Source organism: Gymnodraco acuticeps, unplaced genomic scaffold, assembly GCF_902827175.1.
Source record: "Gymnodraco acuticeps unplaced genomic scaffold, fGymAcu1.1, whole genome shotgun sequence".
NCBI lineage: Eukaryota > Metazoa > Chordata > Actinopteri > Perciformes > Bathydraconidae > Gymnodraco > Gymnodraco acuticeps.
The window spans coordinates 2586110-2658198 of NW_022992344.1; the positions used below are offsets into that span (position 1 = coordinate 2586110).

The 72089-nt window shown below is 39.6% G+C and overlaps 4 protein-coding genes across 5 annotated transcripts; 2 read left to right on the forward strand and 2 right to left on the reverse strand.

Moving 5' to 3' along the window:
• Positions 1-9750: 9750 nt before the first annotated feature.
• Positions 9751-10683, reverse strand: LOC117541584 (olfactory receptor 6N1-like). Its single transcript, XM_034208793.1, has one exon. The coding sequence runs from the start codon at positions 10681-10683 to the stop codon at positions 9751-9753; it is 933 nt and encodes a 310-aa protein (XP_034064684.1).
• Positions 10684-36166: 25483 nt separating this feature from the next.
• LOC117541585 (olfactory receptor 6N1-like) lies at positions 36167-37105 on the reverse strand. Its single transcript, XM_034208794.1, has one exon. The coding sequence runs from the start codon at positions 37103-37105 to the stop codon at positions 36167-36169; it is 939 nt and encodes a 312-aa protein (XP_034064685.1).
• Positions 37106-44371: 7266 nt separating this feature from the next.
• zgc:162396 (uncharacterized protein LOC555292 homolog) lies at positions 44372-58951 on the forward strand. 2 transcript variants are annotated; one of them, XM_034208764.1, is made up of 7 exons: positions 44372-44414; positions 44556-44839; positions 44932-45092; positions 56836-57052; positions 58015-58115; positions 58363-58500; positions 58585-58951. In XM_034208764.1, the coding sequence occupies exons 2-7, from the start codon at positions 44729-44731 to the stop codon at positions 58673-58675; spliced, it is 819 nt and encodes a 272-aa protein (XP_034064655.1). In that variant the 5' UTR covers positions 44372-44414; positions 44556-44728; the 3' UTR covers positions 58676-58951. The 2 variants fall into 2 exon arrangements, with proteins under 2 accessions (XP_034064655.1, XP_034064653.1); XM_034208762.1 differs by lacking the exon at positions 44372-44414 and having other exon boundaries at positions 44426-44839.
• Positions 58952-61565: 2614 nt separating this feature from the next.
• Positions 61566-67757, forward strand: zgc:162780 (uncharacterized protein LOC555377 homolog). The gene is made up of 6 exons (XM_034208761.1): positions 61566-61864; positions 61949-62109; positions 63657-63873; positions 65989-66092; positions 66194-66331; positions 67127-67757. The coding sequence occupies exons 1-6, from the start codon at positions 61754-61756 to the stop codon at positions 67221-67223; spliced, it is 828 nt and encodes a 275-aa protein (XP_034064652.1). The 5' UTR covers positions 61566-61753; the 3' UTR covers positions 67224-67757.
• Positions 67758-72089: the final 4332 nt, after the last annotated feature.

Here is a 72089-nt window from a genome sequence, read left to right on the forward strand (position 1 = left end):
GGATCAACACCATTCTCCCGGGGGGAGGTCACTGAGGTCGTCAAACAACTCCACAGTGGCAAAGCCCCGGGAGTGGATGAGATCCGCCCAGAAATGCTGAAGGCTCTGGGTGTTGAGGGACTGTCATGGTTGACACGTCTCATCAACGTTGCGTGGAAGTCGGAAACAGTACCGAAGGACTGGCAGACCGGAGTGGTGGTTCCCCTTTTCAAAAAGGGGGATCAGAGGGTGTGTGCCAATTACAGAGGCATCAAAATACTCAGCCTCCCTGGGAAAGTTTACTCTAAGGTACTCGAAAGGAGGGTCTGGCCGATTGTCGAACCTCAGATTGAGGAGGAACAATGCGGATTCCGTCCTGGTTGTGGAACGATGGATCAGCTTTTTACTCTCGCAAGGATCCTGGAGGGGGCCTGGGAGTACGCTTATCCGGTCTACATGTGTTTTGTAGACTTGGAGAAGGCGTATGACCGAGTTCCCAGGGAGTTACTGTGGGAGGTGCTGCAGGAGTATGGGGTGAGGGGGTCTCTACTCAGGGCCATCCAATCTCTGTACTCCCAAAGCGAGAGCTGTGTCCGGGTCCTCGGCAGTAAGTCGGACCCATTTCCGGTGAGGGTTGGCCTCCGCCAAGGCTGCGCTTTGTCACCAATCCTGTTTGTAATATACATGGATCGGATTTCGAGGCGTAGTCGTGGGGGAGGGGGTCTGCAGTTCGGTGGACTAAGGATTGCACCACTGCTTTTTGCAGATGATGTGGTTCTAATGGCTTCATCGGTCTGCGACCTTCAGCACTCACTGGATCGGTTCGCAACCGAGTGTGAAGCGGCTGGGATGAGGATCAGCACCTCCAAATCTGAGGCCATGGTTCTCAGCAGGAAACCGATGGACTGTCCACTCCAAGTAGGGAATGAGTCCTTACCCCAAGTGAAGGAGTTCAAGTATCTCAGGGTTTTGTTCTCGAGTGAGGGAACAATGGAGCGTGAGATGGGCCGGAGAATCGGAGCAGTGGGAGCGGTACTGCAGTCGCTTTACCGCAACGTTGTGACGAAAAGAGAGCTGAGCCAGAAGGCAAAGCTCTCTGTCTACCGGGCCATTTTCGTTCCTACCCTCACCTATGGTCATGAAGGATGGGTCATGACCGAAAGAACGAGATCGCGGATACAAGCGGCCGAGATGGGTTTTCTCCGCAGGGTGGCTGGTGTCTCCCTTAGGGATAAGGTGAGAAGTTCGGTCATCCGGGAGGGACTCGGAGTTGAACCGCTCCTCCTTCGCGTCGAAAGGAGCCAGTTGAGGTGGTTCGGGCACCTAGTTAGGATGCCACCTGGGCGCCTCCCTAGGGAGGTGCTCCAGGCACGTCCAGCTGGGAAGAGACCAAGGGGTAGACCTAGGACCAGGTGGAGGGATTATATATCTTCGCTGGCCTGGGAGCGCCTTGGGATCCCCCAGTCAGAGCTGGTTGATGTGGCCAGGGAAAGGAAAGTTTGGGGCTCTCTGCTGGAACTGCTACCCCCGCGACCCGACCACGGATAAGCGGAAGAAGATGGATGGATGGATGGAAAATGTATTTAAGGACCAATCTTTATTTGAATGTGCCTCTTAACCTGATATATTAGTTATACAGTAATAGTATTGACAATCTAAAAAAACTGAGCAACTGAACAGTCAACTTTATATTTCTTATTGTCTAAAGCAGTGGTTCTCAAATGGGGGTACGCGGACCCCTAGGGGTACGTTGGAGTACTGCAGGGGGTACGTGAGATTTATTTTATGTTAATGAAAAAAAAACGTAATTAATGCATTTAAACAAACTACTAATAGTAAATTAACTACTTTCTTCAAAAGTTTACAGTAATTCTGGATAATAAAATGGGAACAATAAACGGGGTGCTATCCTTTCCTCTCACTCTCCTGACAGCTCGTCAGGCTCGTGCAGCTCGCTGAACCTGTAATAAGTGACCCGACAGTAAAGAATAAATATATGTATAACTAGTTTAGCTTGTTCCAGAGTAGATGAAATAGCTAAGTTTGTTAGGTCTAACTCTTAGTGTATTTTGCTCCGCTCAACGGTACGTCACAGCGGACAGAGCTGTGATTATGCAGAGCTGCGTGTTCTCTGTCAGCAGCAGCTGATCTGATCTCTGATCTCTCTCTCGCGTCCGGTTAGACTTCACTCGCGTTTATGTCCAAATCTATCTGATCTAGCTCGTTCTAGTTAATGATATGACTGCCCGCTTATCAGAGGACTTAAACAATAAGCGTTGCTTGGCAACGGCGTGTGGCCGCAAAGTATAGCATTATGCATTATGTTTATATTAGGGGTCAAAATCCCATGCTCATAAAATGCTCATATATCTTTTTCTCTTCATTCCCCACACGCCAAAATAAATAAATATACTAATTTTAGGAAAAGTAACGAAGTTTGAGCAGTGTGGGTTTTATATTAACAGAGTTACACATATTTCAAAACGCGAAGTGTAATAACTGCAGTTTGCCTCCCTGTCACTGAGAATGACAACATTCCTCAGTGAAGCACAAGCCCATGTTTCTCACTAAATTGTAAGAACAACTTATTAAAAATATCAGTTTAATGCAACTAATGTCGTCTTAGTGTTATTGATGTTAAAATTGGTTTGCCATGAACTTAGTGATGGATTGTAAACATTTGAAATGTAGCATTTAAGTGTTTCTCAGTTACAAGGTTGTTGTTTTAATAAATCAGACACTGATGGTGCAGCGCTGGACTGTACCTCTTTAGGCATCTTTTCACTAACAATTTTTTTTGCGCTGATCAGGGGGTACTTGGCTGAATTTTTTTTTCAAAGGGGGTACATTATTGAAAAAAGTTTGAGAACTACTGGTCTAAAGTATTTATTATTTTCATTTTTCCCCTCCCATATTCAGTGTGGACGGATTGAGACAGCGTGGTCTCCAGAGAGCTGCAGAGACTTCAGGGAGAAACCTCCGTGTGATGGACACGGTTTGTTGGTTTGTCCGGAGAGGACTGAGGGTCTTTCCTCAGCGAGGAGGACCAGGCCTGATGGAGGAGCCCATGCTGGGCAAAGCTGATACCAACTGCACAGGCCTAGTCTGTCACGTTATTTGACTAAATGTGTTTACTTATACATTTAATAGGTTTACACCATATGTGCTTTTTATTTAAAACATGTTTGATTAACTTTTGGTTCACATTTCAATAAATTGTATTTGTATTTGCACTCCTTCCCACCCTCTGCCCCATCATAACAGACATCATCAACTCCTCTCTGTCATCTGGTATAGTTCCCTCCTGCTTCAAAACCGCCTCCATCACTCCCATCCTCAAGAAGCCTGGTTTGGACCCTGAGGAGCTGAACAACTACCGACCGATCTCCAACCTTCCTTTCCTTAGCAAAACCTTGGAAAGAGCAGTCGCCGCCCAGCTTCATCAACATCTGTCCAACCATGAGCTCTACGAACCCCTACAGTCAGCCTACAGAGCACATCACAGCACAGAGACCGCCCTCCTCAAGATCACTAATGACCTCCTTCTCGCTGCTGACTCCGGACAAATCAGTATTCTCATCCTCCTCGACCTCTCTGCTGCTTTTGACACTGTTTCTCATACAGTCCTCCTGAAATGCCTCTCTAACAACCTTGGCATCACTGGCACAGCTCTGTCATGGTTTCAGTCCTATCTATCAACCAGGTCTCAGTTTGTTAGCATCAGCGGCTCATCCTCCCCCTCGGCCCCAGTCAACCATGGTGTCCCCCAAGGCTCCGTGCTTGGTCCCCTACTTTTCACCATTTACATGCTCCCCCTTGGCCAGATCATACGTCAATTCGGTCTCAATTTCCACTGCTACGCTGACGACACTCAGCTCTATCTCAGCACCTCACCATCCGCCCAGCTCCCTCCACAGTCTTTGGTCAACTGTCTCCACGCCATAAAAACCTGGATGACAGCAAATCTACTCAAACTCAACAGTAAGAAGACTGAGCTCATGGTTGTGGCCCCCAAAGCACTGCTCCGGAAGGTTGGGGATCTCCTCCTCCACATTGACGGCTGTTCCATCTCCCCGTCTTCCGAAGTCCGTAACCTGGGTGTCATCCTTGACTCCACTCTCTCATTTCAGTCACACATCAAATCCGTCACTAAGTCTGCCTTCTATCACCTCAGGAACATCTCCCGTCTACGACCATCACTCTCTGATTCCGTGGCCGAGATCCTCATTCATGCATTCGTCTCCTCCCGGTTGGATTACTGCAACGGAGTCCTGTTCGGGGTTCCCAGTAAAGCCCCGGACAGGCTCCAGTATGTGCAGAACTCGGCTGCCAGGGTGCTCACTCACACCAAGCCCTGGCAGCACATCACCCCCACCCTGATCCACCTACACTGGCTCCCAGTCAAGCAACGTATCACCTATAAACTCCTTCTTCTGACTTACAAATCCCTCCATGCCCTCGCCCCCCAATACCTGTCTGACCTTCTCCGCTACCACACTCCATCCCGGAAGCTAAGATCATCTGGACAGGATCTCCTCTCCACCCCCCGCACCAGGTTTGAGGACTTTTGGTGACAGAGCCTTCAGTGTGGCATCCCCCACCCTCTGGAACTCTCTCCCCCCCGAAATCCGCAGCGCCCCAACCCTGGACATTTTCAAAAAAGCCCTCAAAACGCACCTTTTTACCTAGGCTTTCGCCACTGTATAGTTAGTTTAATAGGTTTATTTTTCCGCTACTTCCCCCCCCCCCCCACCCCCTTAACCTGTCTGCCTTTTTTTCCCCTACTCCCCCCCCCCCCCCTACCCGACTTGTAAAGCGACCTTGGGTTTCCTGAAAGGTGCTATAAAAATATTATTTATTATTATTATTACTCGATTTTCATTTACCGCAAAACCGCATGCATGCACCGTCTGTTTCAACCGCATAGCGAGTCACAATAGTCCGATATATAAGCATGAAGAACAAACAACCACGGCCGGGGTCAAGTTGTGTTCCCTGGATGAACTAAGCAGGCAGAGTCCCTGTAGCTTCATGGAGCAGCTAGCAGAGAGACAAGAAGCTAGCAGCAGCAGTCACTTGACAGAGCCGTCACTCAATGTGACCACGCCCTAATTTATGCAAAAACGTTAAGACCTAATATAAATAAAAGGGTCGTGTTAGAAAATAATTCACTCACAGATCCATAATCATGAAGGAGGAATCTAACTATATTCATAATAATATGTATTGCAGCCAGGGGTAGAAACATGTTTTTTTCTGCTCACTGCATTCCTACAAACTAGGGCTGTCAAACAATTACAATGTTTAATCGTGGTGGATCGCCGGAGCTGTAGATTAACATTAACGTGCTTATTGTAGTTGTAAATTGCGGCCTGTAGCACCATCCTTGATGGAGCATATGTGTGGGCTGGACCTGTATTTTACAGGAAAGGAGTGAGCATAGGGTCGAGTTGTCGATTCTTGTTCAGTTTTCTGTGACTATCTGCCTCACCCTCTCAGACTTTCAGTTGTGCGCGCTACTAAAGAGACGCGCTACCATGGAAACCAAACAATGGTGTAGCTGTATTAAAGTCCGAGTGGAAACAGTCGTGAGTAAATCTGATTTTGTCAGAAATCGGGAGAAATGCGGGAGAACTATGACCCCGGGAGGAAACTGGGAGAGGGCAGTGAAATCGGGAGTCTCCCGCGAAAATCGGGAGGGTTGGCAAGTATGGTGTAGCCTACCCCAGCCATACCCTGGCGCTGCCACTGGTGGGATGTATGGGGCGGGCCAGCGCCATATAGATAGAAGAGTTAGGACAACGGAAGTCCAAAAACGGTTATCGTCACGTGGTTCATGTAGACGAGGATCGTTCCCCGGAAGTTCATGGCGGGCAATGTGAATGCATTGATAACAGGAGATAGAACTACGATTTTTGGTAATTATTAGTGAATAAAGGTTTTGATTTGCAATATTTATACAACAAATCGATATGTGTATGTATTTACATCAATATGTTTTAAAAAATAAAATAGAATTTGCTAATATTAAGTGATAATATTAGGATTAGTGTGAACAACTAGTTTACATGTTAGGCTAACAGTGCCTTAGTTAAAGAGCCTGTTGCTGTTTATTTATAGCTTTGAATTCTTTAAAACCAATATTATCTTCTTAAACTTGTATGGTAGTCAGGAGCATCACTTTCTAATGTTTATTGATATATTTAGAGGGAGGGGATCTAAAGTAACCACTACCACTGGCTCAGATAATGAAGAACAACAAAATAAGTTACCATAGCTATGCAGATGACACACACATTTACGTAACAATTTCACCAGGAGACTATGCTCCAATTCAAACACTGAGTAAGTGCATTGAACAAATCAATGACTGGATGTGTCAGAACTTTCTCCAATTAAACAAAGATAAAACTGAGGTAATGGTTTTTGGAGCCAAGTCAGAACGTTTAAAAGTTAGTGCTGAGCTTCAGTCTGCAATGTTCAAAACAACAGATAAAGCCAGAAATCTAGGTGTAGTCATGGACTCTGACCTGAGTTTCAACAGTCACATTAAAACAGTTACTAAATCAGCCTACTATCACCTAAAGAATATATCTAGGATTAAAAGACTAATGTCACAGCAGGATTTGGAAAAACTTGTCCATGCTTTTATCTTCAGTAGACTCGACAACTGCAATGGTGTCTTCACAGGTCTCACTAAAAAATCTATTAGAAAGCTGCAGCTAATTCAGAACGCTGCTGCTCGAGTCCTCACTAACACTAAGAAAGTGGATCACATCACTCCAGTTCTGAAGTCTTTACACTGGCTTCCTGTGTGTCAAAGAATAGATTTCAAAATACTGCTGCTGGTTTATAAAGCACTGAATGGTTTAGGCCCAAAATACATTTCTGACCTCCTGCTAAATTATGAACCATCCAGATCTCTCAGGTCTTCAGGGACTGGTCAGCTTTCTGTCCCCAGAGTCAGAACTAAACATGGTAAAGCAGCGTTCAGTTATTATGCTCCAAATATCTGGAACAAACTCCCAGAAACCTGCAGGTCCGCTACAACTCTGACTACTTTTAAATCCAGGCTGAAGACTTTTCTTTTTGTCGCTGCTTTTAATTGAACTATTCATATCTTAGACTGCACTGTAACTTTTATCCATGTACTTTTTTTTCTTTTAATGTTTAATTGACTGCACTGTAACTTTTATCCATGTATTTTTTCTTTTAATGTTTATTTTATTAGCTTTTCTTTTTAATGACTGATTTTAAATGCCATTTTCTTAATCTCTTTCATTTTTTGTAAAGCACATTGAATTGCCTTGTGTTGAAAAGTGCTATATAAATAAACTTGCCTTGCCTTGCCTTGCCTTGCCTTGCCTTGCCTTGCCTTGCCTTGCCTTGCCTTGCCTTGCCTTGCCTTGCCTTGCCTTGCCTTGCCTTGCCTTGCCTTGCCTTGCCTTGCCTTGCCTTGCCTTGCCTTGCCTTGCCTTGCCTTGCCTTGCCTTGCCTTGCCTTGCCTTGCCTTGCCTTGCCTTGCCTTGCCTTGCCTTGCCTTGCCTTGCCTTGCCTTGCCTTGCCTTGCCTTGCCTTGCCTTGCCTTGCCTTGCCTTGCCTTGCCTTGCCTTGCCTTGCCTTGCCTTGCCTTGCCTTGCCTTGCCTTGCCTTGCCTTGCCTTGCCTTGCCTTGCCTTGCCTTGCCTTGCCTTGCCTTGCCTTGCCTTGCCTTGCCTTGCCTTGCCTTGCCTTGCCTTGCCTTGCCTTGCCTTCAGCTAGCTCTGGAACTTTCAGCTCGGTGGCAGGAGGTCCCGCCTCGGCTCCGCCTCTTTGCCCTTATTTGGAGCAGGCTGGAGAAGGCGGGAGTTGAACTCTGACGTCACTGTCGAGCCGTTAGTGGCCGACTCCGACGTCCATTTATATATACAGTCTATGGTTGGGACGTGTCACGTCGGCCGGATGTCGACAATGACATTATAGGAGCTTTTTTTTTTTTAGATGTGTGTACGGACGAAAAGAGAGAGGGTTTTGTTTTCTGACACTTTGTGAGTTCCCTGACACACCGGGGACACATATTCATGTATAAAAGACATCAAAAAAGTGCATTTTGTATAATAGGTTCCCTTTAAGTAGTAATTTACTTAGTTATTTACACCACTGGTAAACATTTTATCAAACAGGGTCTGGAAAGTTATTTTTATATGAAATAATAATTTATTTATTTCCTTTTGAAAAAAGCAATCAGGTAGCTGGCAGATATTAACAGTACAACATACTGTATGTTGAACAGACTGTGTATGGTTGGACACTGTGTCACACAGACAGATTGCAGTGTATCAGCTACAGTAGAGAAGGCTGGGGAATGTAAATCATTTTATTCAATAACAGCACGCAAATAAAATTGTACACCTAAAAAACTGACACGCTTATGAAGTGATTTGTGAATATGAATACAAATCTGAGTAAAGATTTTCATGAAACATTTTTATCCCAAAGATCCAAAATCAAGAACCGATAAGAACTGAAGGAAGTAAGCACAAACTAAATCAGAACAGGAATTGTTCAAATCCAAAAGATACCCAACCCCACCAATGATACAAAGATGGTGTCCGATACAAGATGACTTTAATTTAAATTAGATCATTCAAATAAAAATAAATAATAGTATTTTTTAAACGTTTATTTTTGCAATGCACTGTCATATAATAAATCATACTGATACATTTTGAATAATGATATTTTATTATATATTTCTATTTGTAATGCCTTTTGACATACTGCAACTACATCATTATAGATTACCAACCCAATTTTACCAAAGTTAAGCTTAAAAATGTAATTGATATTAATTATAATTTATAATTGTAAATACCAATAATTGCGTTAACTGATTCCAAACAACACATTGTAGATTTGTTGTCATTTAATTTTATTTATGAGACCCAGGAGCATGTTCATTTGATGTGTAACACAAACAGAACCCACGGTAACAACTAAATGAAGAGACACAGGTCGTAACTTAAGAACAAAACATTTAACAAAGGAAGGAAATGCTTCAAAGACAGCAAATCGTTTTAAATGAATTTTAGCGATAGTAAGTGCCAAAAACCATGACCGGATGCAAAGAAGGTGAAAACTGAGCATGAGTGGAACATAGTTTATAATAAAAAAAGTAATATTAACATAATCTTCATTATTTTGGGATCTTAAATTAGTTTGTGGCTATGTCTATTGTTAAGGATAAAAAATACTGCATCATTGTATGTATTAATTAGTGATTAATGCAATTACTAACGTCATTTATTTCTGCTACCTAAACCTTAATCAGGCCAGCTCACTTTGTTATGTAATCCCCTCATCCTCTTGTTATTTGCATGCACAGTTGTACAGTCTCATGCCAAACTCGTGAAAAAGGTATAGTGCTGACGTCTTCAATATGATGATATAGCTTTCAAAATAAACTATGCTATGAATATGTAAAGACAATATATATAACAATTAACATGAATATTGAACCACCTTCGGGTTTTTATGTTTAAATTCTTAACTACAGCAATTACAATGGAATTGTTTTTAATTGTTGAACAGAAAAGACGACTTCAATATCAAATTTCAAATACATTTCTACAATTTGATTTAATTTACAGATCAAAACAATGTAGTATGCAAGCTTTTCTGCCATTTTACTAAGACACACATAATTTTTGGAGCTGGTTTAAAAGTAATGAGAAAAAAACGTTATATCATACCTCTTACTTTTAAAAGAGGCTTGTCTTATTTTTGTGATTTGTTAGGCGGGTTTAGAGCATGAAAATATACGTGACAAACATTTTCTTATTTCTGGTAACTTTAGTCCATATACAAGAGGATTCAAAATGGGCGGAATCACAACAAACTCAAGTGATAAAATTACTGCTAAATATGGGTTCACTTCTTCCAGATTAGTCCTGCTGAGAGCAACATCACAAAACACAGTAATGGAATAATTCACAAATGTAACAATGTGTGGTAGACAGCTTTGTATGACTTTGCTCTTGAACTCTTTAGAGCGTTTCCTACAAGTGAGAAAAATGCGTAAATATGTGTACAGGACAAAAGCCAGGGGCAGAAAGACAGTGCTGGTGGACACAAACATGCCAACAAGGTTGTTAAGCACAGTACTGATACAAGACAATTTTACAACAGGCCAATTGGCACAGAATACCCTAGGTATCTTATTGCCACACAATGGAAGTCTTGCGGCCAAATAAACACAAGCTGCAATAGAAAAGACTGGATAAATGAATGCAAAGGCAACCAACTTAGAGATCATCTTTGATGTCATTTTGCTGTGATAGTGCAAAGGTTGACAAACAGCAACATACCGGTCATAAGCCATGACTGCTAAAAGGGTGAGTTCATAGGATGCATAGGTGTAAATGATATAGATCTGAATTAAACAAGCTGATCGTGGGATCAAATGAGTATTAGACAGAAGGTCTCTCAAAAATCTGAAAAAGAAACCAGCAGAACCGTACAGAGAGTTAATAGAAAGACACATAATAAAAATATACATGGGCTCATGTAAGACTTTTTCTCTTGATATTACCAGTATTATGACAAGATTAGCAGAGATAATGACAGCATACAAGAGGAGACACAGGACAAATGCTGGGTATCGGTAGATGCCTATGTTCACAAACATGGTGAGGTTAAAATAAGGGGGATACGTACCGTTTTCCATTTACCCCTATAAACAGTAAAATAGATTGTTTGATGAATAAAGACAATTCTACTGCAGGATCCTAACAACAGTTAGTGCCGCTGCAACACCTTTTTGCCTGAGTTACTGATGCAGTGACAGTATTTGGAAAGCACAAATGAGAAAACAGTGATAAAAATGCAAAAGGGTTACGAGTAAGTTAGAAACATGCTTTTATAAACAACAAGTAAAAAAGTATTAAATGGAAAAAACAGAGTCTCTTATTTTGACTGAATAAATGTTGAGGATTTCATCACCCATAGATGTCCTTCATGCTGTCTGTGTGCGGTCTGCGGCACGGCAAGTTTCCGCTGTGGCTTCACAGGAACAGCTGAGAGCCTGTTTATGTTAGTCATATGACTGCAGTCATCACTCCATGGGGAATTTAGAAAAAAAAACGATTGTGAGCTAAACACATTAACCCATTTTTGATATTTACTTCAAATCACCTTTAACCTCTTAACCTGTTAAGCCCTGGAGCCCCCCCACAGGGGGGGCCCCCAACGTTTTTTTCTCGAGATTGTGTCTCTGTGATTCTTAACATTTATGAAACTATTAATGTGTAGCACCAGATTAACGGGAAGAATCTCAGCTAACTGAAGATATGAACCAATTTTACCAAAACAAAACACAAGTCTCATAAGAAGCGTCTAAATTACCCCTGAGCAAAAAAATGCAAACTGACTTTGGCACAGAACTCAAGATAAAGATACCCTTATTGCTTATCGTAACTGCACATACAAGATATCCGATTAAAGCTGAGACTCCACAGATTATATAAGTATAGTATCATCACTGAGCGATCCGAACTTGAGACAGGGGAAGCAAACACATGACAACACGTACCTTTACGGAGCTTTTACGGGAGATCGTCTCACCGTAGCTGTCAATCTGATCAAAAGACGTGTTCAATGGCATTCAAACGAGAAAAAACGCGGCTGAATCGGTTAATCCATAGGTTAACAATGTGTCTGTCGCTTTGAAAAAATTATTTATAATCCATAATTCCATTTTTATGTAAAAATAGGAGAAAAAAAGTTAGCTGCTAATGGTAGCCAACAGAGTGTATGCAGCTTCCGGTTTTGGCCATGTGTCACTCTCACTCCTATTTGGTAACGTGTTTGTGTGTGTAGAATTTCCCCTCGATTCCATTGGCTCTAGCGGTTATAAAGAGATTTCATTCGTCAAAATCGACCAAGGGGGGCCAGAGATATGAAAAATCCACCCAAATGACCCCAGAAGTGTTTTTTTGTGCTAAATCTCTCTAAAAAGGTCAAATATCACATGTTTTGCATCAATCTTGATACAGGGTACTTATTATATGTTGTACTTTGAATTCCTAAAGCTTTTAGTCTACTAACCCAACATCCAAGGGTAGTTTTCACTATAAGAAAAAAAGAATATTTGAGTTCAATCTGAATTTTCTTTAAAATAAAAAACATCTATATTGATTATTTTCTACATCCAACTCACAGGTTTATCATTACTTTGAGAACAAAGATTATTAATTTAACCCTTTTAGAATGGAAGATATGGTCATTTGTTCTGGGAATGTCATTTTCGAGCCTGAGACCTGAAAAACAGGCTCAGAGCTTAACAGCACTTGGCCTATTTTTCAGGCCTCAGGCTCCAACATGAAATACCCAGAATGAACCCTGTGTCAGGACAGATGGTAATTTTGTGAAACTTGTCACGGGCGTACAAAGTGTGGACCCAAAAGCACGGAGGCAGACACAGGATTCAAGCACAAAAAGAGTCTTTACTTTATTTGAAGATACAGATACAAATATGTGGTGACTCCAAAAAACACAGGATCAGCAGATCCAGAAAATACATACGATAAATATCTACACTAATGCTTACCTATGAAAACTAGAAAAATACTAAATACTTATTACCTGATCTTACCTTTCTATAACTATACACGTGGACTATGACTATAACAGTAACTTGATGATGATACTGTATACAATGAGGGGCCGTACAGGTCGTAATTCATACTGGTCCTCTCACACACATACATTCTCCTTTTACATACATATATTTTCACTCTTACACTCATACATTCTCCTTTTACATACATACATTTTCACTCTCATACACATATATATTTTTACACTCACACATTGATACATTTTGCTCTCATATTATCATATTTCAATGCACACATTCATACATTGTCACTCACATATTTATACATTTTTCACTCAAACATATATACATTTTGCTCTCATATTCATATATTTTAACGCTCATATTTATACATTTTGCTCTCATGCACATTCATTCAATGTTTACATTTAATATAATAATTAATATATGCATGTCTGAAGACAATATATGTATGCAAGAGAAGAATGTATGTATGTGGGAGAGAAAGTATAGTGGAAACGGAAGGAGTATAGTTGAAACGGAAGGCAGGTCATTATCGCGCTGTGATTGGCTCAGAAGGTCGAGCGGGGCAGGCAGAATTTCTGATTCAAATCAACATGATGGAGGGAGATTAATCCGTGTATCTACGGACCATTTGTTTTTCTTTATTAAACAAGTAAACGGAAGAGCGTCTGAGAGGCATTTTTGATTTAGTTTTTTACCTTACTAAATGGTCTAATGGTCATTGGAACGAGGGGCGGGGCGAAACTCACGGATGCAGGGGCGGATCTACCGGGGTGCCATGGGGTGGCAACTGCCACCCTAAAAATAGCCTTGCCACCCCAGCTGCCACCCCAGTTGGCAGCTTTATTTTGAGAGAAAATCCCTAATGTCCGAGTGCAAGTGAATGCAACACACTCTCACTCCCTAAACGTCCAGGAGCGACACTTGGTCAGGGTCCCGTGGCGTGTAGTTGGGATGCGCTGAGGCTCCTTCAGCTTCATAAACGGACGCAAAGAGCTTTCAACTGATTGCAATGTATTCCCATTGGCGGCGGTATTTGACGCTCATGGAAGCACCGCACCCGTTTATGTCGGTTTATGCGTTCTGAAACCACGGGGCGGCCGAGGACAAAAAATACACACGCGTTAATCGCGTTAAAATAATTAGTGGCGTTAATTTTTTTTGCGTTAGCGCGTTATTAACACGTTAACTTGACAGCCCTAGTACATAGATACCCCCAAAGCTTTTTTCTTATTTGAAAGAAGACATTATATTAACCTAAAGTATTCTTTAATGTGTTAATAAAGGTTAATTAGTTTGTCTGTTTTGCACATCCTCATATTAATATCTTTGTACATCGTGCACTAAACTGTTTTATTGACCTTCTACTTTCCCCCTATTTTGTATGTACTCTTAATATTTGTTTCATCAAATAACATTATTCAACAAAAATAACATTATTCAACAAAAATTATTCAATAACGTGCTTTAACCACACAAGGTACATACTAATACTAAGCATACTAATAATAACTTTGTATTATTAGTGTAGGACACGTATGTATGTATAACATCTGAAGATGTTTAGTTTTATTCATGTTTTTACATACTTTTACAGGATATTGCTATACTATTTCTCATGTTTTACTTCTACACATTAATATTAGATTTGTAAAACATCACAGACAGAAAGGTATACCGTCATTTGATGGTATTGAAATTGTGATTCCATAGATGTGTCTCCCATCACCCAAATCCCCTGACTATTCTCTCAACTCAGTATTTACATTCTTATATTCAAAGAAAATCAGTAATATCTTTAAAAATGTGCATTACGGCTAAAACATCCAATCTGAGGACCTGAGGACCTTTCCTACGTCTGTTTCCGGTCTTGTTCCTGTAATGAGAGTTCACATTTATGCTACATTGAAGGGTGGAATTGACTACACATCTTCAGAAACATAATTTGCTTCAGATATAACTCATAGCAAATAAAGCATACAAATATAAGTAATAAAAAGATAAAACACTGGCATATAATTTACATTAGAATAAATAGAATGGTTTTGAATAATAGATGAGAGTAAAATAGATGTCACTTTACAGCCCCGCTCACTTTTGGGTAAACCAACGCTGTCATCTCAACGGCGATCAAGCCTGCTAGGCACAGAGATCTTCTGTTACTGTCCTTTCTTCTTAGAGGAAGTACAGAAACACGTAACTCTTGATTTGTTTTAATGTTTGAGGTGCAATAAACGACACAGCAGCTTTTTGGCATGTTAAAACTATTATTTTCTGCCTCACTCATGAGAGTAACAGCTGGCGAAATTACAGCCTCGCCTACTGATTTTAATTTAACCATATATCGAGCCCGATTCTCAATTTCAAATGTGTGCTCTAAAGTGATATTTATAAATGACTATTATCATTATTATAAGCAAGACAATAAATGGCAAAGATATGTAGAAAATAAACATATTTAAGATACGTTCATAACAAACGTAACGTGGGAGAAAATATGTTTCTAGCTAAACGTAATTGAGAATGCAGTTTAGTTCTGTGGGAACGTAATTTTTAGGAGACAGGGGCCGTTTCTCAATCTTGAGGATACTGGCTTGGTAGTCGCGTACTTCCAAGTCACTTCCTTCAGAAACGAAGCAAGTATACTTCCAAGCCACGGCTTCGGAAAACGAATAAGAATGGAACAGGCTAACAAGTGTGCCACTCTCTCTAACGGTTTCAACATAAACTGTACCGAAAATAAATACCTCACGATATCTATCTAGTTATGAACTTGCTTTACTTTCACGGAACACATTTTTGGTGATAACAAATGTTACAAAGTAACATATTTACCAACACATGTTCTACGCCACTCAACCCAGTCTCATTTCGTGTTATAGTCATGACATTTAATCTATGGATTCGTGTTCACCAACACGATTTTCCCCTGAATGATTTTAAAAGCAATGTATTTCTATTGGTAGTATGTTTCGTGCATGCAGCACGTCTTTTTGTCCGTTCGGGTCTTGGAAGACCGGAAGCTGTGGGGTTCATAAAAACATGTTTTACTCAATATCAAGCCACGATTATTGTTTTTATTTTTAAATCGTATAATGTCGGACTTTTTTTGTCGTCTGTGAGGAAAATAAATGGGGCTCAGAGCCTCAGAATACTGAAATCTGTATTTTTTAAAATCTTTTTTTCCTTCTAATTTGTTATTCTTTTCTAAATAACACACTGTTATTTAATCACCAATAACACACAATTATCCTTGTTTTTATTTATTTGTTTAATTCCATAATCTCTGGCTTTTTTGGCGTCCGTCAGGAACTGAATTTCAAAATAAAAATAACTGGAAACAGACCATGGATGTATAATAAGAACTGGATACAGCGTGGGATTCCTATGAGAGTTGCTCAATGGCGCATGATGACAAAATGGCCCAACTTTTGAGAGAGCGAAACGTAACAGATTACCCGGCATGCCTCAGAAGTACCCGTATGTGCACTCATAGAGCATGCGCAACTTTAACCACCCCGCCCAAAAGGCTCGTTCACATTAAACACGTGAATTTTCGTACACGTAACAGCACCGCACGTTCATGACAGCATGGTACTGGATTTATATTAACGACGAGGCGGCAGTTAGCAGCTAGCGGCTAGCTAGTAAATTAAGTAAGTTTTGTCTCGTGTGTAAGTACTGTTTGTGATCGTTGTTGTGTCCTCACTCGTGGCCTGCACCTTGACGTGGTGAGTGGGCTTTAAACTAAGATAGGCCATTTATGTTTGAAATATCATGCTAACAAACCTGCAATTACAGAATGTAATGATAGTGGTTATATATGTTCATGTCTTGCTGACATTATTACAATTTTTAAAATGGTTCTCCTCTCTCCTGCAGTCAGCTGTGATTCCAGGTGTTCATGCTGCCGCCCGCCTCCCCCCCATCCACCTCCTTTCATCATATCCAGTACCAGGAGAGCTAATCCAAAGACCTCATCACACCTCCTCTTCATCCCATCTCCTAATCAAATCCAGATCTTCAGCATTATCACCAGTGTCTAGACCCCGGGAGGGTTCCCTATATGCTCACGGCTGCATTTCCCCTCTTAGATATACGATTTCAGGATCGGGGTCTAATCGCCAAAGACTTAACATTTATCATATGACATGTGTCAATAAATGTTCTTTAAACAAAATGAAGTCTCTCCTGATTGAACTGTCTGGACCCCATCCTCAACTTTTTTCAAACCATAACATGCCTTCAGGGGGCTTTCCTGTTGATAATGTTTGGTGGATTTTTTAATAGAATAATTGTAATCAATATTATATTACCTTTTAATCTATATCAATTGTATTAACATTTGTTGTCACTATTTTGTTCACCTAGTTCTACTATGCCAGCCATCAGAGATATACATTTGTTAACATCTCTTTTAGGTTTAATTTCTTATATTTGTGAATTTCTATATAAAATGCTAATTTCTACCTGAAATGCTTATTTTTAATTACATTTTCTTAAAGCTTTCACTTTTTCAGCGGAATAAATATTATAACTGGTTTTGTTCAGCATTTCCAGCTTCACTGTTGAGCGTGATGTTGTGCCCAGCATTCTCCTGTCCTGTGCTCTGAAATAAAAATGTGGATAAGAATAAAACAACACTAAAATAAACACTACAATACAACTTGTAAAACTTTTGAAAAAACACAAGGTTGTTCATTTGTCTGTATACATATACAACACAGGCAATATACATATATATATACAATTATAATTAATACAACTGTTAATTTGATTAGAGCTTTGACACATATCTTTATTGATATGCCTATATGTATAAATATGACGACTTAATATATAGTCGGCCTAATAGCAAACAGCTACGTTCAACTCTTTTAATGGTATATTGCAAGTGCAATAAGAAGCTACAGGAACGTTAATCTACGTCGGTAATATTAACTTTATTTAACACAACATTTACAGTACAAGATTTACATCATACAGCCCATGTAGTATAATATTTTACAAATGATGAATTACAGCAAACATGTGCAATATATCCATTATTACAGCTCCGTGGGCTGGCAGTAAGGCGATATGGTCCGTTGTTATTGTGCATCCATGGGTAAAGAGAAACTCATGTAGTACTGAACACGTAACATGAACGTGCCGGGCAGCGCGGTCCCGTGGGTTAGTTTTTTAGTTTAAAAAAAATTATGCAACGAGTTACAGACCACTCTTTCCCAATGTAAGTCAATGGGAAAAAGTGTTTCCGGGCCCAGCAACCTAAAGGAAGTGTAGTACCGCCGTTTGGCCACAACGAATATTCTCATCAGACTCCGGCGCACTTCCTGGGGGCTTGAAACAGACGTAGTGTAGGCATTTCGAGCGATAACCCAAGATCCTCAGCTATGGTTTAAAACCCTCTGGAGTCTAAGGGTATTTTCTCGATTTTTAGATGTTTTCTTAAATCACCTTTTAAATGTATTTCTTCTAACATGGCACCCCATGTGTTAAATATCAAAATGTTCAGGACAATCTCTGGTATTGCTATATATGCAAATTACTCACCTTAGAGCACTGTTTGATGAGATAAGTAGCTCAAAAGCTTAAAATTTGACATCTGATTTTCGGAAAATCTTCAAAACTTTTGTGAAAACACAAATGTACTCATGTGATCGAATTGTTTTGGTGTTTTAGATTAGGTTACCAAAGTCTTAGGATCACAAAAGCAGTGAAATATTTGAATTACACTGTATATAAATGTGTTATTCATGTCTAAAATGAAAACAATTAAATTCGAATTTTGAGTAAAATAGGTGTTTTATCACTCTACTTTCACCACAGCAGGGGCTGAGATACATTAGGACTGAATAATGACTTCATATTACATACCAAGGTTCATGTGATGTGTACAAATATAAATTGAGCATTCAACCTTTTTTTTCAACCAACAATTTATTATAAATATGTTTTTTTCAACCAACTATTTATATAAATATAAGAAACTGGAAAATCTAACTATTTACAATATTGAACATCAGAACTTTCAACCAACTATTCATTATAAATGTCAAGACAGTGTCAAGGTCTTTGTCTGTCTTCCAAGACAGTGGGTCTGGCTGCTGTGAAGATGGGGGTGATGGTGCATGGGCTGCTGTGTAGGTGGGCTGTACAAGTGCTATACGAGACCTCCACAAGACCTCCTTGCTGGCTGGGTTGAAGGTGATGGCTGTGGTGGAGCCTTTGTGCTGAGGTGTATCTTGACCTGGTGGCAGCCGCAGATGGAGGTGGAGGCAGCTGTAGTGATGCTGGTCTGCTGGTCCTTGGTGGTGATCGCTCTGGTGAAGGCCCTTGAGCCACGGTAGATCTTGACCTGGGGGCCGGCACAGATGGATGTTCTGGCTGCTGGATAAACGCCGCCTGTGGGCCACTAGGCCCAGACAGCTGTGAAACCTCTCTGTAAAACAAATTAAAATGTAGGACAATAATTACAACTAATTTCATTGAAATAAAGTTCAAGTCAAATGTTGCTCAAGCACAAATAACAATGCACACATAAAAATAAAGTTTGGGAGGTTGGAGAAGGAACACACACACACACACACACACACACACACACACACACACACACACACACACACACACACACACACACACACACACACACACACACACACACACACACACACACACACACACACACACACACACACACACACACAGGTATTTCCAGTTACTTTACATTCAGTATAAAATCACAGACACACATATGCATAGGCTACATCTGATTACAAAGTCTCATCTGATTACAAAGTCTCATCTGTACAGGACGGTAAAAATAATAACAGGCACACATATACATACATCTATGACAAAGTCTCATCTGTACAGAACAGTATGATAAAATAATCGATGGCAAAAACATGTCACTGTAAATGTCTCCGTTGTGGGACGAATAAATGATTAATTTAATCCTCTATACATGTAATCTCACTTTTACACACCACAATAACGTTAACACAGAGTAAACATTTGCTAATGGAGAGTCTATTTTGTCCAATAAAAAGTTCATGACTATCGATACAAAATATATATCAATAAACCTATTGTTCATTTTCGCGGTATTCCCCACACATTGCCAGTACACTATTACTGTAATATTTACACTTACCCATGCCCAAATGGATCCTTGTTGTTGTCTTTGTATTCTTCTTCTTCAGAAGAGTCGAAGACTTCACGTTCTGAGGCTCTATCTTCACTGCTGCTAGCGAAAAAAATCTCTAGCGAAGTTGGCAACTAAAGTTTTTTTTAGCCATTTTCTCTGTCTCTCTCTCTCTCTCCTCAAAGACGTAAACTGATGGGAGACACGTGGTTTATGTTTTGTTTACTTGGTGGGTAGGTCCTTAGTGATTTCTCGATGTCCATTGGTCATTTCAGACCATGATGGCTGCCGGCCGAGATTTCCTTGACGGACACACGAATCCACCAATCCACAGTGTAAAGTCAAGCTGCTTTGAGCGGCCATATTGGCTGCTGTGTCCTGGTTACAGTCTCACAGGAGATACCGCTGGAAAGCTACTCTTCCAGTGATTCCGCGGATATCTGAATCATATTTCTACTCCTTATAATCGAAAATATATGATTAATTACGTAAAATTATGACTCCAGAGGGTTAATAAACTATGAATGTTTTATATCCATGTAACGGGAAGAAACTGATCATTTAAAACAATTTTTTTTTTTAAACCCCACAATGCTAACGCTGAGCCTCTGAATTAGCAACGAGCGAAAAATGCTAACTGATGACTGCACCAAAATTCACTCACAAAACCTTATTATTTATATTTGCACATCCAACAACACATCGTGAGGAGACACAGAATCGAAGGGTACCCTTCATTATCACTCAATTATACGAACTCGCGGAGATAATAACAAGAACAGACATCAAAATATATGGCGCTAGGTAGCTAAAAACGCTAACATAGCTCACCTGTGTCGTAGTCTGGTCAAAAGTGGTCTTCAATGGCATTAAAACGATAACAACGCTACTGAAGTTAATCCAAACCCCCCATTTCCACCCAAATCACCTCAGAGGTGGAGTTGTTTTTGCTAAACCTCTCTAAAAATGTCAAATGTCCCTTGTTTTGCATCAATCTTGATACAGGGTACTTATTATATGTTGTACTTTGGATTCCTAAAGCTTTTAGTCTACTTTACATCATCCAAGGGTAGTTTTCACTATAAGTAAACATGTATTTTTGGACAGACACTATAATTTACAGTTTTTTACTATGTTCAATCTGAATTTTCTTTAAAATAAAAAACATCTATATTGATTCTGACTTTTCTACATCCAATTCACAGGTTTATCATTACTTTGAGAAAAAATATTATTAATGTCACCCTTTTAGAAGGGAAGATATGGTCATTTGTTCTGGGAATGTCATTTTCGAGCCTGAGACCTGAAAAACAGGCTTAGGGCTAAACTGGTTAAATCAAATAAAATCAAGTTTTATTTATATAGCACATTTATAAACGATTTTTGGTCGAGCCAAAGTGCTGTACATAAAATAAAAATAGCCAACAGTAGAGACACTTTACAGCTAATACAACAGCACAGATTGTTCAGAATATCAGTAAGAGAAAAACGACACCCTCTATCCTTAGACCCTCACATCGTACAAGGAAAAACTTCCAGAGAAAACCCACAGTTTAAGGGGAAAAAAATGGGAGAAACCTCAGGGAGAGCAACAGAGGAGGGATCCCTCTCCCAGGACGGACAGACGTGCAATAGATGCCGTGTGTAAATCGAAGAGATAATAGATTTTACAGCATATAGACCGAATGTTAGGAAATGCATGTGTCTGTAATAAGAAGATGAATCCACGAGGATGTCAGCTTCAATCCTGTGGAAGCCATCAGGGAAGCAGCATGACGAGACCCAAGGCAGGACCGCAGAGACAGGTTCAGCCACGACCCGAAGTCCACGACTTAATCCAGAACTCAGGATAGAGGATCTAAGACACAGGACTACAGCAAGAGGATCAGCCTCGACTCCGGTTCCCGGCGTAGATATAGATACAAAACAAGAAAAAAGCTTTGGCGGTTAATCGGAACAAAATAATACACAGACAGAGAGGGAAAAGGTCATTGGATACAATTTATTCTTGATAACCCTCTAGAAAGATCTCATGAACTTCCCCACTCAATCTATCAAGACCCGAGCAGTTCTATTAGATATAGGATAAGAAACAGAGATAGGGAGCACAACAACCTATCTCTTCGTCAGATGCACTCCCCCGCTTATCTAAGCGACTCTGTACTCCGTTACCCTCTACAAGGCCATAGACCAGCAGAGGGAAAATGGGGGGTGTGTAAGGGTAAGGATTTTTAAGAATAAACCGCAAGGGTCTAAAGGGAAAAAAGATGAAATATAAGGTACTATATTTTAAGTAATCCTATCTACTATTCCTATATTTGAATAATTTATAAACTATTTAAAAATTACTTTATGAAATCCTATGTTATGTTATAAATATTAAAATAAAGAACTAAATGAATAAATAAATAACTAAATAAATGAATAAATAGATAATTAAACAAAAGCCAAAGAGAAAAAGTGAGTTTTAAGTGTTGATTTAAAAAACCCCAGGAGGGGCAAAGCATTCCAGAGCCTAGGGCTAGCCGCTGCGAAAACTCGATGCCCTCAGATTTTAAGCCTGGTCTTAGGCACCATCAACAACAGCTGATCAGCCGACCTTAAGGCTCTGCCTGGGGTGTAGCGATGGAGGAGTTCGGCTATATAGGCAGGAGCCAGCCTGCTTGTTTAAAAACAAATAAAAGGAGTTTAAAATCTATTCTGAACCGAACTGGAAGCCAGTACAATGAAGCCAGAATTGGGGTGATATGGTTGCGCTTTTTATGGCCAGTGAGAAGACGTGCAGCTGCATTCTGAACTAGCTGGAGGCGTCTAATTGAGGCCTGATCCATACCCACATACAGAGCGTTGCAGTAATCCAGTCTCGAGATAACAAAGGCGTTAATAACCCTTTCTAGGTCTTTAAAAGATAAAAACGACTTGGTCTTAGCCAATAGTCATATTTTGAAAAAGCAGGTCTTGACTACAGTGCTAACCTGCTTATCAAATTTAAAGGCGCTGTTGAAGGTCACTCCAAGGTTCATAACAGAGGGGAGGATATTTTTATTGAGGGAGCCCAGAATATCAACCGGGGAGACTGTTGGTTGGGGTCCAAAAAAGATGACCTCAGTCTTACTCTCATTAAGGGTGAATAAGTTTTGGCTCAGCCAGGATTTAATCTCTGTTAAGGAGTCCTTCAACTGTAATGAGTTGGCATTTTGATTGAGAGGCAGATAGATCTGTACATCATCAGCTTAACAATGGAAGGGGATATTATGTTTTGTAAGAATTGAACCTAGGGGCAGTATGTACAATAGAAAAAGGATGGGGCTCAGAATCGAGCCTTGGGGAACCACACAGGTAAGAGGGGCTTTGGCAGAGGAGAAGACACCTAACTGCACTGAGAAGCTACGGTCCGTCAAATAAGACCTGAACCATGCAAGAGCAGAGCCTGTAATGCCTGTGGACTGTTCAAGCCGTGACAACAGGATTCTATGATCCACAGTGTCAAAGGCAGCAGTTAAATCTAACAGCACCAAAACAACTGGGCTGCCTGCATCGGCGGCTAAGAGCAGATCATTAAAAGGGCTGTTTCAGTACTATGCATAGGTTTAAAGCCAGACTGAAATGTTTCATGGATACCATGCGTGGTTCAAAATGACTGCAACTGGGCGTAGACTACTCGCTCCAGGGCTTTAGATAAAAAGGGTAGCTGGGAGATGGGCCTGAAATTTGCGAGAATGGAGGGATCGAGATTTTTCTTTTTAAGTAGTGGCTTAACCACGGCATGTTTGAAGGCAGCTGGGACACATCCTGAGCTAAGATAAGTGTTTACAAGCAATAAAACACTTGCTCCAACTGATTCAAAAACATCTCTAAGGAAGCGAGAGGGAATGCTGTCTAAGGTGCAGTTTGTCGGCCGCAGGTGCTTGACTACTTCCGAGAGAGAAGAGAGGGATACAGGCTCAAAATGGTCGAGGACAGCAGGGCACAGAAAGGGAGCAGGATCTGGGGTAGCACTAGTATAGGCTAGCGCTAGCCTAAGAGCAGATACTTTTTCGATAAAACATTTAAGAAATGTATTGCAGAGAATAGTTGATGGCACAATTGGAGAAGCATCACAAGGATTAATGATCGAATTGAGGACATTAAAAACAACTTGAGGTTTATGGCTATTTTTGGAGATTAACAGAGAAATATACTCTGTTTTGGCTGCTTTGACTGCCGTCTGATAATCGGAAAGGCAAGCATGAAGAATTTCTAAGGAGACATGGAGTTTATCCTTTTTCCATTTTCTCTCTGCACGCCGACAAGCGCGTCTAAAAGCGGGAGTACAATCATTGAGCCACGGCTCTGAGAGAACTTTGTTGCGTCTAAGCGTAAAGGGAGCAACGGAATCCAGTATTAGTGTGCATGTCGAATCAAACAAAGAGATAAGCTCATCCGCACTAAAAGCACAGTTCACCTCAAATTTACAAATCGGATAAGTATTAAAAGCATCTGAAAACTGTGAGGCAGTCAAGGGGTTAATTGAACGCAGACAACGCGCAGGAGCACGTGATTCGACTCCTACAGAAGAGATCGAGGTTGTAAACAGAACCGGTAAATGGTCTGAGTTACGCGTTCCTGCACAGATTTCCTCCACAGAGATAGACAATCCAAACGATAATACTAAGTCTAAGGTGTGTCCTTTATCATGTGTTGGGCCAACCACAGACTGAATAAGACCGAAAGAGTCGAGGAGGTTTAAAAAATCCCTAACCAGAGGTTTAGACTCGCAGCACACATGGACATTAAAGTCTCCGCAGATCAAAACACGATCATATTTCACCATGATCCCGGACAGAAAGTCAGAAAAGTCAGTTATAAAATCATTATTGTACTTTGGCGGACGATACACGACAGCGCAGAGTATAGGCGAGGCTAGGTTCAATTCAAAAAGCTGCAACTCAAAGCTAGCATAGCTAGTTACTGGGTGAAGCAAACGGCATTGGAGATTAGCTCTAAATACTGAAGCTATACCCCCACCACGGCCGGTGGTACGGGGGGAGCTGATGAAAGTACAGTCGGGAGGAAGAAGTTCAGAAAACGGTACATACTCGCCGGTGTGGACCCAGGTCTCCGTTAGGAACATTAAATCCAGATCATGAGAGGTGAAGAAGTTGTTTAACAGGAACGTCTTGTTTGCTATTGACCTAGCATTTAGCAAAGCCATGCAGAGTTTTCTCTCCGGGCTGGCCGAAGGTGTAGTGCGTCTCAGCTGACGAAGATGTGCGTGTTGAACGCCGAGCGGACCGGGAGCAGTCAGTCGGGCAGGAGGAGCTGCCAGTGGGCCCAGCAGAGGCCGCAGCTCCGGAAAGACGGGGCGAATCCACCGAACCCTCGGATGGCGTGCAGCGGGAGGCCCATGACATCTGATGCGTGGATAAATCACGGAAGAAGCCGTCAGGTGTGCTTTTTGATGGACAAGCGCGCCACCACGCTTTCCCCGTCGCCTAAAGCGCTTTCGGTGAGGCAGGATGCAGGGCAACCGGCGCAGGTAGGTGGGAATATCTGACAGTAGAGGGGGGGGGAGTCGATTTACGGTTGCCAGATATAGGTTTGGGCAGCAGTATAAACTCCAGTGAGGGTCTTACTGTAGGTGGAGGACAGCTTGGCGATCATAGACAAGCAGAGCAGGGACATTCTGACAAACATACAACAAAAACAGGATAGCTAAAGGCAGAGAGCTGAGGGAGCAGCATGCCGACACAGGCGCCATCTTGAAATCCTGAGATGAAGACAAAGCGGTTAATAACATTCATTTTCTAGGCTCAATGTGTGTCTTGGCCGTTTTCGTTGTGATCGCTAAATTCACCTTGTTTATAATAGTATCACAGTTCCAAGCAAACGAGTGCTTTAGTTTTGAAATCACTTCCGTGAGTTTCACCCCGCCCCCCTCGCTCCAATAGAGTGGCGAAGTCACGCCCATCTACTTCCGCCCCATGGGACCTTATTTCTGAAAAATTATGTATTGAAGTCAATGGAGAGAGAAAATGTATCTTTCGATACCGTTTGAATTGTGCCATGAATTACACATTTGATGTTTGTCAATCTTAAAAAATAATTTCCATGTGAAAAAAGTCACAGTTTGTCTTAAAACTGTTGAAATATAAGACTATGAAAAATACGCAACTAGAAAGACTACAAATCCCAGAGTCACAAAATACAAAATGTATATATGTTTGAGTGAAGAATGTATAAATTAGGGATGCACGATATTGGGTTTTTGAAACCGATACCGATACCGATAACTTCCTGCTTCTCAAGACCGATACCGATACCGATAACCGATAATAATATATATATATATTAAATGTACCTGTAGTTTTTGCACACCTGGTGGTAAAAAAAAGACTAGTAGTGAGCAAATGACATGAGCATTACTACTATGAACAAAACAAAGCCAAGAACAGTTTTGACTCTTCAAAGTGACCATATTTATTACAGTATTACAGTATTTATTACAGCCTCGTCGATAGGTAAAAGCCCCGGTGCCTTTGCAGCTAGCTTTGGATTTGCCGCTAGTTTAGCAGCGCAGGCATCTTCGTACGCTTTTAACACACCATCGTAGCGATGGTGATGTTTCAGGTGACTAATCAGGTTGGAAGTATTATAGCTCGTTGCCTTTTTCCCTCCTCGTGGAACTTCTGCATTGCATTTGTTAATACAAATAGCAAGCGAACTATCTAACTCTGAAACTTTGAAATAGTCCCATACTACCGACGACATGTTTGTTTACTGTCCTGGCTTCACGGCCGCACACCATTTCCGTCACAGCCAGGCATGAGTTAGGGAGCGCTGGATTTGTGAAAAACTCCCCTCTTCCTAAACCACTAATACCACAGTACTGGCAAAACGGGAGGAGCCGAGTGAAAAACAAGCGCCCCTCATCCCAATCCACCCACACCGCAGTATTTTTTCTTTTTTTTATCCCAAAGAATATATTGTATATTATCGGGGCTATTAATACTTGTATCGGGTTCATCGGGATGACGTCATAATTCCTATTATCGGACCGATAATTATCAGGCCGATAATTATCGTGCACCACTAGTATAAATATGAGTGACAATGTATGAATGTGTGCATTGAAATATGACAATATGAGAGCAAAATGTATGAATGTGTGAGTGTAAATATATATGAGTGTAAGAGTGAAAATATATGTATGTAAAAGGAGAATGTATGTGTGTAAGAGGACCAGTATGAATTGCGGCCTGTACGGCCCCTCATAATATACAGTATGGAAACGCTGGAGAGCTTGGCATAACACACAAGACAATCTGGCAACGAGACAGTGAATGGCTGGGCCTATACAGACATCACCAGGTGTAGACAATAACGACGTGACAAAACAAACACCGGGGCGGTAAACAGAGAAAGGGAGGAAGTGCGCAACAAACATATTAGGAAGACAGACTATCAAAATAAAACCCCAGAACTAAACTAAACATAAAACATTTAACAGAGTTGACGACGCACAACAGTAGGTAGGCAAGGCATTGTGTGCATACTCAACCCATGTCAAGTGCTCACTCCATTCCCTTTTTGGCAGGGAAACGGGGTCCAGGGGGAGTGGCTGTACCCGTAGGATAGAAAAAGGGGAAGTGACGTCTGACTCAGAGGTCGCGCGGCTGTGGAGAAGAACGTGTTGCCCACATTCTGTTACTGAGTTTAGGCTAGTTAGCTAGCAGGTTTATTGTTTTGGGTGCAGTCACTTTTGCCTCCACTTGCTGTTCAAATACATGTTGAAAGAAAAAGTAAATCTGTTTACAGTTCTGTTTCATATGGGTGTTGAGAGATGTATCCATAGATGTAGTCCCTAATTTTGCTCTCAAAGTGCACCAGATTGATGCATTTAACTTCAACATTTAAAAATCTCTTCCCGGGAGAGCATGCCCCCGGACCCCCCTAGAGGAGGTGAGGTCCACCACCTGCCCACACTCCCTGTTAAATTGTCTCACCCACATTGAGGATGCTTCCTACGCCCATGTTTTATTCCATGCGTCAAGTCAGGCAAATTGGGTCCAAATGTTATTGCATCAATGATCTGTTAACATTAAAACCACTAAATATATGCTGTAACTATTTTGCTCTAGGCAACTCAAGGGCTCAGATAATGTGATTACTATATGAATAATGGTCCAAAATAACATAAAATGCATAGGGTTTTTTGTTAAGTAACATACTTTCGTCGCCGGCCGGCCGATACATGCCGCGCATTAAGTGGGCCTGTCTGTCAATTCATCCCCGGGCCACTTTTTCCTCCCAGTCCGCCCCTGGTATCCGGAGGTGAAAACTGTAGACCCCGGTCTGACACAATGTCTCTGGGTATTCCATGAATGCGAACAACATGATTAAGCAGAACTTGAGCCGTCTTTTTAGCAGAAGGCAATTTATGCAGAGCAATGAAGTGTACTGTGGGGGAAACTTCTGAAGCAATAGGAGTCAGGACTCAGAGAGACACAAGGAGAGCTGGAGCTTTGATGGCAAACCCTGACGGTTTATTTGGAGCTTTGGCCGGAGAATTCACAAGACATGTCACGGGCCACGGTTTGACCACACGGTAGAGATGCCGCAATCAATTCTGAAGAACTCTTCTGTAGTTTGAGGTTTTAACTAGTTTGCAGTGTAATAATCAACATTCTTCAATAGATAGACTAAACAGCTGAGGACACTGAATCACATTTGTTGTCGCTTATGGCTCGGGGTCATATATACCCCGAGAAGGATGTGTTCCAGGTGTCCCACAACAATAACTATCTCTGACAGAGAGTTGCCCGGTCATAAACTGGCAACATCAACAATATGCTAGGGCAGCCCCTCCTTATGGGAGATAACGGCTGCTCAAGGTTGGTCAGCTGCGTCAGAGGGCGAAGGAGGACATGCAGGGCAAATTATTCCCCAACAGGTCCTCTCTTAGTATCAATTTTGATAACTTAAAAAATCCTATTTTAATAATAATTTGTTCAATACTTAAATCAATGAGAATCTTCAGAATTGAGTGTGGGCTTACACAATAACAATCACATTAATAACAACACAATAACATTGAAACATTCAATCACAATGATTGAGACAGCCAATCATAATAGAAAAATCATCTCTCATCAGTGTTTGGAGCATCTTTTGCCAAAAGCATAATAATGAACACACGTAAAATCACAGATACATAATAGCAAAAACATTTCTTTGAAAACTAATATGTTTTAACATTTACTCATTAGTTAATCTCACTTATCAAACTATACAATCCAAACTAGTTTACAGCTTAAAGATTTACTTCAAGGCAAACACTAGTCAAAGCATTTAAAAATCAGGATCATAAGAGATCCAACTAAGGCAGGGGTCGGCAACCCGCGGCCCACGGGCCGCATGCGGCCCTTTAAGCCCTCTGTTCTGGCTCCCTTGAGTTTAGACAAAAATAAGAAGGAAATAAAATAAAAGTATTTGTAGGACTATTTATATTTTGTTGCATGGTTGAAAATGTTTCGTATCTTGTATTTTGAGGTGATACTGTGACACATAAATAAAAAACAAAACGGTTTTAATTAGGTCAACTAAAATAGGCGTCACAGTCTATGGCAGGACTATTCAATTACACATTCAGTTGGGCCAGATTTTATAACTACAAAATTCAGCTGGGTCAGACATTTAGCGGCCTGTAAAAAGCGGGTAATGACACATTTTAAACCAACACATATTACTGCGATGAAAAACATGCCATTTTTATTCATTGTTCATCTAACAAAGGTACGTCAAAAAGTGCATAAAAACACAACAAATTAGCATTAATTTAACAGAATCTGAAAATCACAAAAGTGCATTTAACTGAATACAATAATAGCAGTCTTAATAAATGTCCTCACATACAAAATAAAATTGGATACATAATGACACATGCACATCAACAAGTGCATTAACAAACAGTTAAAGAGCTCCAATGTAACAAAAAGAGGTAGTAGCCTACTATAGCAATACTATTTTTTCACTTTTCAAGTAATAACAAAAAAATCATACGTTTTGGTCACATTTGACCCAGACACATTACAAAGTTCATTTAAATGAATACAAAAAGAACTGTCAAACCCGCCTAGTGGAGGTATCGAGTCCCCACAGGGTATACAAACCCATAACAAGGGATAAGGGTAACTATGAATGAATACTACACTACACGTCTACTATAGTAAACTAGGTGCTTACTATCACCTCATTTGTGATTTGTCATCGCTGACTTTCTCAATGGGAGAAGTGACATTTTTAGTTTTGAACAAGAGCAGTGATTTTTGGCTCATATATGTCAATGCAATCCTAAGACATTGGTGAAGAGTGCTGTCAGTCAGGGAGCAGCGAGTGCTACTTTTCTTTTAGTTCATGTGTGAAAAGCTTGATTCACATGTGCAGGGCCGCCTTAATGCACGGGCTGACATGGGCTGAAGCCCAGGGGCCTACGGAGATCAGGGGCCTATCATGAGCCAATAAATAAAAACATTTTTTTTTTTTATTTCAGATGTTTTTAAAAAAAAAAAAAAAAAAACAAAGTCTTGGCTTTCAGAATATGAAACTTTTATTTACAAAATCACACGATAAATATATTTTTGAAGCTTGTAAAGGGAAGAAGACAGCTCTCCCTCGCCACTCTGCTGTTCTGCTGTTCCCCTCCCTCCGCTGAAATTATGAATGTAAGGCATAGATAACACGGCAGTATAGTAATCATAGATAACACGGCAGGGTCCGTTACTGTTTTCATCTGGTTTCAAATAAACAAAGTCTTGGCTTTCAGAATATTAAACTTGTTTCGGCAAATTCAGATGATAAATACAACTTTGAAGCTTAACGGCATAATTACAAGCGGAGAACGGAGTAACTTGACGTCGCAGCAGGCATAACAACTGCCGGTGTTTCTCGTGAGTGTTTTCCCCGGGAAACAAACACAATACACACAAATGCAAAAATACACAAACACACACGTATACACACACACACACACACACTCGCAAGCTTCCCCCAGACCAGTAATCCAAACGAAAATATCTTCCCTCCGTAGTATTTTGATCATTTGCTCCGCTAATCAGTGGCATTTTCTCCCGGAGGCCAAGGGAAGCCAGGCTTCCCCTGTTTTTTCGGATTGTAGTTATAATTTAAATAAATAAATAAAAACACTTTGTTTTGTTTCGATAATTCTCCTTTGCTGTGTGTTGCTGCCGGACCGTCGCTCCCCCATTCTCATTGAGTATTTTACAAAGAGTGAAACAAACAGCGCCCCTCTAGATGTTATGGTGAAACAGTAGATTGCACTCACTGTTGCGAGAGGAGGCCAGCCGAATCTGGCTTCCCTTGGTGAAAACAATTGAGGGATTGACCAATCAGATGAGGCCCACGTGATGCCCCTGCCAACCTGTGATTGGTCAGGGCCATGCCAAGGGAAGCCAGCCGCCTCATGCTTCCCTTCAGAGGCGGCTGGCGGCTGGCGATTTGATTGGACACTGCCATCCAATCAAATCACATCAACATCAGTTTTAATACTGTAACTGTCATCACCGCCGTTAGAAATGATCAAGCAAATTAAGCATTATGGAGGGTGGAGATTTGGCGTACTTAATCAAACATAACCTTACTAAACTTCCGCTACAGCAGCAACTGAAAATTAAATCAGATGACAGGCCAATGCCCGCACTCGAGTTGTGTGTACACAGAGGAAAAAGGGAGAGAATCGGACGTTCAATGAGGATAATTATGTCCGCACGGAGTGGCTAACTGGAAGCGCTAAACTTCAGCGTCTATTTTGCTGGCCATGTCTTCTTTTTGACAAGGATTCGTGCTCCCTGAACAATCCTTGGGCAACTTCAGGATTCATCGACCTGTCACGGGCAATTGAGAGGCACGGTAAATCCAAAAATCACATAGATTGTGTGATTGTCTGCATTAAATTAATAAGGAGAGAGTTTCAGCTGGAGAGTGCGTGCGGACCTTTCGGTTAGATAACAGGCGTGTGCAAGTCCTGCATCTGTGTGATACAAATGTGTGTAAAATGATACCGGGCGCTGTAATCACTCATCTGGTTACGTTATTGACCACCCCCCCCCCACCCAAAAAATGGGCTTCCCCTACATTTTTCCCCACGCCACGCTACTGCCGCTAATCAATCAGATCGATGGATTCCAGAGATTTTTCTCACAAATGATGACTCCGAAACAGTCCGTGGGCACCACCTAACAGCCAATCAGAATGAGAATATGTTTCACATGTGACGTATTCAAATTGCGAGTGATTGAGTGACAGATGAAGGTTGTTTAGGAGAAAATGTCAGAGAAGAAAAAGTTTGAGAGTGGCGCTCGGAAAAGGAAATGGTTGAGGGAAAAGGAGTTTCGAGACAAGCAGCTATTACAAAAAATGCCGAAGCTTACAGGTTATTTTAAACCTGTAGGCCAGGATGAGGAGGAAGGACAGATGAGTTCTGTACCGAGCGGTAGCGGTGCCGGCCGCGGGGCCTCGGAGCCAAGGTCGTCTGGTTCTGATAGCGATGGAGTAGCTGGAGTAGCGGGAGAGGAAAAACAGACATGAGGGATGTTGGAGGAGATGGAGAGGACGACGAGGACTTGCTACGTGGAGGGGAGCCAACGGCAACCGGACAAATACATGAGGGAGGCCCGATACGTCACTCATCTGGAGGAGAGGACCAGGCGCGCGTAGAGCAGAGTGGAGAAGTGTGATCACAGAGCCTGCCGAGGCTATACATGACTTTGATTTGTTGTTTAAATAGGGGGCCTACAAAACCTATCAGCCCCAGGGCCTGATGGCAGGTTAAGGCGGGCTTGCACATGTGTATATTGATCCAAACATACTGAGCACACAGATCGCTACTTTCTGAACGTTAGGGAACTGCTGTTTTTTTACATCACTCCAAAACTTCGCTGGCCCGTTAGTGCGCTGCTCTTGTGCAATGGTTACGGATGACTGCATGTCAATACATTCCAGTGTACATTTCCCCTCATCGATGCAGGGGACCACTTCTTTGGCTCTGGTTGATACGTCCCCCTCTATTGCAACAGTGAAGGGGTCTCTGGCAAAGCCCATCACCTCTGTGGGCAGAGCAAGTCCATCCAATCGACCGGCAAAGTTCTCTTTCAACCTCGCAATGAAATATGTCATCACATCCGTGATTTGTGCCGGGGATGTGATGTGTTTGTGGAGCGTCGGGAAATGCAGCATCCGACCCGTACTCAAGTCGGTCGCGAAAAGGTCCAGCTTGACTTGGAATGCGCGCATCTGCTCCACAAGATCAATGACCGTTTTGTCTCTGTTTACGCTTCAGAGTTGAGAGAGACATGTTTTAGAGTTGCCATCATCACCGTTACTAGCAGCACCACTAGATGCACTTTCAAAAAACGTGCTGCGTTGTGGTTTAGTGGTTTCTATGCAACGCGGAGTGTTGCGTTCATGGTCTGTACTAGTGTAGGAATTTGGCTACGGGAGGCTAGGCCACTCGGGAGTTGGTTCTGGGCCGCATCTGGCCCGCGGGCCGCCATTTGAATAGGCCTGGTCTATGGTCACATCCTGCTACGGTCCCGCGCGAGCGCCTTTTCTTGGAGGCGAATAACCTGACCCCCGGCTAGATGAGCCGGGGGTCAGGTTATTCAAAGAAAAGTACCGGAGGAACACATGATTTAATTCTGCGTGGACAGAGTTATATGCTTTCACAGCAAACGATGCTGGTTTAACGGTATGTCTGATATGTAGAGAGAAGTTGTCAACGGTGGTGCAGCCTTTACGTATCGAGGAACAACACGGGAGAGGAAGACAGCTGACGATCTTCAGTCATAATTCAATGGGGTATGTAATTTATTTCAGAAAACACTTTTTGTTATATTCCATGGAATGCTCTTAACGTCCCGATAGCAATGAATATATTAAATGCTTTGACAATAAATACATACAAAAATGTCATCTGTGTAAGCCGTAGCGCTGTAAAAAGCACGACCAATCATCTGAGCCGGCCCGGCTAAAATAACTGGATGGCCTACCTGCATGTCAGCCTTCCATCTGTGCACAAACTTATCTCGTGCCCTCATTGGTCATGTGCGCGTTCGTGTGTGTTGGAGGAGGGGCTCTGTAAGAAAGTCTGAAGGAAGAGGCATATTTTTTCCGGTTGTGTACTTTCAAATTCTAGCGCACTCGAGCTGGTTTCTCCATTCTTACCTACCCTACCTTTAACTCTTTTTATGGTGCAGCTATATGTTTTATTTATTTCAAAGTGGGCCCATTTTAATAATATTTTTTTTTCCTTCAAATGTGCAGAGGACTCCCCAAGTGCTGTGTTTAATTTATTTTAAAGTAGGCCTGTGTATTATTTTTAATTCTCCTTATAAGATTTATTTGTTTCTTATTAGAGGTTAACAGTTTTATATCATGTAATAAATAGCCTAATAAATGCAAAAAAACGGTAGTTTTTGTCTGATATAATAATAAAAAACTATGAAATATGTTTTGCGGCTCCAGACAAAAAAATGTTTTGGAAAAAGGAGCAAAATGGCTCTTTTGGTCAAAAAGGTTGCAGACCCCTGAGCTAAGGTATAAGAAATTCACACTTGTGATCTAATCAATCTGTAATCTGTAAAAATGCAGTGTCTTCAATATAGGATTATATTTACTTTAGTTTAGCTCGGATAGATGCTATGCAATCTGATACTGTTGGTACCTGTAAATGTCGTTAGGTATGTAAATTGTAAATCCCTGTATCTAAGTTGTATGATGTCCTTTTGTTTTTCTTTTGTTTTATGTTTTTATGTCTTCATGTGGAACCTACTTGCAGCAGGTCTCCCTTGAAAAAGAGATCGATGATCTCAATGGGATTCACCTGGTTAAATAAAGGTTTGAAATTAAATGAAACAATACAAATTATAATACTGTCATTCTCTACATTGTCCCTGTATTTTATAATTATTGTCTGTTTTTCTTTTGATGTTTTTCTTTTCTTTATTTCTTTTCATGGCTTGCACATTTGGTTTATTGTAAAAAAAATTGTTTTGGGTTTGTTTGCCATTGTTGTTTTTGTCTTTATCCTTTGTGTTGTTTAAATTATCTTACTAAACATTTTTTGTTTAGTTTTGCCTATATGGGGTGTGCAGGAAGATGAGGGAGGGAGTGGGGAATTTAGAGAGTGTGCTGTGATAATAAAATGTATATAAAATGGTCCCTCTTATTGTCCACTACTATGAAATAAGAAGACGCATAAAAATATATATATTTATATTCAATTGAATTTTATATTGTATGTCTTTTTACATTTTGTAATATACACGCTGGTTTGTTTGATATTGTACAAGAGTGATTTGATTTTTGAAATTCTCCGACCTTTACTCAATCAATCAATCAATCCATCAATCCATCAATCCATCAATCAACAACTTTATTAATCCCCTTATGAGCAGCAGCTTATGTCAGGCAGGAACATACAGGAAGAAAACACACAGATACACCCGGGAGCACAGATGTGGATCATTCCAATTTACACTATAAATAGTTCATAGCATCACAATAATAAATAAATAAATACGAGCTATTGATATGGTAAGTTTGTTTTATAGGTATTAATTCAAATACGTATTACAGTTCCTAATAAATAGTAGGTTTCATTAGACTCAAATATAAGCATACACTAACTGTATATATAAACGTGGTGCCCCTTTCAAGGATCTTATTGGAAAATGTATGAATAACAATGAACAATATTTATTTTTTAATGTGATATATTTTAAATATATTTATGTCATCTTAATTACTAATTACTTCTCATAGCATTTGTTAATACCTTTTTAGCTACTGCAATCATAATTTTAGTGACACAATATTATCAGACCCTGTTGATAAACCCTCTGAACCTTCATGTTGAAAGTTATATTGAAAATAATTATCATTTATATAATGTATATAAAATGTATATTTGTTAATACAAGTATATGGTATGTTACACAAACAAAACATGCAAAAAATGTAATAAATAAATTCACATTACGTAGCTAAAAGTGTCTCTGTTAAGTAATTATACATCCTAATAAGTGATTAATTCAATAAGAAAAGTGAACAATATGTCCTTGTTATGCACACCTTATTTTGCCCAGCTTACTTTGTTACATTACACATTCAAATTATAATTTGCATCGATAAATATGATGACATGCTGTAGCTTCAGAAATAAAACAACTAATGAATATATGCATACATATAATGTAAACATATGATCATGAAAATTCAACCATCTTGGAGTATACTAAAAACAATATGTTTAAAACAATTTAACTACTTTACTATGACACGCATCATTGTTGCAGAAAGTTTAAAGTTATATATGAGAGAGCTCAGTCCATATCAGACCTCTTACTTTAAGCACTGGGTAATATTTTAAATCCTAACAGGTTTAGAGCATAAAAACCTACGTGACAAACATTTTCTTATTTCTGGCAATTTCAGGCCATATACAAAGGGATTTAGAATGGGCGGAATCAAAACAAATTCAAGTGATAAAAATACTCCTAAAAATGGATTTATTATTTCAACGTCTATCCTGCTGAGAGCAATATCACAAAACAAAGAAATTGAAAAATTGACAAATGTAACAATGTGTGGCATACAGCTTTGTATGACTTTGCTCTTGAACTCTAAAGAGTTTTTCCAACAAATAACACAAATGCGTAAATATGTATACAAGACAAAAGCCAGGGGCAGAATGACTGTCGTTGTAGTCATCAACATTCCAACAAGGTTGTTAAGCACAGTACTGATACAAGCCAATTTTACAACAGGCCAATTGGCACAGAATACCTTAGGTATCTTATTGCCACACAATGGAAGTCCTCTGGCCAGATAAACACAAGCTCCAACAGAAAATATGGGAAAGATCCATGCAAAGGCAACCAACTTAGAGATCATCTTTGATGTCATTTTGCTGTGATAGTGCAAAGGTTGACAAACAGCAACATACCGGTCATAAGCCATGACTGCTAAAAGTAATAGCTCATAGGATGCATAGGTGTAAATGACATAGATCTGAATGAAACAAGCTGATCGTGGGATCAAATGCGTATTAGACAGAAGGTCTCTCAAAAATCTGAAAAAGAAACCAGCAGAACCGTACAGAGAGTTAATAGAAAGACACATAATAAAAATATACATGGGTTTATGTAACGCTTTCTCTTGTGATATTTCCAGTATTATGACAAGATTAGCAGAGATAATGACAGCATACAAGAGGAGACACAGGACAAATGCTGGGTACCGGTAGATGCCTATGTTCACAAACATGGTGAGGTTAAAATAAGGGGGATACGTACCGTTTTCCATTTACCCCTATAAACAGTAAAAGAGATTGTTTGATGAATAAAGACAATTCTACTGCAGGATCTTAACAATAGTTAGTGCCGCTGCAACACCTTTTGGCCTAAAAGTGAAAGGTTAGACATGAATTGAGCCAGTTTCAGGTATTTGGAAAGCAGTGAGCAAAACAAGAGAACAGAGCAATACAATATGCAAGAGGAGTACAAGTCAGTTAGATCAACAAGTAAAACATACGTTTGTTGAATTAGAATGATCACAGTCTCAATTATATCGACTGTAAACATCAAGAGGTTTCATCACGTCTGAATATCCTTCATGCAGTCTGTGCGTTCACAGGAACAGCTGAGAGACTGTTTATCTTTCTATGTGTTATTACATCACTGCAGTCATCACTCTATGGGGAATTTACTAACTGCAAAACAAATTACCCTATTTTGATATGGCATGCAGATGGTAAAATAAAAATTGCTTAGTAGATAAATTAACCTAAGCATTTATACACGAACACACTTTGATGGCAATATCAGGCCGATGTAGACAACACATATTAAAAACTATTAAAGACTAGTCATACTACAGTGTGTGTACAGGGCCCACCAAACATGTGCATTTAATGGACACACTCTCCGGTGCGCTGTTTGAAAGAGACAGCTTTTAATAACGCTGGAAATGGCCGTTTTAGCAAATCGTATCACACAAACTTTTTTTTAAACAACTATTTGTTAGTTTTTCCTTCTTTGTTGGCTTACCAGCTAGAGGTGCATATGCCAGCAACCAACCACAAATTGCAAAGTCGAAACTTAGAGAGCAAAGGGGACCCTTACAGACAAGGGAAGTATTAATCAGGCAGTTTACAAGGCCCTTCATACAACTGCATTTGCAGTTTGTGATGCTGTCGGTACGTTGTTTGCCAGAAGTTGTAAAGCATTTGGCTTTTCTTTATTCCATTTTAAAGGCACTTTACAATTATCTAGAGCAGTGGTTCCCAAACTTTTTGTGCCCAAGGCACACCAAAGGACAAGTAAAAATCTCAAGGCACACCTATTGTGCAAAATAGCCCTTATAACACGTGTTATCACTCATATCATGTAAAATATCTGTAAATGTGCATAATTATTTACTAATGCCAAATAAAAGGTGACAAAGACAACTATATTACTCATGAAATATTTATTAACGAAATATTTCAGAAATGTATTTGAAACTTTATCAAATTAGACTTCATCAAAGCAGCAACACACTCATTTAAACCAGACAGGTCACAAAATAAAAAATGAGGCAAAGGAAACTCAGCAGAAATTCAGCACAGAGAACTGTCAATGCAAGGAAGCTGCATTGTCCATGGTCCTGAACTACAAATTATAAATGTAACATTTCAGCAATCAGCATTGAAACATGTGCTATTGTAAATATGTTGCCGATTTACAAATTAGTGAGATACATGTGTCTGTCGGGGCGCGCAGATTTTTATAATCCTTGGTGGCACTGTATGTATAGTATGGGCTCAGAACAGTCTCATAATACACACATGCGCACAGAAGGATTCACACTTGTATTTCATGATCTGCAAAAGGATTCACACTTGTATTTCCGGATCCACACTTGTGTTTTTCAATGCACACACAAATGTATTCCGTTTCATATACATGTAAATAAAATCCAAATACAGAAAAAAGTTTTACATATGTATTTTTGATCCTCACTTATTTGTTTTCCGTTTAAAACCGCTGCACCTGCAAACACAAACAGCTTTCTGTGCACGGATCGCTGTGCATTCGTGTGTGGGTTTTTTGAGACTCCCCTGACGGTCAGCCGATTCGTACTTGTAATTATTTCTATCTATAGCCAATCAGATGTCTCCTCAATTCTAAGCCAATCACATGAGCGCGCCCCCACGAGGGTAGATTTATTGCGTTCATGACGTAGCGCTTCATGTACACATTTTGCGCAGTCCGGAGCTGACAGCTCCATGGAGCCTGCCTGCAGGCGCTAATCTCAGGACACCTCCACTCTCAGTACAGCGCCACTTTCCGAACAGGAAATGCACGCAAATACAAGCCTTTATATTATTAAGGTACAGCGCCACTTTCCAAACCATTGATGAATGCTTGTGTACACAAAAACGGAAGGCAAAACCGTTTTAAATGTGTGTTTCCTGTATGGCGAATACAGCTGCTTTATTTATGTCTGTATGAAGTTGTTGTGAGTGTGGAGGGAGCAGCTACAGGTTAGCTTAGCCTAATCGATCAGTGCACTACGAAGCCAGTGCTAGACAGTGACCTGTTAACGGGGGGGGAGCCCCGCCGGTCATTATCGGCCGATATTCACTCTTAATAGTTTGATCGGTGCTCTCTATAAAGGCCGATCAGGAGAGCTGGATCTGATCGATATGGACATAAACACGAGTGAAGTATAACCGGATGCGAGAGAGAGATCAGATCAGCTGCTGAGTCTGATGGAGACACGCTGCTCTGCATGATCACCTGATGCTCCGCCCTCTGTTTAGCGAGCTGACCAGACTGCACAAAATGCGTATATGAAGTAATCTTACCCTCGTGGGGGCGCGCTCATGTGATTAGCTTAGAATGAAGGAGACATCTGATTGGCTATAGATAGAAACAATTACAAGTACGAATCGGCTGACCGTCAGGGGAGTCTCAAAAAACCCACACACGAATGCAAAGCGATCCGTGCACAGAAAGCTGTTTGTGTTTGCAGGTTCAGGGGATTTAAACGGGAAACTAATAAGTGAGGATCAAAAATACATATATAAAACTTTTTTCTGTATTTGGATTTTATTTACATGTAGGCCTATATGAAACGGAATACATTTGTGTGTGCATTGAAAAACACAAGTATGGATCCGGAAATACAAGTTTGAATCCTTCTGTGTGCATGTGTGTATTATGAGACTGTTCTGAGCCCATAGAGATGGGGTCGTTACAAAAAAAATGTAATATATTACATATTACTTTTTTTAAAAGTAATATATTACACTACTTCGTTACTATCTACATAAAGTAACTCGTTACTTTACTCGAGCACGTACGAACTGCGCATGCGTGAGTGGCAATAACTTTCCTTACCAGCAGGCGGCGGTAGTGTGTATTTGTCATTCAAAACAGGCAACAACCGGAAGACAGAGAAGAAGATATACGTGATATAAACAAACAACAAATAGCGTGTGCGGTAGCTTCACCTTAGTATGTGTTCTTTGCAGGTGTGTGTTGAGGTTTGACGTGGTGTTTACAGCAGTGGATAACAGCTTCTGGCCTGGACACAGTTTGCACCTCACCGTCACATTCCTGTCTATTCTTCGGACGAACTCAAAATAATGGGCATACCTCCACCCCTCGAAAGTTATCGCTGACTCAGCCATGTTTATGCAGCACTGCACGTGGAGACGTGGACGCGCAAGTCGCGCAGATTATGTACATATAAACCTACAAAGTACTGATAGTAAATTTAAAATTAAATAATTATTTTTGTGTAGTTGTATATTGCAATAATAACGTATGGTTGTCACAAAATCCCACGGCACACCCGGACTTGCCTCACGGCACACCGTTTGGGAACCACTGATCTAGATAACAGTGGTTAATGGTTCATCTTCTCAAACAATATATACTAAACTGTAAATTGGACAAACACCAACTGACGCACAACTCCAGTCGTGCCATACAGTCTGTGGAGTCACAAATTGTATGAAGTGGCCTCGATTGTGCAGGTTAACATTTGAATGATGCCGTCTCAATAGCCTCAACTAGTCTTACAAATGTAACGTCTTCTCAAAAACATATGACCACCCCAAGCTACGTCATAGCCCTAATACTGCAAAAACCGAATCGAATATTGTTCTAGGATGTTAAGCACCAGCAGTATTAGATCTCTGGTATGGTATACCGCTAAAGTAGATATTTTATTTCCAACTACTACTTGCTGACAGTTTATAAATGTTGAGTATGGGATTGGGAGTTTTTTGTACAAATCGGGGGGAGGGGGGCCTCATGACAAAAAAAATTGCGTTGGGCCCAAATTTGGCCAGGGGCAGCACTTGGTTCATCTGATAATTATCTGACAACAATACATATTTAAACATTTATGTGCAGTAACTTAGCAAATGCCTTAATCTAAAACAAATTGCTTACATTCTTAGATCCGCACAAAATATGATATCGTTACAAAGGTATCTGGTTTCCGGCTATCCAGGCCTTTATCTTAAGAATGTCTTGAAGGAACTTGGAATGTTATTCACTTTTTGTTTAAAATAACCAGCATATAACTTAAGGAAGTTACTTTTCCAATTCAAACTTTGATTTCTACATAAATAAAGATAAGGCTCAGCGGATGGAGTCGACCGGATTTGCCAACGTGGGGCTGGAGCTGGAGCGGGGTCAAGGGTTGCTGGTAGCCAGGCTGCTGGGACCTTTGGTGCATTCCAGTTGTACTGGGAAGAGTATCTTTGGTGCAATCGACCCGACCACGGATAAGCGGGAGAAGATGGATGGATGGTGTATATAGGATATACATATTTTATACATATTTGTTTACATATCTGTATATTGTATAATTTTATATTCGGGATTGTTTGAAACGTCGATCTATCTGTCTGTAAACACAAACTGAGTAAGATTGACATTAAAGTTGACTTTAACTTTGACTATCTGAGTTCCCAGTTGGAAATGTCAACTGAAAATTAAAGGTCAGACTTTCTACGCAGCATTCAGCATGGGCTGGTAGCCGTGCTGCATGCTACATACATTCATATTCGCAATAGCAACACACACTGGATAATATCTAACACTACGATTTATAAAAAAGCTCAGAGCCCATGCTAACGATTGATCTCTGTTTTCCTAATTGGGTTTCATGAACTTCCTTGTCAGTTATAGATTTAACTATTGACATATGTATACCAATAAACTATAAGCCTGTTAGTGGACTACATTCTTCTCACCTACGGAATGGAATCCTACAATAAAAGTACAGGAATATTCTTCTCACTCAGGATTTATTCCTTCTGCTCAAACCAGTAATAAACTGCGAAAAAAGGTATCTTGTCTGATCTAATTGAACACCTTTAAAGTATTCTCACATGTCTTAGAAAAAGTAACATCGCTCTTTATAGTTTTGAATGTCTTTTAATACTTTATAATAATCCTGTTATTGTTTTATTTTAAATGTTTATTCATTTGCTTTTATGTCTGCCACTGTTATTTTCTGCTGCTGCCTATGTTTGCTAGGGAACTCTTGAAAATGAATAAAGGTAAAGTAAACAGTACATTTTTTATGGACACAGCCACATATTATTTTGCTTTCATGAAGGGGGTTCAGAGGCTGGTATAATATATAACCATCACTTAACTTAAAGCGCTTATTGAGAAATGTTTGGTGCCGAGAGAGGATGTTCAGTATACATAATTGACTCAAAGTAATCTACAGTGGTCATTGTTAAAGATGACACATTATCATTGTTTCATTCATTTTATTGGGATTATTAGAAGGCAAAACATGTATCAGATCTATAGAAATATTCTGAAGTTATAATAATCATACACCAGGCTAATGGAGATTAAGAACTATTTATCCCAAGAAAATAGATTATATATAAATAAAGATTATTATTATTATTGAACTTCATAATGAGGCATTGGTGCAGCCTCATACAAGTATTCAACAATAAGTTCTGTCCACCCCTGTGTACCAATCTGAGTTACGTGGAGGGATCAAAAGTAAGACAAACTATTGTGAAACAGATGATGTAATGTTTTGCTTATCTTTAAGACCACAATGCACTTTAGGTCATGAGTGATGCAAACTTACTGTAATGACTTTGAGTAGTCCCCTCAGCCCCCTTAATGACCATCACTACCCTGAAATCCCTAGTGTATCTTCACCAGTTGTTGAAACATAGAGCTTGGGGAATAGTTTGAATGTGTATTGGTCTGAGATAAGTTTTAATGCAAGACAATGTGAAATTAGATTGTCTCTGATGCAATGTTTGATGTCAACACTAATGAGAGCCCATGGGATTGAACACTTTGTTTTTCAAAGGTTATTAAGGTAGAATAACAAAGTTGGAAATGGTCAACAGGCCATCACACCTTGGGAGCAATTAAACCTGCATAGCTACCCTGGAGGGCAGTCCTTGGTAACCAGACCAAAACAAAGATGTTTTTCAGTTGAGCAAAGTCAAACACACTTTGACATACTGACAAACTTTAGTTTGGAAACACAGGGATGACTGACCTAGTGACCTTTCACGTGTTTGTAGAGATTGGTATGCAGGTAGTGGTTTTATTATGTCACCTTGAAAACGAGATGGTGCATCTCAAGGGGTTTATCCCAATCAATAACAATTTATATATATTAAATTGCAGCAAAAGTGACGTGATCTCCAGAGAAACTGCTGGTCACTTGACTTGTGCTACTAAGACATTACAGATTTCATACCAGGTTAAACATTATTTACTGGTGGGAAGTGCAAGGTTAACTTAAAAATATTTGAGGCTGAATGAAGACAGTTCAAAGTTCTGAAAAGGATCTTTGAGCTAAGTTTTTTTTTACACCACTTAAACTTACGAAGCCTGAACAACATTTCCAACAACTTTGTACTCTTCTCTTACAGCTTTCTCAAGACTTTCCACTCCTCCCTTTAGTCAACGTGAGCTGTTGTTACTCACGTAAATCCTGCCACAGCTTCTGACATGATCTTCAGGCACACACGCAGCTCTTGGCTCTCTGTGCTGGCTGGGCAAAGAGTTGGTCTCTGCAGTGGGAGCACATATAAACTTATTTTGCAATCCTACTCCGACCTCACAACTGTCTCTATGGAATAACACTGGGTAAAAGCTGTTTTTTGGGAGTGCCAGGTGAAAAAAAACACTCCCAAAAAACGAACGAGCTGAAAGACAATGGAACACCTGGGCCAGGTGTCCCATTGTCTTTCACCTTATATGTAATGTAGGACTTTATGCTTGTAACTTGATCTGTCTGAGGCCCCAAAAGAAATAAACACAGTCACGTAAGAGTTGTAAAAAGAACAACAGATATTGTCAATTGCAAAAACGTTTGTGAACATAAGAACATTTATTGCTGCACCTGCAGAAGTGCGGTGACTAACAACCATGTGTTTTCCGCTGTTATTACACAATACAACTCAATATTAAATGATATAGGCAGATTGTAAAATAGAATCTGCAGAAATCCTCTGGCCATGAATGGGTTAAGCAAAAGGCCCTGCCTCTGTTAGACATTCTTAACCGATCTGCAGCTGAGTTGCAAGGCATACTTCATCAAGGGGAGCTTTCACCTTGTAAGAAACATTTTTCTCTGGATTACTTTCATCTGTGTAGTTCTTCCTACAAAGTTTTGTGCTACCATTTTTTAACAGCTACTTGATTTACCTTGTTCCTGTTAATCTCCGGGATTATTTCTGTCTTTGTCTACATTTCAGGAGGTGGGTGGGTGAAAGGTTAAATGCTGTAAGAAGTGCAATGTGCCAGAGGTTAACTACAGCAGGAAGAGGAGACTGAAAGGGAAAAAAACAAAGAAAGGACACCGTTTCCAAACATCTTTCGGAGAGGGCAACACATTAGCAACAGAAGAGAAGGAGAAAATACAAAAAATATGACATACCGGTTCTTTGAGGGGAAGGATCATGCCTCTGTTTACCAAAAGTATCGATTTACACCTCCAGACGAGCTAAAGAACATTATTCTTCAGTACCTTGATAAAAAGGTACGTGGCCAAATACATTACATATCAGTCCATTCAAATCTCCTCAAATCTGCAACATTCACCATATTGACCAAAATAACTTTGTTGTTCAGAAAGGAAAGCCACATGTGCTTGCTGTAGATCTGGGATGTGGAACAGGTCAGAATTCCCGACTTCTGGCACCACATTTCCAGGCAGTGGTGGGCATCGACATCAGCGAGTCTCAACTGGAGGAGGCCAAAGGTGTGCCAGGGTATCCTAACATCACATACAGGTAGGAGTGTGTGAGATGCTCTTTATGTTTGGACGTAACAAGCCTTTAAATAATAAACAATTTGAAGTTACATGTAGGGATGTCAAGAGAACTGTCAAACCCCTAAAATTCGATACTATCGAACAGCCTACAGTTATTCTGTGGATGATAGAAAATGAGTTTAGGACGCACTAAACTCCCTTTTAATGCATTTAGGGAATGCACCCTTTTTCTGCCAACAATACATTGTAAACATCAAATCAGTGAAATTGACTGAAGCAAAACTAGTTAGCGTTAGCTGTTATGTTAATGTTTCTTTTATTATCTTTTCTTTGTAATGACTGTTCTTAAATGCCTTTGTCTGAATGTCTTTCATTTTTGTAAAGCACCTTGAATTGCCTTGTGTTGAAAGGTGCTATATAAATAAACTTGCCTTGCCTTGCCTTATTAGCTAACGTGCAGCAAGGTTCCATAGAGTGGCGCGATGGCGCATTAACCTGTTAAGCCCCAAGGTCACCCTCGGCGGGTCCTTTTTTTTTTTCACGACACTGTGTCTCAGGGGATCTTAATATTTAAGAACCTATTAATGTGTTATACCAGATTAACGGGAATAATCTCAGCTAACTGACGATACAAACCATTTTTACCAAAACAAAACACAAGTCTCATAAGAAGCATCTAAATGACCCCTGAGCGAAAAATGCTAACGCACTTTGGCAAGGCAAGGCAAGGCAAGGCAAGTTTATTTATATAGCACTTTTCAACACAAGGCAATTCAAAGTGCTTTACAAAAAATGAAAGAGATTAAGAAAATGGCATTTAAAATCAGTCATTAAAAAGAAAAGCTAATAAAATAAACATTAAAAGAAAAAATACATGGATAAAAGTTACAGTGCTGTCAATTAAACATTAAAAGAAAAAAGTACATGGATAAAAGTTACAGTGCAGTCTAAGATATGAATAGTTCAATTAAAAGCAGCGACAAAAAGAAAAGTCTTCAGCCTGGATTTAAAAGTAGTCAGAGTTGCAGCGGACCTGCAGGTTTCTGGGAGTTTGTTCCAGATATTTGGAGCATAATAACTGAACGCTGCTTTACCATGTTTAGTTCTGACTCTGGGGACAGAAAGCTGACCAGTCCCTGAAGACCTGAGAGATCTGGATGGTTCATAATTTAGCAGGAGGTCAGAAATGTATTTTGGGCCTAAACCATTCAGTGCTTTATAAACCAGCAGCAGTATTTTGAAATCTATTCTTTGACACACAGGAAGCCAGTGTAAAGACTTCAGAACTGGAGTGATGTGATCCACTTTCTTAGTGTTAGTGAGGACTCGAGCAGCAGCGTTCTGAATTAGCTGCAGCTTCCTAATAGATTTTTTAGTGAGACCTGTGAAGACACCATTGCAGTAGTCCAGTCTACTGAAGATAAAAGCATGGACAAGTTTTTCCAAATCCTGCTGTGACATTAGTCTTTTAATCCTAGATATATTCTTTAGGTGATAGTAGGCTGATTTAGTAACAGTTTTAATGTGACTGTTGAAACTCAGGTCAGAGTCCATGACTACACCTAGATTTCTGGCTTTATCTGTTGTTTTGAACATTGCACACTGAAGCTCAGCGCTAACTTGTATACGTTCTGCCTTGGCTCCAAAAACCATTACCTCAGTTTTATCTTTGTTTAATTGGAGAAAGTTCTGACACATCCAGTCATTGATTTGTTCAATGCACTTACTCAGTGTTTGAATTGGAGCATAGTCTCCTGGTGAAATTGTTACGTAAATTTGTGTGTCATCTGCATAGCTATGGTAACTTATTTTGTTGTTCTTCATTATCTGAGCCAGTGGTAGCATGTAGATGTTAAAGAGAAGAGGCCCCAAGATGGAGCCTTGAGGAACCCCACATGTCATATTTGTCAACTCAGATGTGTATTTACCTATAGAAACAAAGTTGTTTCTGTCCTTTAAGTAGGATTCAAACCAATTCAGAACTGTTTCCGAAAGTCCCACCCAGTTCTCCAGTCGGTCTAGTAATATGCTGTGGTCAACAGTGTCAAACGCAGCACTTGAATGCAGCACAGTATCTAATAATACTAACACTGAAGTTCTGCCACTGTCTGTGTTTAAGTGGATGTCATTAAAGACCTTTACAAGAGCAGTCTCAGTGCTGTGGTTTGGACGAAAGCCTGACTGGAACACATCAAAACAGTCATTTAAATGCAAGAAATTACTCAACTGTTGAAAAACAACTTTTTCAATGATTTTACCTAGAAATGGGAGGTTTGATATGGGCCTGTAATTGTTCATTACTGAAGCATCTAGATTATTCTTTTTTAAGAGCGGTTTAATGACTGCAGTTTTCAGGGCCTGTGGAAAAATACCTGAGTGAAGAGATTTGTTTACTATATGAAGTAGATCTGAGGCCATGCAAGGCAAAACATCTTTGAAAAATCCTGTTGGAATAATATCAAGGCAGCAGGAGGAGGATTTCAGAAGTTGAATAATGTCCTCTAGGTTTTTATCATTAATCTGATGGAATTGTGTCATGATGTCTGAATTGATGTTAAGTGGAGATAGGGACAACACATTTGCTGTTCCTGATGCAGAGGCACTGACTGCTTGTCTGATTTTCTGAATTTTGTCAGTGAAAAAGGAGGCAAAATCATTGCACGCCCTGGTGGATAGAAATTCAGAGGCTACTGACACTGGGGGGTTAGTTAGTCTGTCGACGGTAGCAAACAAGGCACGTGCGTTGTTTTTGTTTTTGGTAATGATGTCAGAGAAGAACGATTGTCGTGCGTTTTTCAATTCCAAATTATAGAGGCCAAGTCTCTCTTTATAGATTTCAAAGTGAACCTGGAGATTTGTTTTTCGCCACCTGCGTTCAGCTTTTCGACATTCTCTTTTTTCTGTTTTCACGGTCATGGCCTTTCTCCATGGAGATATTTTCTTGCCAGACACTTCCTTTACCTTAGTTGGAGCAATGGCATCTATAACATTTTTTAATTTTTGAATTAAAATGATCTACTAGCTCATTTACTGAGATGTTGGCAGGGGCAAGTGTGGAAGAGAAATTCTGAGTAAACATTTCCCTAGTGTTTTCAGTTAAATATCGCTTTGTGGTTACCTCTTTTTGAACATTTTTGTGAACAGAAATAGAGCTCTCAAAGAAAACACAGGAATGGTCAGAGAGTGCAACATCAGTCACCACAACCTTAGAGATATTCAGACCCTTTGAGATAATTAAGTCCAGAGTGTGCCCCTTATTGTGCGTGGGCTCCGTCACATGCTGAGTCAGTCCATAGCTATCAAGAACACAAAACAGTTCTTTAGCCCCTCTGTCCTGGGGGTTGTCAACATGGATGTTAAAATCACCAACAATGACTAGACGGTCAAAGTCAATACACACTATAGACAGCAGTTCAGTAAAGTCATCAAAAAAGCTTGCACAGTATTTGGGTGGTCTATAGATATTTAGGAACAGAGCTCGAGAGGAGCATTTCAGCTGAAGGGCCACATATTCAAAAGAATCAAAGTTTCCATACGATGTCTTCCTGCATTGAAGGGCATCATTGAACAGAATAGCAACTCCACCCCCTTTCTTATGCATTCTTTCCTGACTCATAAAACTAAAGTTGGGAGGGGTTGATTCGATAAGAACAGCTGCACTGTTATTTTGTTCAATCCAAGTTTCTGTTAAAAACATAAAATCGAGATTGTGCTCAGTGATAAAATCATTGATTAAAAATATTTTTCCTGCCAAAGACCTGACATTTAATAAAGCTAGTTTAAGTTTGTTAAACACACTATCAGTCATGTTTTTTGTAACAAGCTGTGGCTGACATGGAATCACTGCTAAATTAGATACACTCACACAAACGTTTGAGCGCTTCCTGTTTCTATGATTCACCGCTCTTAATCTATTACCTATCAACACAGATATCGGCAAAGCTACTGGCAGGCAGGGCCCCGACATGTCCTTGAAAGAGTTGAGAGTGCCATACGCCCTTGAGCCTGGACCCATCACATATCAGTAAGAGTTTGTTGTGTTTTGTACACACACATCCTTATCAGGCTTCGGAGACTGCAGAAGCCCCCTCGAAGGGAGGGGAGGTGGTCGACGTAGGCACGGTGATGGAGACGGGCTAGATGGTGCGGGGGTAGAGGACATGCTGCCAGGGGGGGGAGGTGGTTGACGTAGGCGCGGTGATGAGGACGGGGGAGATGGTGCGCGTCTCCGCGGTGATTTTGGTGGGCGTCGTTGAGGAGCGGGGGTAAAGGACATGGTGCCAGTCCTGCGTATCGCCTTCGTTTGGTCTTTGAACTCCAGGAAGGAATCGGTGCCAACCCTCTGTATCTCCTTTGTGTGTTCATCGATCTCCAGGAGGGTGGGCGAGGGTGAAAGGGTGAACGGAGTATCCTCAAAGGCGTTGACAGGGGGGGGGGGGCAGTGGAGACTCCTCCATGTGTCTCATATGTCTCCCATAATCAGAACATTCCTCAGGCGGGTGCAGTGATAATTCTTCAGGGTTTTCTGCGTGATGTGTTGTGTCTTTCTCGTGTTTTGATTCCTCCTGCCGCTTGTCCTTGGCAGAGGGAACAGATTGATGACGCAGGCAGTTGAATATGTTAGAGATAAACAATTTCACTCCTGACTTGTTCAGGCAAACTCCATTTGCCTTGAAAAGATGTCTGCGATCCCAGAAAAAGTTAAAATTGTCAATAAAATGAACAGAATGGTCAGTACAGGCCGTTGAAAGCCAGGTGTTCAGTGCAAACAATCTGCTGAATCTCTCCACTCCTCTTCTGACTGGCGGTAGAGGGCCACTGATGAACACCTCTGCATTTAGAGAGCTGGCAGTTTCCAACAAACATTTAAAGTCTTCTTTCAGCACTTCTGACTGTTGTTTCACAACATCATTTGTTCCAATGTGCAGTACCACATTCTTCACAGTCGGATGTTCAGCCCCAATATGCAGGATCTTCTCAGCCAAGTCAGAGACCACATCCTTGGGAAAACAGAGTACTTTGGTGTTGTTCTTATTACACAGACCTTTTACATCTCTTACAGCAGAGTCACCCACAATCAGAGTTTCAGGCCCAGTCGTTAGCTTTCCCTCTAGCCTTTTACTTTTAGAGTAGCTATTGGTCCTTACCCTGCTGCGTGAAGAGGACAGGTTATCCAGAATGGCACAGAATTCAAGATAAAATATACCCTTATTACTTATCGTAGCTGCACATACAAGATATCCAATTAAAGCTGAGGTTCCACAGATTATTTAGGTATATATATCATCACTGAGTGATCCGAACCCGCGACAGGGGAAGCAAACACAGACATCACAACACGTACCTTTACGTAGCTTTTACGGGAGATCGTCTCACCGTAGCTGTCAATCTGATCAAAAGACTTGTTCAATGGCATTAAAACGAGAAAAAACGTGGCTGAATCGGTTGTTGATAATATTTCTGTGTAATATTTTTTTTTATTTATAATCCATAATTCCATTTTTATGTAAAAATCGGAGAGTACAAGTTAGCTGCTAATGGTAGCCACCAGAGTTATCGCAGATTACAGTCTTGGCTATGCGGCAGTCTCACACACACACACACACATTACCAAATAAGGAGTATGTGGGAGTTCCCCTCGATTCCATTGGCTCTGATGGTTAGAAAGAGATGTCAATCAGCAAAATCGAGCAAGGGTTTTTTTCAACCTGATCTCACCAGAATGCGTGACTCCACCACGACTCCTTAACACCGCATTGCGTGGTGGAGTCATGCATTCTGGTACATTTACGTGTCGGTACCACGCAAAAAACCCCAATGTAAAGTGAATGAGGCTCTTTTGTCGTGGTGCACACACGCATTTCTACAACGTCTCGCAGTGAACTTTTATTCTATATCACGTTTTTAAAATCTACTTTATAGCTTGTAGTAACTCACGGGAGGCTTCTTTTATTTTATTTGTATTCTTAATAATTTGTATTTTTCGTCAGAATGTAAAAATTACATTAGTTACACATTTTTGTTCTCAAAAAACAGTGCATTGTGTGTAATACAACTGTGATTTTTATTAAATTAGTTAGTTTTTAAGGAAGGCCAGAGCTTCAGTTGTGTCAAATAGATTGTTCCTTAGTTAACGTTATTTAAAAGATAATGATCATGTCCCCTTTATTGTATTACGAGCATCCATTCCCATTGGATAACGGAGAATTGTACACCCGGAAGTAAGTATTCTCCTTACTGTCGATTGATTTTACAGTGATATCTGCACTACTCATCAACTCAAAAATGCCAAATGATCCTTGTTAATTACACAACATTGATTGGTTTAAATTGTGTGCAATGCTTTTGTATTTTTCCCCTTCGATTCGGAGAAACAAATGTTTTTTCGGAGTTTTTGGATGGCAGAAGACACTACATTACCCAGAATCATCAGCTATCGTTTGGGACTACACCATGTGCTTAGCTTGACACACCCCGTGATCAGTCCTCAAGCTCTGTGATTGGATGTTGGAGTGGCAGTGCGCAAAGTTTACACAGAGCGTCAAAAAGCACTTTGAAATGGAATGAAACCATAGAATGTAAATGGACGTAGGGTCCGTGACGTCACCCACAGGATTCTGCAGAGTTGCCGTGAAGCCCTTAGTAGGCGGAGTCGGCCACTAACGGCTCGACAGTGACGTCAGAGTTCAACTCCCGCCTTCTCCAAATAAGGGCAAAGAGGCGGAGCCGAGGCGGGACCTGCTGCCACCGAGCTGGAAGTTCCAGAGCTAGCTGAAGCTACCAAGCTAAGCTAACATGCTCCCCATCTGCACGCTGCCGTCGCATTTTACGTTTCTAAGGTAAGCGGACATGAAACTATTCAGCAAAACTATAAATAATAATCTAAGTTATTGAGTTTTAACATAATACTTCAGAATCTTAAAACCCCTTAACGTTTGTATGCAATTGTGCTAAATTCAACACTGGAATCAAGCAAATATTAATATGTTTGCATGACATTAGTTATTTATATTTTGATATCACTTAACTATACGTTTAATACATTTAAGTCAAGCTAAGGTACATGTGATGGTAGCTAGTTAGTGCTCTTACCTGTGAGGCCTCCTCCAAACAGCATAATAACCAGACTGTATCATTAAAACTAAGTACCAGTTCTAGATCCTTGACTTTAGACAAACAATTCAAAAGACCAAATGTATTTAAAGACCAATCTTCATTTGAATGTGCCTCTTAACCTGAGATATTAGTTATACAGTAATAGTATTGACAATCTAAAAAAACTGAACAACTCAACAGTCAACTTTATATTTCTTATTGTCTAAAGCATTTATTATTTTCATTTTCTCCCTCTCATATTCAGTGTGGACGGATTGAGAAAGCGTGGTGTCCAGAGAGCAGCAGAGACTTCAGGGAGAAACCTCCGTGTGATGGACGTCCTGTCTGTTGGTTTGGAGAGGACTGAGGGTCTTTCCTCTGCGAGGAGGACCAGGGCTGATGAAGGAGCCCATGCTGGGCAAAGCTGATACCAACTGCACAGGCCTAGTCGGTCACTTTATTTGACTAAATGTGTTTAATACATTTAATAGGTTTACACCTTCTGTCCATATGTGCTTTTTATTTAAAACATTTGATTAACTTTTGGTTCACATTTCAATAAATTGTATTTTGCACTCCTTTTGTCCATTAATCTTACTGAAAATGTTAGATTACACATTCACATCTGACTGAAGATTGGCCCCATTTATTTGTGATGTTGCAAAACAAGGTACATGTTGTGAAGCTCATAAAGTGAGGCAAATAGAAATAATCAGCTGATGGAGTTTAGATGTGGAAATAGCTGCATTCGATCAGCTGACAATAAAAGTAGTTTCTTAGTGAATGTCCTGTACTGGTCTTAAAATCTCATAACATCAGCTTTTAATGTTCCTCTTGGATGTTCTTCTTGACCCTCAGAGAAGGAGAAAATGTGGTGTCTTTCAGGCATGTCCTTTCCTAACAAAAATGACAGGAAACATAAAACATATTATTGCAGAACAAGTGTGTTATTTATGAAAGCGGTGTGTTTGTGTGTTTAGGGGCTGTAGATATAATTATTTTGTAATTGTAATGTTTTTTTTTATTTCAACAATGAGCTACAAAGACAATCAGATTATGAATGAACAGTATGAAGTTCATCAACATTGAAATATATGTTATTATCAAAATAATATTTAACTGTTATCAAAACGTAGTGCAACTGTAGAAGCTTGCGCTGTTGTCTCACTGAAAGAATAACTTTTACCACGTTTTTTACAGACAATATTGAGAGATAAATAGTAGCAGTTCTCACTATGTGTTAAATATCTTTGCCTTCAATACATTAAATTAGAAAGCTGACAGTCATATTGCTTGTTATCATCTAAATGTAACTTTTTGCATGGAAAAAACCCTCAACTTAACTGATGTGTAGGTGATCTAGTATTTAGTATTGTTTAATGGAATGTATATCAGTGTATTCAAGTCAATACTTCATTCATTTAAACCAATATCTTTCTTGATTCTTTGTACAGTATGAAAAAAGAGTCTTTGTACCTGTGCTGAAGTTCAATGCTGTGAGGAGTCCAGTTCTGTCTCTCACTCTCTGGTCCAGCCTGTCTGCATCACCTGGACACCTTAAACAAACAGATATATATATATATGTAAAGTACCATGTGTACAAACAATATAACTGATTCTCTTCTGTTGAACATGTTGGATTGTGTATTGTCCGAGTCAGGGTCCTTTTTATTTTACTGTAACTTTGGAAGTTGTGTTACCAATGCTTACTGTTTATTTGATACCCATTTGGTAATGCAATTAATAAAAACAACAAGGTTTGGGTTCGTTCTTCAGATGACTGTGACGTTAACGTGTAAGCTCAATAATGAACTCCAGCTCAACCAACCATATTGTAATATCTAAGTAATCATCTTGAAATATGACATTAATAATTGTAATATACACACATCTTATTGTGAGGTTGATTTCACATACACTACTTCGACATTAGCTTGTCTACATACTTGAGCATAGCCAATTTAAATTAACCTGAGATGCATACAGTTCTACCTACATAATAAAATATCTCTAAGTTACAAGGATGTAAACTTATTTTATCAACCTCAAACAGAAGCCGTTTGTTCAACAGTATTATCCCACTTAACACTTGTCGTTTAACCTTTATATATACAGTCTATGATTTTAACTTGGAGGCTACGATTACAATCGTTAGCACCGATGTAGCTACCACTAGCTTACATGCTAACTCAAGCCTTACCATTCATTACGTAGCTGATTAAAATCATTAACACATAAATAAAGCACTCGAATTTCACTTACCGCATTCATGCACCGTCTGTTTTAACCGCAGAGCGAGTCACAATAGTCCGATATATAAGCATGAAGAACAAACAACCACGGAACAAACACAAGTTGTGTTTCCTGGATGAGCTGAGCAGGCAGAGTCCCTGTAGCTAGCTTCACGGAGCAGCTAGCAGAGAGACAAGAAGCTAACAGCGGCAGGCACTTGACAGAGCCGTCACTCAATGTGACCGCGCCCTAATTTATGCACAAACTTTAAGACCTAATATAAATAAAAGGGTCACGTTAGAAAACAATTCACTCACAGATCCATAATCATGAAGGTGGAATCTAACTATATCGATAATAAAAATGTATGGATCCAGGGGTAGAAACATGTTTTTTTCTGCTGTAAAGTTGGGCATTTTAACATGGGGGTCTATGGAAATTGCTCCTTTCTGTAGCCATCGCCTATCGGCCAATATATGAACTGCAGTGTGTGGCACTTCCGTATTGGCTTCCCGGCTCTACCCCACAATTTGCCGCTTGAATGAAACCCATCGACGGCACACTGTTCAAAACAGTGTGCCGTCGATGGGTTAATGGTATCTCCATTACTCTCTCCTCTCTCTCGCTCTTCTCTTTTCTCTCTTCTCTGGGGAGAGGTAGAATAGAAGAGGAGCTAGAGATCGGATAGCTAGATGATAGAGCTAGGCGATCTCTATATTCTCTCTCGATGCTATCTCTCTCTATCTCTCTATATCTCTCTCTCTCTCTCTCTCTCTATCTATCGCTCTTCTCTCTCTCTCTCTCTCTCTCTCTCTCTCTCTCTCTCAATTTTGGTGCGCAAATGCGCCTTTTTTCAAATGACCCGGTGCTCTTTTTTTGGCGGAGGTGCGCATGCGCACCTGCGCACCAGTTATGTGCAGCCCTGGTTATGGATGTTGTTTCTAAGTTCAGGTGTTTAATAGTCTTATTGCCTGTGGGATGAAGCTGTCCCTGAGTCTGGTGGTTTTAGTCTGGATGCTGCGGTACCGCCTGCCAGACGGCAGCAGACAGAACAGTTTGTGGCTGGGGTGATGGGGGTCTTTTATAATCCTGAGGGCTTTCTTTAAGGTTAACGTGGTATTTTTACTACATTTATTTTAGTTACTTTACAGATTTGGATTAATGATGTGAAATATAAACAACCCTTAAATCAGACTTTAGTTACACCTGAGTACAATTCAGCAGTGGCGGTTCTAGACCAATTTGACTGGGGGGGCCAGTTATTTTCTGAGGGGGGCACAATAAATGCTGGACGAAAAAGAGAACTAGACAGTATGAAGTAATTGCGCATAAGAAAACAATGCAATACAGTTATTGGTATTTGTTTCAGTACACTTATTTATTTCAGATAGATCTTATAGTTATTACTGTTAGCTTCAGCTTAAGTTATGTTTGCACTAACACCATATTTATATAAAAATAAAGGCAATGAACAGTTACATCTCTACTTTACATAAGGGTGTCTGCACAATCTCACATTACAGCAACAAAATCCTGCGGTTTTTGGCAAACCGAGTATCAGAAAATATACATTTAAAAAAAACAAAAAACTTTTCATTGTTAGGGGGGCTTTTTTGCTAAATCTCTCTAAAAAGGTCAAATTTAACTTGTTTTGCATCAATCTTGATACAGGGTACTTATTATATGTTGTAGTTTGGATTCCTAAAGCTTTTAGTCTACCATCCCATCATTCAGGGGCGTTTTTTTTTGGACGGACACAATCTTTTCATTGTTAGGGGGGCTTTTTTGATAAATCTCTCTAAAAAGGTCAAATTTAACTTGTTTTGCATCAATCTTGATACAGGGTACTTATTATATGTTGTAGTTTGGATTCCTAAAGCTTTTAGTCTACCATCCCATCATTCAGGGGCGTTTTTTTTTGGACGGACACAATCATATACATTTTTTTACTGTGTTCAATCTGAATGTACTTTAAAATAAAAACATCTATATTGATTCTGACACTTCTACATCCAACTCACAGGTTTATCATTACTTTGAGAAAAAAGATTATTAATTTAACCCTTAATTTAAGGCTCGGGGCTTAAGGCTCTCTACATAATTAAAATTGGGCAAAGGGTCAATTATTTTATTATCATGATGCATTTAGACTTGGTCTAAGAGATTTTGGCAAGAAACTTGCATAAATGATGTTTGTTTTCCCAACAATATAAACATATATGACAAGGAATTATAACCTATTTCACTTTCTAACAAAAATACATGAAAACAGTGAGGAAAGACTGTATTTTAGAGTACTTGGGATTTTTTGTTTATTTGTTTACCGTGGTATAACATGTATAATAAGAATCGTGGATGTTCACTTGTATTTTTATAAACTACAACATTTCTGATATTGAGACCTCCGTAGTTACAAGTGTCTGTTGCCCATGCAGGAAAGGGTCAGCGGAGGAGCTTCCTTTCCCAGATGGCTCTGTGGACTTGCTGACTGCAGCATCAGCAGCCCACTGGTTTGATCAGTCCAGGTTCCTGGCTGAGGCATGTCGGGTTTTAAAACCAGGTGGTTGTGTTGCTCTTCTGGGCTACAGTTGCGCTTTCCCCAGACTTCACTACCAGGACTGTGGAGAGAGACTCGACCACATATGTGAAGAGGTGGGTGTGTAGACTCTACTTCCATGGGCATTGCACAGCTTTGAGTGGCCGTATCACCAATAAGAAAGGCCAGAGCTGATAGAAGACAGTAAAGGCTTGAAGCAGGGGGATACATATGGCTCTACCAAACATAATATGTTTTATTATGCTTACTCTAAAAAAGAAAAATAAGCCGGGGCACAGAACTTGTTGTTGATGTTGCCAGGTTTAGTACCATCACAAATCTGGCAACCTGCGCAAAATAGCCAAAGATGTTGCACAGTATTATGTAGATCCATGTTTCATTGTTGGTCAAGAAATACTAGTTTTGCCACTTAACTCCCCCTATGACCAATGAAGTAAACAAACAAAACACAGCATACATGATGTGCTTTATGTGTGTTTGTGACGCATTTTTTGAAATATTGGACTGAGACGTCCAAGCAATTTCCAAATTTGCCCAGTCTTAATGGTTAACTAAGCTATATCCAGCCCTGCACTTAAGCATAGTTTGGATGTTTGGAAGAGGGTTAGTATGAGGTTCTTTCCCATAGTGTGCTATCTTAGTACATTGGGGTTGGCAAAATAACACACAGGAGTAATGACTAGCTAACCAATGTACCGCCATCGACTGGGCCAGCAGCAAAAGGTATTTTAGCCATGCGAATAAATCAATTTCAGTTTAAGTGCATGCTATATTTACAATATTTTCCCCAGTTTTCAATGCCCTCAGACAGCCATCTCAGCCATTTCTCTCTTCATAGCCGTCCGACTCTTTCAAAACAACTGTCATTTTTACCTCGCAGAACACAGGAGTTGCTGGTCTACCCCTGCACCAAAATCAATAACAGAAAAAAAGTAACCGATCAAGGCGGTGGTAGACCAGCATCCCCCTTTGTTAAAATAAAACGTATTTTTCTTACTGTAACCTTACCTCTACAACACAACTTCAAATCTTACACATTTACTTGTTACATTTACAGGTGAGGCAGGTACTGTTGCCATACACTAGCAATCAAGTAGCTGTGGCTTTGGGCAAGCTGGAAGAGCTCTACTCAGCCATCCCTTTTCCCGACAAAGAAAGGTAAATAACAACAAAGATCTAAACAAACCTATGAGATTTGACAGATACAGTATTACATTGTCATCAAAAACATGCAATAACTAAGTGGTTCGGAGCTGAAATCCCGATTTATTCCTTAAATCAGAAATACGCTTACTTTTGCGGTCTTGAATTAATGATAATTTCATAGTAAAATTAGGTCAAAGATGTTTTTCACGCGACAGCATTTTTTAATTGTCTTAATATACATTATATAATGATACAACAGGGTTGAGGGCCTTCAGGTGAACTCGTCGACCTCTGTGAGGAACCTGATGGGTTTCATTGAGTCACTTTCCAGTTTCCAAGCTTACAAGAAGAAAGATCCCCAGACGGCTGAAAACCTGCAGCTTCATACTCAGAACAGGTCTTCTATCCATACACACACATGCATCGTAAATGTCTGTTATTGTAATGTTATGACTAATCACTGACTTGCACTGATTCACAGGTTTCTGGAGGAGATGGGAGTCATGTCTCCTGACATGGAAATGAAGCAGGAACTGGAATATTTCTGTGTCCTGGCATCAAAACCACTATAATCAACCATGTGGCATTGGATTTGTGTTGATTCACAAATAGTTTGTGATCCTTAGATGTTAACATTTACAACTTATGAACTATAAGATGTTACTCATTGATGGAGGGATTTGTTAAATGTAGATATTTCTAAATAAAAAATGTTTTCCCTCAAGTTCAACTCATTGACCGTCTTGTGTAATGCATGTGGATAATCTTTGACCAGAGTTAGAATATCATCTTTTACACAATGTTTAGACCAGTTTACAGATGATTTATTAAATACTTTATAGACTAAACATCTACTGTCTCTTTCTAGTCTTGAAGTTTTGCTTTTGCAGTGTAACTTCCTTTCAATTTGTTTCCCTTTAGAGCAGCCGAACCATGAGAGGTTACATAACTGGATATTATTTTTGAAACAACCTACCTTTATTATTTCACAAAAGGGGTGCTTTGGTTCAATTGAGAAGTGACGTTTTTTAGCCAAGGTTCTTTACTTACTTGAATGGCATCTTTGCCTTTTCTTTATTCTTTCTCTTTTTTTATGGGTAGAAGGCAGCTCGTTGCTTGGCAGAGTTTATGATGTACCTGCTTTGTACACTGTAAGGAAATCAAAGTAGCCATTCACAGCACAGCTTCTTACAAAGAAAGAGAAGGCCAACCCATCTGTACTGTAATAAAAAAAATGCCTAATGTTGAAAATGTTACTCTATTTTAAGGATTTTGTGGCAGAAACCTAATACACTTTGATCAATTTTGACATGTGCTTTTTGGAATAGTCTGCATAAGAGTTGTGTTTTGGAAGTAAAATAGAAAGATCCAACTAATTATCAGGATTATTGGTTTAATGCTGGTTAATTTGTTGGTGTTATTGTATAGTATTGAAACACAAGTGAGCAATAAAATGTCTTGTTCAACCCAAAACAATCTCATATTCAGCTTTCAAGATTGTGTAGTGATGAAAGTTGCACAAAAGTATATTGGAAAATGAATGGAATGACTGTTAAACTTAAGCTATTCTCACAAAAAAAAAATCTTCATGATGCAATCAAAGCTTTGGATTGTATGTGGTGTCCATTTGAAACTAATGCAACCAATGAACACTTACTAACCGTTAAGTATGATCAATTAAAATCACAATGGTAAGGTGGCTTACTTTTTATATGATTGGCCAATAAAACCATTGTTAACATTTTTTTATTTACACTTAAATGCATTGCCTTTTACACCAGGAAATGGACTAAACCAAATTCTGCTGCTCCCTGCCTATGTTTTACAGTTCTACAGCACGGAGAATGAATAACAAGCACCCCTAGTTAAAGAGTACCATTGTGTTGAATAGCCAACAGATTCAGAAAGAGGAGAGTTCCACGCAGGATGTCGTTATAACAACATTCTTGTACACATTCCATTGGTACCCCACCCCCATCCTCTCCATATGGTTCCCATTGGTTCTGACAGAAAATCACATAAGCTGACCCAATTACTCAAACAGACCTTTGAGCTTGACAGCTTGACGTTGATTTCCATTCAACGTAATTTTCATGGATTACTCTCGAAACACAGCATTGTCTAAAAAAGTTAGAAACCAGAGCATGTAAAAGAGTTTGGTGCTGTCCCTTTAAAGGCCTTCATTAACAAACAAACAAACCAAGAGGCCTTTCAGTTGTGGGCCGTCCCTTTTCCCATGGAGCTCCCCTGTTGAATTATTCTGCTTTCTGGGTTAGTGTGTGTGTGTGTCTGTGAAATCCATGTATCTACCGTTCATTTGTTTTTCTTTATTAAACACGTAAACGGAAGAGCGTCTGAGAGGCGTTTTTGCTTTTTGCTTTTTACCTTACTAAATGGTCAAATGGTCCTTGGAGCGAGGGGCTGGGCGAAACTCACGGAAGTGATTTCAAAACAAAAGCACTCGTTTGCTAAAATCACATTTGAATCACTGCAGTATCCTGCTGAAGGACCGGTGATTATTATAAACAAGGGGAATTAAGCAATCACAACGAAAACGGCCAAAACACATATTGAGCCCAGAAAATGGATCTTATTAAGTGTTGTAAATATAATAAGCCTATGTCTAAAATGGACAACATTGCACGGCGGTCACCTCCGCCGTCTCTCGAGTTTGTTTTTTCAAATCAGCTGCTCTTCATTATTCCTGCTATATTTGACGAGTGATACAAATATTTGTTACCACAAGTTCTTAAGAAAACTGATGGTCCGCGGACCACACTTTGAGAAGCACTGAGGCCAATTGTGTCGGAAATAGGTTCATTTCTCGAAGCTTCAGTTACAGCGACCTCTCCTGGCGAAGTGCAAGGCTGCAGTGGGTTTAACGTATCTTTGCCTTGAAAAATATTCGATGCACACACACACAAAGACTGAATATCATGTTCTATTTGCAATTAAAGATTGATAATTGTGTGTATTGGGTTATTGAGAAGAGACTAGAGAGTGCTAGACATGTTTTTGGGCGGAGAGGGCCTTTTATCAGTTATTAAAGTTGAAAAGCAATGATTAAAATACTTACTTATAATGGTCTTTTTGTTCACAACTTCTCCACATTTCGAAGTGTTTCCCGAGCCAGAACGACCTATCTTACTTCCTGGCTTGCTCTATAATGATATCAAATGCAATAACAACAACAACTCAACAGCAACAACGCAAACTACGACAACAACCCACACATTGCGCATTGTTTAGAGCGGTCATAAAGTGTTGAAGCACTCAAGTTTGAAACTGTTTCAACCTGTCACCTGTCAGAATCGAGACGAGGCAGTGCATTGAATCGCGTGAATGGACCGTGAACCAGTCCAAGTGATTCATTCAGGAAATGAAGCAGTTGCTGCTTCTGACGTCACATGTCACGTGATTTGAAGCAGTTGCTGCTTCGGACGTCATATGTCACGTGATTTGAAGCAAGCTTCGAAGCACTGCTTCTATGGAATAGGAAGTCCAGGGTTGAAGCTCCGTTCGAAGCTTCAGTGTCAAACTGCCATCACTACCGGTTAGCTCCTTTTATACAATAAACAATCGAACATAGAATAGATTGCTCTCGTTTTTTAAAAATCTTATTCAGCTATTGACAGAGGCACCAACTTGCTATGACTTACCGTCTGTTTGAGGGCAAAGACCATGCTTCTTCCTATTGGAAGTTCAGGATCTCCCCATCAGATAAGCTCATACAACAGGTGCTTGACTTCCTGGAAAAGCATGTAAGTAGAAGTGGGGGGGGGGGGGGGGGAAATGGTGGTGATCATGGATGTGTAATTATTTTAACGTGCTAAATATCTCGTCAGAAAGGACATCCCTTTGAGCTGGCGGTGGATGTGGGTTGCGGATCAGGACAGGGCACCGTGCTGCTGGCCAAACACTTTGCCTCCATGGTGGCGACAGACGTTAGTCCTGCCCAGGTGGAAATGGCTCTACAGCATTCCAAAGAGCCAAACATCACCTACAAGTATGAACAAACCCACAGTCACAAATAAGCTTCTTTTTTTTAACTAGAGTCGGAGCATGCAAAGGAAATAAATTAAAGACATGCATGTATTCTGTAGGCAACTTTCAAATCGTATTCAATCCTTTTTTTTCTTGGGATATATTTGTTTTTCCTTGGCTAAAGAGTGTGAAATCAAGCAAGCCTAACGACTGTTTTAAATAAACACTACAAATAACAATACATGTTAATTTAGTTCAAACAAATCTGATAAGAAAAGTAGCTTATTGAATCTTCGTCAAAGAAAGAACAATGGGACCCTTGTCTGGTGAAAGTTGGTCATGCAGTAAGAAATACAATGTCCTATCAGCACCGAACTGTAAAGTACGAATGTTTGTGTATTTTATGATTTCATATTACACAGGGTTGGTTATAGAAGTGAGAAATCTTCAAAACCTTAAAAAATAAAATGGTGCTGTTCTCATGCTGTTGCACATCATATATATTTTAACTAAATAAAATACCATATTAAATCTCAAATTATTCAGCAATTACCAAAGCAATTTGAAATGTTACATCTTACATTTTGTTGCTGGGAATTGTACTGCTGCTATGCTTTTCTATAAGCAGTGAGTCCTTCGTACAAGTTTATAGATGCTGCAAGTACCTGTCAAAGTCCAAATAAGTAAACGTTCACCTTTATGAGGATGTATACAAACAAATCACAGTGCAGTTAACAAACCAGGCACTCACTGCACGTAAGTCATTGAAAAAGTATTGTATAAAATATAATATTGAAAAAAAGCTTCAAGAAACTTCATTTCAAAATGTTCTTTTTTTCAGTTGAGCAGGAGCTTACTGGCTAAAACTCTGTAGCAGTTGCTGATCTTGCTATCTTAAAGCGACAGTGCAAAGGATTTGGCAGCATCTATTGTTACAAATCACAATCAACTAAATACCCCTCTGCTCACATGTCCCTTTAAAATACTTTGGTGAAGCAAGCAGCAAACTGTGACAACACCGTGTATCTTTCAGGTCAGTCACCTCACTCAGAGGCCATTCTTACCATAGAACTACTTTAGAAGCAATGACATTCAGGAGGTGGTTATCCTTACTGAGTCATTTGATATTAAACTTGACAGTAAAAGTGTCACCAAAAAAAGCTAATATGAGACTCAAATGTGTTTTTGTATGGAAATCTACTAAATGTCTAAATACAAATACAACATTAAATGAGGATAACATTAATGATAGCCTATTTGTTACCCATTAATCTGTGTGTAATCACGTGAGCTAGCTAATGTTAAATCTCTGGGAACTCTTAAGCTATTCTGACATGTTATTTTTTTACAGCATAGTATTGAATGCACCAATAAAAAGTATGTTTATACAGTACATGGCGCTTTAGGACACCATACACATTATTGTAGTCCCAGTTTAATATCCAACTCCATTTTCTACATAATGTAGTAGGTAGTGTCTATTTCTTTAAGTCCAGGGTTCTTTGGCATGAAAGATGTTGAAATCCCCGGCACTGTATTCAAAGTTTAACTCGGCTGTTTATTCTTCAGACAGTGTGTTGCTGAGGAGCTGCCATTGGCTGACAGCTCAGTGGACTTGGTGACAGCCATGTCTGCCTTCCACTGGTTCGACCGGCCACGTTTCCTACAGGAGGCCCACAGAGTGCTGAAGCCCCGGGGCTGCATGGCTCTGCTCAACTACACCATGGATATGGAGCTCAGCTACCCTGATTGCTGCTCTCAGACACTCAACCAAATCTGCCAAGAGGTGCATTCACCTACTGTAATATAAGTGAAACTCCCTCAGCTACATTTAAGGCTGTTTAGCAATGAGGAACAGGTTTAATTTGTTACATTAACAATGGTTGTGTTGAAGTGTCCCAGTAAGCATGACAGATTACATGCACACAATATTATAGTTTGATCCCCTTTTAGATTGCCGATTTAGCAATTTAAAACCTGAATATCTCGAACCCTGCACAATCTACATTACAGCTTTGATGTCACCAAGGAAAGCACACATCATACAGCAGAACATCAAAACCAAGCTAACCTCAAATACCATAAGGAACCTTCAGTATTTACCTTTAGCATGATCTGAGCTTTATCGTAGCAATTTCAAGCCAAACCTATGTCTAATGTTAACCTTTTCTAAGGATGGGGCAGTCTTATCTTACTTTTAGACTAGCTGATACCCTCAGATTTTCAGGGACTGGAAGTAGTTATTTTGCAAAATACAAACCGTTTTAGTTTGGTTTTCACAATAAAATAAGATTGCAAGATATAATAATTTAAATGGATAACAAAAATCTGCATTCACCCTAACCCTAACTGCAAACAAACAAAAAATACCCCTTTTTTAACCCCCCTCTCAGCTTACAGGTTAACAGCCCCCAGCTTTTCTTCAGATGTACTCAGTGAATATTGAGTGAATACATAATCACACAACACTAAACTAATTAATCATCGTTACTGACAATATATTACCCTTGGCTCATCAACAACTGTTTGTGCCACAAGACCCCCGTGCTTCCTGTTCCTTCCTTTTAGTAAGCAAAATGTAGTTCCTCCAGACACAAGGAGAGGGCAGAGTTAGATAAACTATACTCAAATTCCTAGTTGACAATTTCCAAGTAGTTCCTTAAATTGAATTAAAGCCAATTAAATAATAATTTGCTTAAATGTTCAAACTTAAATAATAATAATAATATAATAGATTTATTTTGTTAGCGCTTTTACAGGTGCTCAAAGACGCTTTACAGATATAGTGAAAATAAAAGAACAACAAATAAATATAAGTTAAAGTCAAATAATATAAAAACAATCATACATTAAAAGCCAGATTGAAGAGGTGTGTTTTGTAAAGAGGCAGGTTTCAGTGTGGTGCAGCACAGTCAATAATACTGGAACTGTTAACACTAAGATTGAGATTGTTTTTTTCCCCAGAAAATTACAAAAGCACGAAAAACACATGACACGTTCACTAGTCTTCTCATTATAGTGGAGTTTCTGTCCAGAACCAATCAAGGCACCTTTTAAAAATGAACAACGACACCATCTAGTGGATCTTAATTTCACTCACTTAGGTTGCAAAAACAATGATGAGTGGATGGCAGACACCATTAAAGTGTCAAAGGTCCCATGTCATGCTTTTCCGGTTATTACCCGTCCCCTTGTGTGTTATGTAGCTTTTACTGCATGTAAACGGTCTGCAAAGTCACAAACCCTCAAAGCACCATCCTAGAAAATCACAATTTCTTGAGTTTTGACAGTTTTAAGTCTTTTAAAAGTACGTGTTTTTTTTATAAATGTTTACATGGACTGTCCCCCCCCCTCCCTAAGGGGAATTCATCCACAAAAAACACACTGGACGCTGCACTAGGTCAGAAACCAGAGGAGACTTTTGAAGTCCACCGTAGACGGACAACTTTTGGACAAAATGTCCTCTCCATTAAAGGCAGCTCATTGTAGAATAGCCTCCCAACTGAGATACGGGATTGTCCCACTCTCAATAGTTTAAAAGGTCAACTCAAGGAATGGTTGAGAAACAAACAGATGTGCAATCACCGCTCCAGGAGCTCCAACAAGGCGTGTAGGACCGAGAGTGAACATACTATACAGAGATGCTTTATGAAAAAAACAATGTGATTTTGGAACATTGAACAATGTAATGTAAATCTATTCTAGTAGACCTCAACAATGGAATTATGATCAGTAGAAATGGCCATGACATGGGACCTTTAAAACAAGTACAAGTATGCACACAAAGCTAGGTATTAAAGCTGTTTATAGCGTTAAATAGCTGAAGCAAACACATCTGTAAGACATGCTCTATTGATAGTGATGAAGAATCTCCTAACTTCCTCTCTCTTGGTTGTACCAGTTCTATGCGGCCTTGGTTCCTTACCGCAGTTCCCACCTTGGTTCCAATTCGATTGAATTGTACCGGGAGGCGTATAAATCCCTCCCTTACCCTGACAAGGAGTGGTAAGAGCTTCTTATAGTTGTTTTCTGCAAGTTTGGTTTACAATGGAAAATCATCTATGGTTGATATGGTACTGACTGTGTTGTTCCAAATTGTACTACAGGCATGAGTGTGTGCGAGTGAAAAGGTCCATGCCTCTTTCCAGCTTCATGGGGTTCGTGGAGTCTTTCTCCAGCTATCAGACTCTGGTGAGAGAAGACCTGCAGAAAGCCACCGCCCTGTCTCAGGACATCAGTCACAGGTACATGGCAAATTGTACTATACATACAGTCAAATGTACATATGTGTGCACATCACACATTTGACAATGCTCTGTGAAAAGTATTAGTAGCAGTCTTGGTGAGTTTATTTAGTCTGGAAAAGGTTAAGGGGGTCAAGTGTGAACATTTATTTGAGGTCTGACATTAACCTCTGAACTCAGCTATATGTGCCACTAATCATCTTTTGTATTTTAAAATTATAATAAGTTACTGAGTACACAGTTAATGACCATTTTGTAATTTAAATTGTGATTTTTTAAAATATTATTTCACAATTAAACATCGAAAATATTGCATATAATTACTAAACAGTGACAAAGCTCCAAACATTTGATGAATGCAAAGTAATCAAAACTCCATATATCATCATTAAAAAAACACAATTGACAACATTGGCAACCTGAGAGGATTAATTTACTCTTTTATAATTTGAGATGTAATTAAAAATGTCATTAAGTTAACATTGACAATGTTACAATAACAACAACAACAACAACAACAACAACAACAACAACAACAACAGTAGGCCCTGTTTTAAATGATAGTTACTTTTGTTATCTGACTTTGTAGTCCAGATAACATTACGTCTGTTGCTATCCAACCCTGATCATATATAGTACAGACTTATGATATAACAATTTGTATTTACATTTGTTTTATAGCTGAAGCCAACCATCATGTACTATCAACACATGACAAATATATTATGATTTCTTTAAAACGGTCATATTGGAGAGGTAAGGTTTTGACTTAACGATGACCCGCTGTCTCCTCAGGTTGATGTCCGTGATGAAGGTGTCCTCTGCAGAGACAGAGGTGGATGTGTCTGTGAGATATTACTGTCTCCTGGCCTGCAAACCAGAGGAAGCCTGACTGACTGCCAGTGGCGCCTCCAGACATTTTTCATAGGGGTGGCCAAATGGGGCCACTGAAAATCTTGGGGTGGCCCATCAAAACTAAGAATTTAATTGTTTTCAAAGTATAGACTAGATGAAAACAATGCCAAAGAGAATCACCTACTGATATACTTTGGTCTCTTATTTTACATTTTCTGATACTATTCATCTGAAGTGAATACGGATAGTTAACATTTGACTTCAAACAACATTTAATAGAACCTTGTTTTCTGTTATGTATACATGTGTTGGTGATTTATTGTTTTGTTTTTTATATATGCTAGTTGTTCTTTCCTTTTAAAAAGACAAATACAGCTTAATTAAAATAAGTTCCTTTATTGTAAGGCACAAAATGTTCAGCATTCTCAACACATACAATACACAAAGCAACACAACATGTTCTTCAGTTATATGTCTCTACGTTATAAATGATTTTAGACTGAACAAAGCTGTTTGTGTCACACTGGGATCAAAGATGATTGACATGACTTTATTAAATCAAGTTTTAAAATATGACTATTTTATTTCAACAGGACCCAAAAACACAAGGGGTATAAAATGTCAAATACATACTGTGATTGAACACAAAAACACCATCTATTATTGACCTTTATAGCAAGTTCAAAACATAAATGATACAAAACACCACCTGTATTAGACAGAAAATAGGTGACGAGACATATTTCTATTTTTTTTAGATTAGGCCACTCTGGTGAGAGTAATACATATAGCTTGTATTCCATTTGTTTTGAAAATGTATATTTATACTTTATAAACAAACTGGTTACCCTTTTTTTAATTAGCATGCAGAACATTATGAAAACAAACTTGACTAATGGTCGGCTCATAACCTCAGAACACAGAAGAGGAAAAACTGCATAGATTCTCGTTTCATTTTGAAGGAGCTACAGACCTAAAGTGTGTAGAAGACTTAAATGATTAAAAAGGTCACAATCACATTAATAAAACTGTACTTAGGTTTTAGTTTCACTTTTACAAAACAGAGTTCCACATGTACTTTCTAGCATGTATGGCCATCTCCTCACTAGCCCTATGCTGCGGCTCCCCTGCCAGCTCTGTCTCTCCTTTACTCATCTTGTTCTTAAAATAAGAAGAGATGTCTGTTGACTTTCTCTTCATTTTCTGCAAATTGACATTACACACATCAGTGATTAATAGTATGCCTACGCATTACACCAGCCCAGCATACCGACATCGGCTAACGTTAGCTTAGCTTAGCAAGCTAAACTAACGCTAACTAGGATAGCCGCCAAAGTGTGTTTACAGACAAATTATACCTGAAGTCAAGAGTGGTGCGAGCGAGTATCAGAGTGTTACCATGGTAGAAGAGGGAGAGGGAGGGGATGCAGTATGAGCGTTGGAAGCTCAAATCAAGCGGCTCGCTGGCTGTGTATTTGTTGTTAAATATCAGATAAACTACTGCACATACGTGACTGGCGAGGCGGTGTGTGTGGTGGGGGGGCCAACAAATATATCAGGGTGGCCATGGCCCCCCCTGCTGGCGCCACTGCTGACTGCTGCCAGCACTCACAGATTCAAAAACGAGTAACTTTGCTGTCAACTCCCCCTTTGTGAAACAATCCCCTCTGACATCTCTTTCGACTCCACTTCGAGCGTTAGAACTATTAACGAAGCACTTTTATACTAATAAAGGACTGGCTTACCTAAAGCCAGTTGAGTAGCACTTGAAATGTTTGGCTCTATGAAACCTGATGTACTTATATGATTCTGTTTTCTTCAAGGTTGTGTCTTCCTGGTCGAATGTACTTATTGTAAGTCGCTTTGGACAAAAGCGTCAGCTAAATGTAATGTAATGTAACATCTCTCTACAAGTGAATTAGATGTTACTAGCTTAAAGCTTGATCCGACTGTTTTGCCTACAAATGCCACTTCTTTAAAAGTAATAGTTTAACATTTTAGGATATATTCCTATTCATCTTATTGTTGGTAGCTAAATGAGAAAAAATGAATCCTACTCTTGTTAATTCATTCTAAATTAGAAGCTGGAAGAAGCGGCTATTTAGTTTAACTTAGCTTAGCTTAACCTAGCTTAGCACAAAGACTGGAAACAGGGAACAGCTAGCTTCGTGCTATTGTCGTTTTTACACTCCAGTTATTGTATTGTTAAAAAAACTGAGATAGAATGTGTCAAAATGTGATCTGAAAAGATTTTCTTTCAAATTGAAGTAAGCAAGGTGGGAGAAGTACTGATATATTTTACTTAAGTAAAAGTAGAAGCACCAGAGTGTAGTAATACTCTGTTAAAAGTCCTGCATTCAATATGTTGTTACTCAAGTAAAAATGAAGAAGTATTAGCATCTAAATGTACTTAAAAAAAAACAAAAGTAAAAGTAGTCATTGTGCAGATTGGCCCCTTTCCGAATAATATGTAGGCCTGTTTTGATTATAAAGTTCTTTACATTTCACATCATTAATTCAAATCTGCATAGTAACTAAAGATATTAAATAAATGTAGTGGAGTAAAAGTACCCAATTCACCTCTGAGTTGTAGAAGTAAAAAGTAGTATAACATAGAAATACTCAAGTATCTCAAAATTGTACTTAAGTACAGTACTTGAGTAAATGTAGCTACTTAGTTACTTCCCAAAAAAAGTGAGCAAGTTGCATGCTTTGTGATATGATGACGCCTGAGATTGTACTATTTTGCAACAGCGACCGTTTCATTGCAGATAAGGCAAACAGGTGTAGCCTTATTGAACGATGACATGATGAATGCGTATTTATCCGTCCATTCCTCATTAAAACTGCAGTTTTCCACGTCAACTTTACACTTGAGGCTCTTTGACAGTGATATTTTGCATGCCTGGCAAACAATTTTCGTATATCCTGCAACCGTTTCCCACCAATCAGGACAAGCTATTAATAAAAAAGTTGATTCCTTTCCCTGCCAATCAGGACTGCTTTCAGTTGTATTACCCCGGATACAGGCTTATTACAAAAAAAAAAATTGTTTCAATAAAGTGAACATATTAATCAATTATATATATAAATATATATATATTTATATATATATACATATATATATCATTTATTATGATTTATATATAAATATATATATATATAAATCTCTGGCCCCCGAAAGTGTCTCTTGGATTAATTTTGGCCCTTGGACAAATGTAGTTGGTGACCCCTGAAATACGGGCTGTCGGATTGAGAGGAAACAAAAGTGGGAGAGATTACAACAATAAAACAATAGATTGGGAAAACAATGGTTGTAGTACAAATAATCGACTATGCAATTAAAACTGATTAAAGTTTAACCAAGCTAAGCTGGTAAAAAGCTGCACATACTTACTCCTCAGTATATCTGCATCCGGCCATAATGTCAATTTGTTCACAACAGCTCTTTGTGTATATTATGTGAAAGCAGTAGCTACACTTCAATATGGTTCTGCTATGTGTAGTCATTGATTTTCACTGTGAACAAGGAAAGGCTGTTGTTTAAAATACCACTAGAGGGAGACATTCGATCAAAAGTGACGAGTTCAAGTAGTTTCATTACTTTTTTTAGCTATTAACTACTAAAACAACAAACAATGTTGAAACTTAGAAGGAAATTACTGTTGTTATTTTTAGATTATTTTTGCATTAACTGTAATTGACATGTGAAGTCGGTTTAAAATGGTGCGAGTCAATAATTTGTTTAAGGGCTTTTTTTTATTTCACTTTGGGTTATGTATGACCTGTGAATGTAGGCATGGTTTTAAAGAAACTCAATTGATGGTAATTTGTTTACTAACATCACTACCAGTTCATTGTCAATCTGTCAATAGTTAAACCTTTCATACTAGCTTTCTCAACACTGCATACAACAGATCAAATTATGCCCCACTGTATTCAGTTTATTTTCTATATACTACTGACACTGATATGTCCTGTTCAATATTTGACTGAAGAAAGGAAAGTCCAATGTGTCAGAGCTGAGAAGAAGTCTGCTTTCTGCTGCAGGCAAAAGTCTGTCCCAAAAAGACATGTTCATCTTGTCAGGCTTAAAGGTCTCGTCACAGCCTGGGCTTCTTTATGTTCAGTCTTAAATGTTCTTTCTTCAGGCTGTCCTTCAGATTTCTATAATTCTTGTCAATTATCTTCACACACCTTACTAAGGCTAGAAATCTGAGAGTTATCAAATTAATTACTGTGCTTTACCAAAAGTAATCTTTACGTGCATTTGAATAAACATTAGGCATAAACCTGAGCAGTCATATCTCAACCAACATACATTTAAAACAGAGAAAACTCCAGTATAGCAGAGTGATTTCTGTTACAATATTATTGTATCTGATCTTTGCCATATGGGAAGAAAAAAACGTGTTTTGAAAGTTTGTTGTGGCTTTAGTAACAGACCATCTCTCACGTTTTTTTTCTTCCAGTAGCTACTGTAGATCCGGTCATTTTTGTGACCGATTTCTTTTGCTTTTTTTTTTTATTCTCAGAGATTTTGTACTCACACTTTTGTCCATATAGTCTCACATGGCTCTACAGTTTCTCAGTGACAGCTATTCTCTTTCTCTATGACATTGCAGACTACCTGGATTGATTTACTTGCCTTATACGATATCTTTTTTTACACTACATTATATGTCCTATATAATCCTTCGATTCTTCCTTAGTCTCACAGTTTTGGTCATCAGTAGTGTTTGTGATGCGTGTCAGGCCTGTTGTTGTAGCATCCCCCTCTGATTGTGTGGAAATGCTCTCAGCAACATTTCCCCACCACTGGAAGATCTGCTCTGACAGAATCCTGCACTCTTTTTTCTTTATCCTCATTCTCACAAACAAAAAAAACATCCCAAATGCCCTC

What these genes read in the sequence shown, in the direction of transcription:
- LOC117541584 (XM_034208793.1), bottom strand. Translation starts at nt 10,683, where the DNA reads ATGGAAAACGGTACGTATCCCCCTTATTTTAACCTCACCATGTTTGTG.
- LOC117541585 (XM_034208794.1), bottom strand. Translation starts at nt 37,105, where the DNA reads ATGGAAAACGGTACGTATCCCCCTTATTTTAACCTCACCATGTTTGTG.
- zgc:162780 (XM_034208761.1), top strand. Translation starts at nt 61,754, where the DNA reads ATGACTTACCGTCTGTTTGAGGGCAAAGACCATGCTTCTTCCTATTGG. An exon ending in TTGACTTCCTGGAAAAGCAT is followed by an intron (nt 61,865 to 61,948) that starts GTAAGTAGAAGT and finishes ATATCTCGTCAG; the next exon opens with AAAGGACATCCCTTTGAGCT. An exon ending in TCAACCAAATCTGCCAAGAG is followed by an intron (nt 63,874 to 65,988) that starts GTGCATTCACCT and finishes TGGTTGTACCAG; the next exon opens with TTCTATGCGGCCTTGGTTCC.
- zgc:162396 (XM_034208764.1), top strand. Translation starts at nt 44,729, where the DNA reads ATGACATACCGGTTCTTTGAGGGGAAGGATCATGCCTCTGTTTACCAA. An exon ending in CCTTTTCCCGACAAAGAAAG is followed by an intron (nt 58,116 to 58,362) that starts GTAAATAACAAC and finishes ATGATACAACAG; the next exon opens with GGTTGAGGGCCTTCAGGTGA. An exon ending in CAGCTTCATACTCAGAACAG is followed by an intron (nt 58,501 to 58,584) that starts GTCTTCTATCCA and finishes ACTGATTCACAG; the next exon opens with GTTTCTGGAGGAGATGGGAG.